The sequence below is a fragment of the Athene noctua genome, chromosome 4 (genome assembly GCF_965140245.1).
Source record: "Athene noctua chromosome 4, bAthNoc1.hap1.1, whole genome shotgun sequence".
Classification (NCBI taxonomy): Eukaryota; Metazoa; Chordata; class Aves; order Strigiformes; family Strigidae; genus Athene; species Athene noctua.
The window spans coordinates 31,200,234-31,272,132 of NC_134040.1; the positions used below are offsets into that span (position 1 = coordinate 31,200,234).

The 71,899-nt window shown below is 42.0% G+C and overlaps 1 protein-coding gene across 1 annotated transcript; it reads left to right on the forward strand.

Moving 5' to 3' along the window:
- Positions 1–3,330: 3,330 nt before the first annotated feature.
- On the forward strand, positions 3,331–59,508 carry KIT (KIT proto-oncogene, receptor tyrosine kinase). The gene is made up of 21 exons (XM_074904831.1): positions 3,331–3,436; positions 21,937–22,176; positions 25,770–26,048; positions 29,268–29,404; positions 32,022–32,181; positions 34,985–35,174; positions 35,649–35,764; positions 41,209–41,323; positions 42,516–42,709; positions 43,790–43,896; positions 43,989–44,115; positions 44,371–44,475; positions 44,563–44,673; positions 46,296–46,446; positions 48,244–48,332; positions 48,675–48,802; positions 51,695–51,817; positions 55,037–55,148; positions 55,246–55,345; positions 55,992–56,097; positions 57,252–59,508. The coding sequence occupies exons 1-21, from the start codon at positions 3,370–3,372 to the stop codon at positions 57,375–57,377; spliced, it is 2,883 nt and encodes a 960-aa protein (XP_074760932.1). The 5' UTR covers positions 3,331–3,369; the 3' UTR covers positions 57,378–59,508.
- Positions 59,509–71,899: the final 12,391 nt, after the last annotated feature.

The window sequence follows — 71,899 nt, forward strand, 5'->3', positions numbered from 1 at the left end:
TAGAGCAGAGTGGTGAATATATATTTTTGCATGGTAGTCATATGACATTCCTGACAGCCACGATTCAGAAATGCTGTTTTAGAAGAATGCACAAGGCAGAAATTTAATCACTTTTCACTTTTAAAAAGTTTAACAAACTTTTACGCCAATGGTTAGATAGCTTTTACAACAACATTGGTAAATCGATACACGTTTCAAACTCTCATAATTTCTCACAGCCTTCAGGAATCACAGTGGAGTTAATTCTCAAGCTATCTAGCTTTCTGGAGCTGCCAGTTTATATGAAACAGCGATGCCCCAGACTAAGATCTATCAATCTGCAGTTTAGAAAAAGGGAAGTATAACCTTATGGAAGAAGTCGTTATCACAGGGTTATCAGGAGGGATTCTAGCTGGCACTGATTACCTGTATTAGAAAGGTATTTTCCTCTCATTAGATATGTTGTGCCATAGATAAAACAGATCCCATGGATTATTTATGCCGTAAAGATACAGAATAAAAAGGTTTTCATAGCTCTGAAATAAACGGCTTGAAACCATCAAACTAGCTAATTTCCAAATGCATTTTCATTCAGATAGACATAATGCAAGTCCTTCATTAGGGCACCAGTTGTTCAATGACATTAACTTAATCTTAACAATATTATCGATCTATTCAATGTTTAGTCAGTAAGCAGTTGCATGGATGTGTAAAAGCAATCTTGTGAATTGACTATTCAAAAGAGCTGGTCCATAAATGTTAAATCACTTCAAGGATGTCAAGCTGAAGTGAGTTTTCTAAATACAGGGTTTCACATATTTCTCCAAGCTACAATTCTTATTGTCAGATCCATATCCATTGTCTCCAAAGTCTGTAATCTCTCTCTGTTACCCCCCCCCCCCCCCAATGTCTAGTTGGTTCCAGCAGATGATGAGGAGAGGTGGCATTACCGGTCCTAACATACTGCCACGGTACCACAGTGACAAGTGAAGAGAGGAACATGTAAGGCTGACTGCAAATGCAGAGAAGACTCCTTCTGGTGTAAACTCACATGTTTTGGACAAAGGTAGAAAAGAGACCTAAGAGAATCCTCCACTGCTTCAGAAACTTTTTTCTATAATGCCAACAGAATATGGATGACAGAACTTAAAGAGTATTCACTGCAATACAATGGACAGAGGTGGAAAGGGTAACTGTCTTTATCATTATGATTATTAAAAATAAATGAAGTGCCAAGATTAAAACCAATTCACCTTTGTTTCTCACTTACTGTAGCTATTTATAGCCAGGCAAAATACACAGAGAATATTGTTGTTGCTCTGATTCTGAGGTGTCTAACATTCAGCTAATGCTTGTGAAAATGAGGCACATGATGCAGGGCCATGCGGAGCTTGGCTTCATGTGATCAGGAATGTGCACATAAAGGCAGGCCCCTAACTGAAAGAGCACTAATCAAGAAGAACAGGGAGAAACCTGTTACAATAACAACATCACATGTTCCTTGATAATGTTTCAGTGGAAACCTCTCATAGCATATTGTGTGCTGCCTTTGCATCTTTAAGAAATTAAACTGTAAATGCTCCATATTTATATAAGTATTTCCAACTCCCTTTTTTTCTCCTACAAAACCAAAACCCAAATACAACTGGAAAATCTGGAGTGCAATAAAAATTTAAGTATTTCAGCTATTTTTGCCTTTACCTAGAATTAATTTGATGAGGCTAGCATCTAGTGAGAAATACGATTTTAAAATGATGTTTGATTTTGAAATTGTTGGTGCGCTAACAAAAATGTATTCCATTTTGCAGCAGAGAAAAGATTCACCCATCAAAAGAGACTGGCTGTCAGAGATGAAAGAGAGTAAAGAAATGGAGAGAGCCGTTTTAAACATGTAAGACAAGACTTTCATCTCATGCCGGACCATATGGGACAGTGCTATTAACCTTGGGAAAAATCTGACAGGAATGAAAAAGAAAAGAAGATGAAGGAAAAAAAAAAGGGGAATAATTTACCTTCCATAACTTTTCTGATCTGTACCGACATGTTTCAGGAAGTCTACATTTATGCCTTTCCACGGGTGAAGGTTTTGCCATGTGTCCCCTACATCTTTCTGTACATCCAGAAGTGTTGGTATGGGTTTTCTGACAGTCTCTGTGTCCTTCCCGCACCTGCCTGCTCGGGTGCTGCCTGTGGATACCCGGGCAGAGCGCGGCTGGTGAATGCATGGATGACTCCTTCGCCTGAGTCACCCATATACTTCTCTCTCACCTCAGCAGTGTGTGACACTGACCGACAAAGCAGTGCTAAAGACAGAGATTTCTGTAGTTTGTATTATTTCTGCCTGAAGAGCAGCTCTACATCTGCTCTGCAGCTACAGGAGCAAGTGCCCCCAGATTCTCCTTGTCAATCGTCTCATCGGTGCTTAAAAAACTCCCTCTGTGGGATTCCACAACCTCTTCTCCGCAATGCATTTGTAGACTAAATTTTCCTTACTCTTCACAAGTACTTTCCTAACATTTAAGCTATTTCTTTTTTTGCTGAGAACTAAATGGATTACTTTTTATCTTGCCCTTGGGGGACATGAAAAACAATTGCTCACAATCCCCTTTGTAAGAATCTTTTGCATGTTTAAGTTTCCCTGTCAGCTTTCTCTTTTCCATATGGAACCAGTCAGTTCTTTCAATCCTTCCTTTTGTGTCACAGCCTACACTTTTAAGTCTCACTTCTGGTGCTCTGACTGACCCTTAACAGGTGACGGCCTAGAGCCGGCACAGTTTGAGGTCTCAGCAGTGCGAGCCAGGATCTGCCGTGACACAGGAGCCACCAGTCAGGATTTCAGAGCTAGACAAAAGGCTTTGGACCTGCCCTTCGAAAGATGCTCCCTCTCTTTCTAGGCCCCGTGCCCAGCCTGGCCGCCCCCGCCCCGACCACGCTGCTCCCTGGGCCTACCCGCCCCCACAGCCCCGACCTTTCTTCTCGCAGCTACCCCGCGAGGAGGGCGACCTCTCCCCCACGACCGCACTGTGCGCACATTCGGCCACCGAGGTTTTTCTTTTTTAAAATAATTTTATTTTGGGGGGCTCTTTGGGGTCTTTATGGTGAGCCCCACCGAGGTAAATTAGGACGCTCCCCTTGCCCGGGGGGAGTGGGGAGGGAGCTCCTCACCTGCGCCCAGCCCTGTGGCGGCGGGGCGGGGCGGGGGCGCGGAGGGCGCCGCGGGGGGCAGCGCGGCGCGGCGCTGCGCGGGGCGGGCGGCGGAGGCGGAGCCGGCGGCGGCGCGGCGGGGCCGGCTGTACTCCGCAGTCCTCCCGCGGGGGCTCGGGCATCTTTGCGCGGCGGGCGGTGCGAGCGGCAGCCGCGCCGGGCTCGGGGGGTGGCGGCGGCGGCGGCATGGAGGGCGCGTACCTCGCCTGGGAGCTGGCGCACGTCGTGCTGCTGCTGAGCCTCTTCCCCGCAGGTGGGAGCCGCGGGCGTGGGAGAGCGCGGAGCCCCGCGGGGCGGCGGGGACGGGGCAAGCGGGGGCGGCTGCGGGGAAAACTTCGGCGCCGGCGGCCCCTTCCACGGGGGCAGCGCCGTGCCGGGGGTGGCGGCGGTGGCAGCCCGAGGTTTGCTCTGGCATCGCCCCGCGCCGCCTTTGCGGGACGCCTCGCCGGGGGGAGAAAAATAATAATAAAAAAAAAGTCCTTTGTTTGTAGTGCGCGGTTATCCGGGGCTGGGAGGGAGGCCGGCAGGGAGCTCCCCCCAGTCTCCCCGGGCCGGGCTGTTTTGACAATAAACTATGTGGTGATCAGTACAAAATGTCCCTGGGGTTAAGTGATCGTTGAACAATAGGCAGGGAAGGAGCCGCCGCCGTCAGGTGTCCAGCGCTCCCCTGCATAGGTGAAGCCTCCCGGGGCGGGGCGCGGGCTGGTCGGCCCGGTGCCCCGCTGCGCCCCGGCGGGAGGGTGGGTGCCCCGGCGGGTGGGTGCCCGCCGGCGGGAGGAGCCGAGCAGACGGCTCCCTGCGGGACAAGGCGTCAGAGCGCGTCTGCTCTGGCACTGTGGACCCTCCGCCTTAAAGAGGGGGGCAAGCAGTGCCCCCCCAGGTCTTCGGGAGGTCTGGCAGCGCTAGAACTTCGGCGTGTCGGGTGTAAATTCGAAGGTTCCCTTCCGCCTCCTTAACAGAAGGGGCTTTCCTTGCCTAACCTCACGGGGCTAGTGATTTTAAATACTGCACCTGGCTGCAGCGCGGAGCAACTTTGCACATGGCTTTCGGAGCCGCCGCGCAGGTCGTTGCGCGGTTCGTAGGCTCAGGAGGCGTTTGGGGCTCTGCAGAGGAAGGTGCTGCAAGGAGGTCGCTGCTGGTGGTCGAGCAGTTGCGCCCAGGGAGGGATTTGGCCCCGCGCACCGGAGTATGAAAGCGGATAACGTGGAAGGTTATTTTGCTGCTTGCCCAAGGGGAAGCTGGGGACTCGATGCGCAGCGCTGGGTGCGTAACGCGGGCTGCCGCCGGCGGAGGGGAGCCCTGCGGAGCAGCCTGTGCCAACGCAACCGCGGAGGGCTCCGCTGCCCTCCGCCCCCGCTGCGGGGAGCACATCAAACCAAAATACCAGGAGCTAACAGTAGGGACAACTCACGCTTCTTCACTGCGGGCGCTTTACTTTGGGATGTGAGAGGGGGCAGCAGTTGATTCAGGAACGGTTTTGTTTGGGTAACTTGTTGGGTTTGGTCCCTTTTGTTTATTGGTAATCTGAACTAGAGTGTGGTATCTGAAAATCTGGACTTTCCTATTTAGAAATACCCATATACGTCTGCAGAGTACTAGTGCTGTGGCCACAGGGGTGGGAAAGTCTACTACCAATGAGTTATTCCTTGAAATAAATAAAAATTAAAAAGTTGAATTTATTAACACCCACCAACTTTCTTCATGTATTATTTCTTGCCTGCGCTTGAAAGATGGGCTTACATGAAGCACATCCATATGCGGTTCATATGGATGAAGACTGTCCTTAAAGAAAGCTTGAGAAACAGGTCAGACTGGCAGCATCTCCTGGAAAGCATGGGATGCAGGCTTCAGAGTGCTGGAGAGGCAAGGAAGGAACCTTTCTCATGATCCGTCCTCTGATTCAGGGATCAGACACTTGTGGAAGACATTTCACCTCAAGTGCACATGAGACAAACCGGTATAGGCAAAAATACGCTGTGCAGTGGGCATAAATGACTTGTCATTGTAAAAGAGAACTGTCTTTGGAGACGTTAGGCGCATCATCTCTGTATTGCACAGATGTAGAATATTCAGCGCTAGTTTTGTGTGGGAGTGTGTACGAGAGTGATGGCTCTTTCCTGGCAGGGGCACAGGGGACGTAAGAAGTGTCAGGCAGGATGGAGCTGATCTGCTCTGCTGGATAGCTCTGGAGCTGGCATGACCTTGGATTACTTTTGGGTTTGCCTCAGTGCAGATGCTTGGACTGGGTGATCTCTCATGGTCCCTATTGAGACCTATCCTGTTGTTTATCGGTATACAGATTTATATTAAGTATCTTTCTTTGGCCTTTAGTCAAGAGCTTCTTCATTTGTTTTGCAAATAGGGAAGGAGGATGTAGAAAACAGAGCTTAATGTAGCTTCTTGGAGGGTAAACCATTCATCTCTTCTGTCTACAGCCCCTTCCTAAGTATTGTTTTTCTTGCCTCCTAACATATGCTTCCACTTTTCCTTACATTTGGGGATTGCCTAGTTCTTGTTTTCTGCAATATTCTGGAATGATCTTTTCTCTGTGCTTCGCCTGTCCTCCCCCAAGGCTTGCCCTGTACCCCACCCCCCAGTACTCTGCCAGTGTTTGTGGCATTTCTATCCCGTGGTCATGGAAGACTGGATGTGGTTCCTTTCAGCATCCATCAATACAGCCTTTATTTTTTAGTCAGCTGCAGAGTAATAGGAGGCTCTCCCTGTGCCCAGAGGGAAGAATGTGTTTTCATGATGCTTCCTGCTACCTGTCAGCCTTGAGGGAGGAGACTTGAAGGAGGAAGATAAACTTGATAAGGATTGTGATTGCTGTCACTCAGTTGCTGCCTTGACCCCCTCAAACCATATGAGTATCCTGCCCTTCCTACTCCCCGATTGCCATTTCGTCTCTCTCCTCCTTTTCTTCCCTCGCCTTCAGCAGTGCGAATTCTCCTGTTCAGAAACGTGGCCCAAGGCCACTGCCAGGAGCAGAATGGAAATGTCAAAGATTGCTCAATACTCGACTCTTTTTCCTTCTGTTACAACTGGGAACCCTCTCCCAGCAAGTGCATAAGTGATTTATCTTCAGGCTTTATAATAAAGAATGTGATAAATTTGGCAAGAAGTGAGACTTACATTTGCATCCCGTTTAAGTACCATTCATAGAGACTGGAGGCATTTTCATGTGCTCATTTTGCAAGAGAGAGCCTCTCCTTGACAGATGACTGTAGCTGTAGTACTGTTAGGTTCTCTGTATGCTTTCCACCTTTCTTCAGCTCTCTCAGAAACCTGTCATTGATTGTCCAAACAGTAAACAGACCTTCTTTGCAGGTCCCTGAATTGATTCAGGGATCCTGAGTCACCTCCAGAAGGGACATGTTGTACCAGGACACAGGTGGAATCAGAAAGGATGTCTTTAGCACGTGTAAACATGAGCTAGGACAGGTTTTAGGAGAACATCTGAGTCATGTTCCTGTTGGTAGGGGTTTCTTATAATGAAACTTGTCCTCTTCTCTCTCTGGTTTGTTGTGAGAGACTTGAATGATACCTCTGTATTCTTTGGATTTCTGTTTGAATTGTAATTCATTGTTAGTGCAAGCTATTAAAAAGATTTTTAGGGTGTATTTGGAACTGTCAAACTAAAAACCAAATACTACGCATTCGGGGTTTGAAGGCAAGCTGCTTTCTAGCCCGAACTTCGAGTAAACCCTCTGGTGTAATCTGAAGGTAAGGAATAACAAATTGTGGATGAAACAAGAACCACACAACATCAAAGAGTTTCGACAACATACACGTTTATCTACAATACATGACAAGTAATCTAATCTCATATCAATCTTGTAGAAGAGAGGCAGTAATTGCTCAAGATTAAGCCACTTTTCAGCTTTTTCTCTCTGTCCATGAAGATGAATGCCATTGCAGAGATCAAGCGTTGCACATTGTCTTGCTGTATGTATGTGACACATGATTTTACAGATGTTGTTTTCTTTTTCATCTAGTACAAACATCTTCCAGGATTTTGACTCATTTCCTTAAGTCTCTTTCAGCTGTTCAGAGAATGGCTAGAGGAAATGAGGTCTAATATCCTAATGCATTGCATTTACTGTAAGTATGCTCTCACTTTACATATAAAACTTTGCCTTTTTGTAATTTCTCAGTGTCCTTCTGAATATTCCCTTGCGCACGAAACAACTTGAAATTGGTTTCTGTCCTTCAGAATCTCAACTCCCCTGGTTGAGGCTCTTCAGCCTTAATAGAGCTTAAGGTGTTCATTGTAACCTTTGTTGAAAGAGGAGAGCTGGTACTAAAGGCATCTAATAAAAGTTGTGATCCAGATTTCAAAGCTGTGATCCAGATTTCAGTATTGCATCTTTTGGACATTTATTTTAGAAAATCTGAAGAAAATGCAGAAAATGCACATACCAATTGCTAGGATTTGGCATAAAAGGAATTTTAAAATAATTACTGCTCTTCTGTATTTTTTTTACTGCAGAGGTATTGTGCTTGGCTTTTTCAGTGACTTTTAGGAAACTAGAAGAACTTTTTTGAAAAGGACCCTCTTTGACAATGATTTCTGTAAGCAGTCACAAATGAATGTAATTTTATGTGTATGAGCAGTCTCTGTGGCTGGTTGCCAGACCTAATGGCAACCGAAGAGTATTGTTTGTCCACTGGCCAAGATTGCTGCCGTTAGTGATAAAAGCATAAGGGCAGTGTAAACATCTGTGTTTGAAGGGAGAACGTGACTTCTGTTTTCTGCAGTATACCAGTTAGAAAGCACAGTAAATGTTAATCTCTCAGTGAATTTACTCCTGGGGATTATATTAATTTATTCTGAAAACATAGGTTTTCAGATATACCTTTAAATGGATTTTTAATGATCTTTTCCAGGTTGCAACCGATTTTTTTTTTTTTTTTTAAGTATGCAAAGCTCTTGGTTATATTATCTTTAACACCAAACAGGCATGCAAACAACAGAGAAGTTTCTAATGTTGTTACCATGCTATGCGACTCCTGGGCTGCTCCATAGGGATCATTCCTGGAAATTGCAACTAAAATTAAGTATCATTTAGTAACATTATCAGCTACGGGGGCTTTTGTCACTGGGGAGGTGACAGCATTAAACGTCTATGATTTTAACTGTCATCTTGACAGATGAGTCTGTAATCATGTAACATAATCATTAAATATCTGATACAGAGAAGAATTCGCTGGTCAACTAGGCACTGACAGTTGTAAATCTAAGTGATAAAGAGCATGCATGGATTGATATAAGTTAAGGAAAGATGAAAACTGTGGCAGGGAAATTTGGAAGTCAGAGAGATGCATGTCTTACAGGTTCTTTGGAAGCCTGTCAAATGCCAGGTTAGTCCTGCATCTTCTTTCTTTTCCCATCAGTAACTGTTTTAAGCTAAGCAGTGCTCCTCTGCTCATGCTGGGTGAATTGCTCCTCATGAGATGAAGTGGACTTCTTTTAAAGAAAGGCTTTGTGCAAAAGACACACAGGAAAAAGAAATGGAACTTGTTGGTTATAACCTGTCATGCAGAGCCTGCGTGTTTAAGGGCGGGAGGGAAGGTCCCAATGAGCTGTGTTTTTGTTCACACACCTAGGCCATTCAGAACTAGGTTCCTGCTGAAGGGTATCATGAGATTAAAAATTTGCTCTTGGCTCTCTTAATCTGTTTTTTGTTCAGGAGTTAATAGCTGCACTGATGTCACATGTTGAAGGTTTTGTCTGCAGCCCTCAGGACTGGAAACGTCATTCTTTGCTGAATGAAATCTGACTTTTCTCACACATTCACCTGCCTCCTGCAGCTGGGTTTCTAAGAGACACAGCAAGTCTTGGGAAGCTCCCACAGAACTGTAAGAGTAAGGCTGGAGGAGATCCGCAGAGGTTATCTGGTGTACCCCAGCGTCAGATGGAGCAGATCTTCTCAGATTAGACTTTGGTCTAACCTGCTCTGAGGCAGACTTGCGGTATAGAGTCTACCACCCATTTCTTCTAGTAGATAACTAGTTGTTAAAGGTAAAAAGCTTCTCTGATATCTAATGTAATGTCCCTTGCTGGTTGCTTAATTCCATCTTTTTTTTTTTTCTGCTCTCATGGATATAGTGAACTGCTGATCACTATCCTCGTCATAATGACATTTTACACGCTGACAATTAATATAACATCTTTGCCTTCTCTTTGCTATGATAAACCTTTTTCAGTCTTTTCTTTTGGTGCATCTTTCGTAACTACTCCTCCTCCTTTTGTTCTCAACCCTCTCCAACTTGTTTGCATTTCCTCCAGATGCAATGTGTAAAATTGACATTTGACTGCAGATAAGAAACCCAGTGCTCCCAGGTTTAACAAAATAGTCAGCTCCCCATATACGATGTGTTTCAATTTGATTCAAAGCATTGTAAAGCTGATTTTAATTATGATTTAAATCAGCTAACAGTAAGTCTTATTTTAACTGTTTTGTATTTGTACTTAATCATTTTGTAAAGAAAGGTTTAACCTCCTTTATTACCATTGAGATAGAGTTTTAATTAAATATAGCCTTTGCACTTAATGTTATACTTACTTTGATTAATCACTGTGCCTGTATTTAAGCAATTATGTGTCTTGTTTGATATATACTTATTCTGATTCTTCATGTGTATGTTTTAATATAAAAATAGAAAGTGTTGATGTTTCTTGTGTTAGATAATTGATTTTTTTACTGATGATTTGCATCGATTACAATGAAGGAAACAAGAATTCTGAAATGTTCTTCCGTTAGATAAATAGCAGCACATAGAAGCCAGCCAATTCAGAAGAAAAAACTCATTGAGAAATGTTTTGAAATAAAGAATTAATGTCTGAAAGGCCTATCTGTAGTCAAAACTGGTGGTTTCTAATCACTATGCTGTAAAATTTTATAACTAGTCCATCTCCTCTTTTTATTCTTAGAATGGCAATGGAAAGAAACATTCATGGTTTTTTTTCAACTCCTGATCAGTAGCTCCCCTTTGAATGGACTGGTGGCTTAATTGAGTTGTATTGCATGAACCGAAATAAAGAAAATATTTTCTCTGCACCTGCTAGGAAAGTCCAGATGCCAAAGGCTGCTTTATTGCTGCAGCACAACCTGCCTGTAGGTGCTCAGCGACTGACTTCCATGAATTCAGTACTTTGATTATCTTTAAAATGTTGGCAGCAAATAAACGGCTTGAATAATTTTTTTGTCTTTAATTTTTTTTAATGATTAGAAGAGTTGTAAATTTAAATATATGTTGTATTTTCAAAATTACTGTTGGATATTTTTTGCATTTTAAAAGGAAAATGTGCATTATAAAAATGCTATTTTAACTTTTAATATAGTATTAAATACGCCGTTTAATAGGGTATTTTTACCTGAAGTAGTTCCGTTCGTATGCCTTAGATGCTCTTCTGCACTAAGATCTGGTACTGAGGCATTTGTTTTCTGCTGCTCAGTGACTACCTGATTCTTTTCTTTACTTTTGCTGCCTAACTCTTTGTTTGCTATTTTATATAGCATAGAAGTGCTTTCTATGCCTGGATGAGCCTAACTTTTTAACGAAATTATGTTATCTTCAACAAAATAAAAGCTTCCTCTCAGTAGTGTTCATTGTAACACAAGCTGTTAAAGTTTCCTATTCCATAGCATGTGTGACTTCCAGGTATTATACGTAAAACTGCTGACTTTGCAGGAATGCTAATATCATCATACCTAGGATTTGAGGTATGCAGCACAATAGAAGAGGTCAAATGGAGCAGAAGTAAACGTTGTATTTCTGGTATACTCCCACAAACTAGATGACATCAGAAATGATGCTGAAATGGGATTCCCTGTGTAGGCAAGTACTCAGACTGTGCTCACAGTGCGGTGCCCTCTTGTGTGTGTCTCCTGCGGTAGGAAGGAGGACCACTTTTTCAATAAGCAGCTAGCTATATATATGCCATGTATATGCAATTTGTGACAGGGCTTATTACTGAACTAGGAAGTAAAGTACAAGCAAAAAATGCAAGTGGGACTTCTGCTTACATTGGAAATTAATTTCGACAGCTGAGTTATGTATCTCCTTGCCAGAAGGCTGGGGAAGTGAAACTGGATTGTCAGAATTATATCCAAATCTCTGTATTCAAGGCACTTCAAGACAACATCAGTGACAAATCTTGCTGGTTGTTAGCATGATTACCTGAGGTGAGATGTGTTCACCCTGGGAGGTTCTGAAGAACGTGCTGATGAATCTTCCAGAAGTTGTCCTAGTCACAGTTTCAGGAGGCATGTGCAAAGATAATTCTCTAATACTGGGTCCCTCATTAAAAATATGTTTATTAGATTTGGTATTGTCTGTAAAACAATGCTTCTGCAAGAATTTTTTACCAATGTCTTAGTAGCAAAGTTTGTGTGCTAGTTAAACAAGGGAAATCTAACTTATTGCAGGCTTATTAAAAATCAGTGAATAGATAATTTAAATGGACAAATATGTAAATACTCCAAACCCTGCTTTTTAAATGGATCTGTGTGCCCTGTGGATGCATGATGTGATGCAATGACCTGTATTTCAGTAATAAAGCTATGTAAATACTTTAGCTATCTTATTACTAAACCCAGCATTTTTCTCATGAATCTATCAATTCTTTCAGTGAAGGAAAAGAGAATACAAAGTAATGTGGACATAAAAGATAGCTATGTCTTGTGCAAATTTGGTGAACATATTTATTAATCTGAAAGTCTTGTTTATTGCTGTAATCTTCTAGGAAAAAGTACTGAACTAAATATCTAGAGAAAGTAAAAAGCAGTGTTCCTCTTTGTGGTATTTAATGTGGTCCATCATAAGAGCAATGATAACGTAATTATGCAATTATTGGTATATTTTCCCCTCTGGAGGCCTTATGTAGATAATTACCAGTGCACCTTTTAATGAAATTGCTACTGTTTGATAAAATTACTGCCAAGACTTGAAATAATTAGAATTCGCATTGCCAAAAGTCTTACATCTCCTTCCTCAGTTGAGCCTTTTCCAGATAGGCATTAATTCAGATTGCAAAACAATTCACTGTTCTCCAGTTTTCTCATTTCTCTTCATTAAAACTACCTTTTCACTGCATTTCTGAAAACACGCTTTCAAGCCCCTGTTGCTCATTACAAGGAACATTCATTCAAAATGGAAGTTGAAAGATGCTGCACCTTTTAATGTCAATGTCAGCAAAGAGAAGTGAGAAGAAAAAGCCATTAAAGGAATAGACTGGCTGAATGACAGCTGAATTTGAATATGCTATGCATTAGTGCTCTTTTCCATTCCTTCTAATCATTCTCCATACTTCATAATTTGTTTATTTTTTGTGTCTAACAGCTGATAAAACTAACTGTGGGAACAGCTGGTTAATAAGTAATTTTGGAAATGAGGAAAGAAGGCAATAATTCAGTAGAAGTAAGGATCAGTCTAAATGTATAAATCTTAATGCTGACAAGTGTTGTGGCAAACAGTTGCTCTTTTTTTTTTTTGCAAATTCTGCTTGTGTGCCTACATACATAGATACTTATCTGTCCTATGTATTTTGCTTTGAATAAGAATTAGCAGGTAGTTGTTTCAAGTTTAGACCATTCAAGTTTAAAGAAATCTGATAGGTCAGTCATGCTTTGGGTTTGGTTTTGTCCATTGCCTGTAGATTCCTTCTGTCGTGGGAAGTTTAGGTATAAGGGACCATAGTGTGTCAACGTGCTGTAATAAAATTAATTAATTGTCTAGAATAGGTTGTTGCTCATGGTGCTTCAAGATGAGTGACTGGACTGCTATTGTAAATGTGGCGCTCCTTCAAAAACAAACCCAGACCCCCCAAACAACAGAAAAAGCCCCAAAGCCTTGACTTCCCAGAAAAAGGATTCAGAAAGGTATCATACCCAGGCATGGAAAGGAAGTATGGCGTCTGATCCTGCTGTAGCCATTTACTATGCATGCTAAACTAGAATGATATTAAGCTACACATCTGCCTTTTACAAATTCCTCTATTAGCTGTATTAGCAGAGCGGGGCATGCCAGTCAGAAAGGGCAAGCTGCTTGATAGGCAGGAAAAGTGGCCTCTTTGCATGGCTGGAGTTTCCTCACCCCAGCACGGGAAGACAAAGCGACTGTGGCAAGAAGATGGTACATCTCTGTCTCTGGAAGGTGCAGTTACTTCCCCCAGCCCCCTGCCTTGAGGGAGCATTGCGTTTGCATGTATAGGGCAAGTCTCACATGTTGTGGAGTCATGTGCAGAATCTGCTTTGCTAAGCCTGCTTCTGATAAGGAAGCAAAGTATGATTAGCTACATTGCTGCTGTAAGAGCCTCTGCAGGCTTCTACCCACAATCTGGGGATCAGCCCAGGTGTTCACGCTTGTCCTGCCTGAAAATCCTGTAAATGTCTGGGAGAGTGGGATGTGTGGGGGCTGGAGAGCTGACTGGCTTTGTCTGCTTGGCACCTGCCTCTGGTGCTGGCTGTTTCTGATTAGCCACATCTCGATTGGAGAGGTGCATAACCTCTTCTCAGGTGTAGTTGGGTGTCTCTTCAGTCCCCTGAGGTGTTTTCTCTGCAAGGGGTAAGCACCAAGTGCCTTTACTTGTCCTGTGGAGTGCTCTCCCCAGGGTGTGAGGTGTGTTGTGAGGCAGGTTCAGGTAGGAGCGATTCCAAACCTTGGAGCTGAAAGCTTCCCGAGGCGTGTCACTGCAGAGGAGGGGTGTCTCAGCCACAGCCAAGGTCCAGCTGCCTCTGTGGTTCCCAATGCTCATGCCTCCACAGAAGATAAAGACAACCTTTGTTCCAGCCTCCTTCCACTTCCTCTCTTGGGTTTGACATGGGTTGGAATCAGCTGTCTGACTCTACACTTGCTCTTTGTGTTGGGGGATACCCGTTTCTCCTTTATGCTGCCTGCAGATGGAGTTGGTTTGGCTGTGCCTGAGTGCTGGGCTGTCAAGCTCCTGCCTTCTGGCCTCTGCAGTGCCCTTCCTCTGCCCCCTTCCCGTGCAGGGTGAAGGGTCTGCAGGGGGGGAAGGATGGGAGAGAAAGCAGTGGTTACTCTCATGCAGCTGGGTAAATGTTAAAGCCCCCACTAATTCTCTCCCTTGGTTTTCTGCTTAGTAACGTACACCCTCTGAGGATTGAAAACTTCAGAGCAAGCACAAGTGCAGGAGCTCTGCATTTCTGCTTGGGAAACATGGTGTTGAAGAGTCTGTTGGTCAGCAGATAGCACTGACTCTGTTACATGGGTTAGAAACAAACCATTTAGTTCTTCAGGGAAGCTTAATCAGTCAAGACCCTGTAATACATGCCTGGTGACAAATTATTTTTCAGTCTCTGAAATGAAGTTGGGACGGAGGAGCCAGTCATCATTTCTATCAGCAAGGGTTTGTGGCATTCATATATGCTAAGAGTCAGTGACGCTTGCAGGGGACAATCACATCTTTGGTCTTTTTTGGTCTGTGTCTTTGAAGAAGACATTAGCATGGGTGTTGGTGTGGATTGTTTCTTTTGTGAAGTAAGAGACTATACTGCTAGCCTTCTTTTCCCCCGCAGCCTAGCTGAAATGGGATCTGATGTAGCTTTCAGATCAAATCATTTAAAATTGACATTTGCCATTGCTAAACTTTTCATCTAGCATAAGGGAGAGTGTCTGTTTAGTGAAGTGGAACAAAACAAGTAAGCATATGATAGCATCTCTCCTTCGAAAAATCTGGGAGATTTTAATTTACTATGATGTATAAAGTTTTTTCAGTGTGATTAACATGCAAGTTTGGCACTTTGTTTCCTTGGGGCATGAAATGGCAGGACAAAGAAAATATAATTGAAAAGGTCTTAAATTAATCTCCATCGTAGCATATGTCAAGTGTCATAGTTGCTTTAACAAATAAGAGACAGAGTTGGAAAGGCAGTACTCTTCAATTAGACCATAATACTGTAAGGAAGACTGGGCAGGCTTCTGGCTAGGACTTCTGCACTTGTGTGAAAGAGATGTTTTAGCTTCTGGTTTTCGTTCAGATCTGTGGGAGACTTGTGTGTCTGAAAACATGTTCATTTTTCCAGCAGTGCTGGGTATGGTGAAAGAGGATATTACTTCCCTGCAAGCTGTCTTGCTGATATCCGTGGACCATTGCATCTACAACAGTGCCACTACTTTAACTGATAAAACATATCTCTTGTTTCTGCTCTCTTATGTTGTTGTAGATGAGAAACTGAAAAATGTGGTGAGGTCTGTGTGATAACCCTTGAAATGAACCCAGTGCCCCGAATGAATAGGCACTGAAAGAAAGTCTAATTGTACCCAATCACCACAATCTTACATGAAAGTCACGGACATTTTGTCCCTTGAAGTTTAGCTCCTCAGTGCATTTGTCATAGAAAAACGTTAACTGGTTTAGAAATCATGGTCAGGATCAGGTCATGGTCAGGTCATTGTTTTCTCTGTGCGGTGTTTGTCAGCTTACATGGGGACTACGAAGGTTATGGACAACCACAGGGGGAAGAGGCAGAAGCTCAAGAGGAGCTTGCCATGTCCTGACAGTGTGTCCCAGTCTGGGAGAGGCAGGGAGGGGGATTTGCTCTTGCTGGGTAGCAATGAACCTGCGGGCAGGTCACTGCCAGTCCCTCAGACTTGGCAGAAAGACTGGTACAGGATGGGAGCAGGTTGTGGCTGTACTCTGCGGCTGTGTTGTGCCCCTGTCTTGGGAGATGTTTGAGATAAGTTTAATGTGGAAGTGAGTGGGATAAGGCACAAGGGGTTTGGTTTGATTTGGTTTTGTTTCTTTGAAAGCAATCTGTTGTGTTACAGAGCTGCCACAAACTTCTTTTTCCTTTTAATGTTTAGTTAAGAGTTGAAAGAGGAAACAGCCACAAAGGGACTAACCTGTTGGCCTAAAGTTGTGCAGGAAATCTGTGGCAGAGCTGGGAATAAAATCCACAGTGCTTGACTCTTCATCTTATTCCATGCCAGTCTCACGTCTGTTGTTTGCTACCAGTTTTCCAGTTGTTTGTGAGCATGATACGGACTTGCACCCGATGTGCTTTTCCGTGCTACAGCAGTGTTGTTGTTGAGGCTGAAAAGCTCCAGCATAAACCATATTTTTTTTGCAGGATGGTGCACTCGTTATCCAAAGCTTTTGTTGTTTGCACATCCCTTAATTGTTACAGGAACATTCTGCTGTCCTTAATCATATCCCTGCAATTTGACCTGCATTTCCTATCAGTATTATCTAGAGCTGTTTCATTTTCTAATTCCTTCAGCCTGGTTTTCCAGATGTTCCTTCTTCATGCAGAAGTCACAACTGCTGTACTCCCCCTCTTTCCTCCTTCTCCCTTCATTTTTAGGGCTTAGGAAGCTGCTTGTAATATATTCATATATTCTGCTTCTTTTTTTAGTTACACAGCCTTGTTCACAAGTGATCCCAGCATTGTAGTTTGTATCTCAGATTTGTTATATTACAAGGAGAAGCTAGGGTAGTGGAGGTTGCTCTTCTCTGTGGGACACAAATTTAGAACATCTAAAATGTATCTTGGGCTGTCTAACTCTTGAGCTTTGCAATATTTTTTTTATTGTTAATTATTAAATATTTGCCATTATCAGCATATGTTGTTTAGCATATAATAACTACCTGCTGGTTGTCCTTGAGGCCAACTCTAGAGGGTCATCCAAACCCCAATGTGGTGCTCTGGGTATGCAGTTTATGGGGAGTGTTGGGGTGTTTCACAGCAGGATCCAAAGCCTGTGACCGTCTGTGATCATCTGCCTCCACTGATCAGCCATGGGGGCAGAGGATGGGTTTCTTCCCCTTGTCCTGTGGGGTCCCTGTGGTCAGGTATACTTCAGAGGTGGGGACACTCAGCCAAATATTATAGTAGTGGTCCATCTTCTTTTCCAAGGTGTAAGGAGATAGAGGTATGCCCAGGTGTGGGTCAGTTAACAGAGTAACGCCCACACCTGGAAATCTTCAGTGGAGAAATAATGGTTCCTCCATCCTGTTGCTCAGAGAGTTTACAGTCCTGCTGGTGACTGGTAGAGCCATGGTCCTGCCTGGGGTGAACATGGAGCCCTGGGAGGAGACAGCAAATGCCATATCCCATGGAGTTTGGCACTTAGATCTCTTACCATGCTTGGCATATATCCTGCCAACACAACCATTTCTCGAATTATTAGTGTTAGTGTTATGGTTACATGCTCATGATTGGTGTTACTGGAGCATGCAAGAGCAACAGTGGGCCTGGAAGAGCCCCATCATGCCTTGGGTGCAGTACAAATAGAGCAGTCTTGTATGTGAGGCATTAGCAGTCTGAGTAAAGATCAAGAGATAGCAGATGGACACATGCTGTGGGGATTAGTACACTGGATTACAAATTGTTGGTTAAACTCTCAGATTTCTGTTATTTAATTATTCCTCCAAAAAGAAGATAACAGAGTCTTTCCCATCTTTCTAAGCACTGTTTTAATTCTTCCTTTTTAAAGGCAGGCGATATTTAGGTGCATAATACCAACCATATTCGATAGTCCTTTACAACCTCTTGTCCTACACTGCCATACTTTGCTTGAAGAAACATTATTTTCAGAAGGCAACAAAAAAAACCCTTTACATTGTGGGAATGCTTTGCATGAGGCATTAATTCAGTTTATTTTGCTGAGAATTTGTAGGCTGTGTAAAAGGAACTGTAGCAAGATTGTCTCGAAATATGAGTGTTGGTTTCAACTGGAATATCATGGCTTTTGTTGTGGATGCCACAGCATGCTTGTTCCCTCTTGCCTTTTGTCCCCCATCTCCGGTACGTAATGGATTTCTTGTGCCTCTGGATGGAGTCGTGCTCTGCTGTGTTGTTTGCCACCTTTAAATCTTTCCAACAACTTGGTAGATAGTCCTGATAGTAAGTGTTGCAAAATTTTAAACTCCTAACTGGAATGGGTAGAATGAGTGCTAGGAGAAAGAGTAGATAAGAGTCATAAACATTGCATAAAAATGGGAAATTATATTTTTCTTAATCTTTCTGGCTATTATTATTTCTGGGATGCTTGTTTATGTTTTCAGTCATGTGAGTTTGTGTAGAGGATTAGTGGACCTCATGGAAAATTTCTGGTGGTGCTGGAATAACAAGTGCTGGTAGACTGCCTGTTGGATTTAGTAATGATAAATAAATCTGGATCTGAGAGAGATGGGGAGTAAATGAAGGCTCCCTCCAAAACTCAGACCACAAACCAAGTGATTAGGCTCTACAGGTGGTCTGACCATACTTTGTTTCCTACTCTGTGGTGGATTTGTCAGGAAGAGGAGCAGTTACCTGACCTGGTCTTAATCCGGTATATACTTTAAGAACAACTGAATCTGTGAGGTGAGTGAATTAAGTCTGGAGTATATAGCCTCATCCCAACTAATTAATCCGATTGTTTTGGTTGAACGTCTGTTGTTATCTGTGTGGGTAGGGAAATTCAGCCTCTGAATGGAGCTGCAGAGTGTGTTTTTGCATTCAAGTGGTGTTGATATTTGAGAAGTGTTCCCCCCCAGCTCAGGCATGACTATTACACATCCAGTCCAACTGTGCAGTACTGTGCTATGCATCAGAGAGGCGTGGAGCAATGGTTATTTGTAGGACTAAAGAGCCGGTCTTTGGAAGGGGTAGGGTTTCTTGCTGCAGTGCCCATCAGCATTTGCACACATCACAGCGGTGTGCATGGTTTGACAGATCCACACTCATTTAGTATGTCAGTTACGACGTTAATTTATGCACTGCTATCTCTAATGTGTCCCTTTCCTCTGCAAACCCATTGATGATGCCCTACCTTTGAACTACACACCTTTGTGCCGTAGGTTTGGGTGGTTAGGTAGGTTTGGGGAGGCGAAGCCCGATACTGGCTGTGCAGTACATTACAGACTGTTTTTTTCTGGGCATTTTGAAGCCTACGGTCATCCTGTGTGTCGTTATTTTGCTGCATAAATACCCAGGAAAGAAGTGGAAGGAGCAGTTCAGCAAGCCAGGCTGGCTTGGCACTTCCTCAGGGGCAAGTAAATGAGTTTGTTCTCACATAGCTCTGGGGCTCTTTGAATGAGGTAACCCCTTGCTGCAGCCGAGAATGTGTCTCTGCTAAAGCGTGTGCAAGATGCAAAGGCTGCAGTAAAGTCTGGGGAGGGAGCATCCCCTGTCCATGCACATGCGTAGGTTATGCACGGGGAGTTTCTTTTGGCTGCAAGGTCATTTCTGTTCAGGTAGCTGAGGTGTCCCTTTGGGTTTTTGTTGTTGAAAGGAGAGCTTTGGGAGGGGCTGCATTGGTTGGCTTTGTGCTTTCAGAGGCATCCAGCCGTCAGCGATGCCATCGCAGTGGTGCCGCTGAGGCTGCTGCCAGTGGGCTGGTGGGCTTCCTCCCTGCTGCCTGTTTCATGCCAGGCGTTGGGAACTGAGGCCAGGCCACCAGCAGCACCGCCCCTAGTGCTGGTGAAGAGGGCTGCCCCATGGTGCGATGTGGGGACGTGTTGATGTTTGCTCCATGGCTGGGGCTGTGTGACCTGCCTGGTGCCATTCTCCTCACTGGTGGGGCAAGGGGTGGGCAGTGGGGGCTGTCACAGCCCAGCCACATGCCCACCTCGCTTGGCAGAGCCCAGGCTGAGACCTTGCTGGCCGCAGGCAGGGAGTGATGCCAGTGAAGAATGTCCTGATCTACTTTCCCAACCTCCCCTGACTGATCTGAGGACCTAGTGCCAGAGTGGGCATACCACATTGCACTTTTGCTGTTTTATGCAGCTCATGTCATTTGTCACTTGAAATACCCTATGGTCTGTGGGAAGCAGCAGAGAAGTCTTCTGAAGATGTCCCCATGAAGGACCTCTATGGTCTTTCATTAGACCTTCTGAGATGTCTTTTCCCTCTGCCTTTTCAGGTGCCAAAAGTTGCTGGCACTGATCTGAGGGGGTGTGCAAATCAGAGGTCTCCTTGCCTCTTCCCTGCGGTCAGGCACCCCTGTGTCCAAGGCAAAGCATTTTTCCAGTTCTCCTGCCTGCTGAACCACTGCTGGCCGGGACCTGAGACATTAAACTTGCACTCTCTTTTTTTGAGCTGCTGTATCACAGCTCAGGCTCACACCTGCACTTTGAGGTAGAAGAATTTAAGTGAAAAGTGGGGGTTTTCTCCCTTTTTCTGGCAATTACTATTTCTGTGGTGGTTTATGCATTTGGTCACAGAAGCTTATATGCAAGGTTAGTGGAAATCATTTGGAAAATTTCTGGTGATGCTGGAAAAATGACTGCTTGTTGTGATGAGCACTGGTAAATAAATTTTAATCTGAGGGAGATGGGGAAAGAATAAGGGCTCTCTAAAACCCAGACCACAAACAAATTAGTTAGAGTCTGCAGGTGGTCTGACCATCATTTGCTTCCTGCTCGATGGTGGATTTGTCAGGAAGAGGAGCAGTTACCTGACCTGGTCTTAATCCGGTATATACTTTAAGAACAACTGAATCTGTGAGGTGAGTGAATTAAGTCTGGAGTATATAGCCTCATCCCAACTAATTAATCCGATTGTTTTGGTTGAACGTCTGTTGTTATCTGTGTGGGTAGGGAAATTCAGCCTCTGAACGGAGCCGCAGAGTGTGTTTTTGAATGCAAGTAGTATTTTCAGTGGCACGACTCTGCTACTACATATGGATGTTGTACAATCTTGTACAACTGTGCTTCACATGAGAGGGACATTAGGTAACAGCAGTTATTCTAAGCTGAGGATTGCTTGTAGGACTGAAGAACTACTCTGAAAGGGGAAGAGTTTGTTCCTTCAGGACCACCTTGATATTTTCATATTTTCTCACGATGTTTAAGTAGGTCCATAGCAGTAATAATTTATCTTCATTTTCACCTGTGAACTCCCGTTCTGTAGGTTCACTAAGACTTCCACATCAGGGGTGTGTTAACGCAGCACCCCCCTGCTTGACTTTTCTTAACCGCTGAGCAGAGAAGCCTGAATGTGCTTCTTTCTCCAGGTATGCAGTGTAAGTTGGGAAGTGGCCAGGAATTGTGACTTGAAGGTGCTGATTTTACACAGCTTCATTTTCTGAGAACTTTTAAAAAGTTGTTTTATGGCATATTCCATGAAAAAAAAGCTAAGAGGTCATTTAGAGCAGCTTTGGTGATTGGGAGATTGATGCCTCAGTGAAACTAATTTGGTAGCATTGGCATGGAATTTTTTTGGAGGTAAGAAATGACAAATTAGCCCTTCAACTAAAGAAATAAGCAACTATGGAAAGCATGTACGGATGTCTTCATTGAACTGGACACTTCTAATATAAGAGTGTGAGTCAAGCTTCTGAATACATGACAGAGCAGTTAAAAAAAGATAACTGTTGAGCAAGGAAACTTCAATTCTTGGCAACATACTGAGTAAATGACAAAGAATGATTAAAAGTGCTGCCATGTAGAATCAGGCTCATATGTTCTTGAATTTAATTTTTAAATAGCTTGGGTCTGTTCCCATTCAAAATCCAAACCATTGCAGAAACTGGTGCTTCTGAAACTAGTTTCAAATGGTTTTTCAAAGGCTAATTTCCATCTGCAGTGGATATTTGGTCTGTCTGCCAAAGGTCTTGCAACCCAGAAGGTGTCTGTAGAATTGCACGGTGCCATAGTGGCTTAGTATTTTTAAGAAATAACTCCCAAAATATTAAATGCATATTTACAGCTATAAATGACAATTTTGTTGCAGAAAAAAAGAGAAAATGTTGTATTGACAGGCATTGTATTTTGTGTTGGTTGTTTTTTTTTTTTTCCAGGTGGTTCACTGCCCCGTGAAGAATCTTTGCTGGTTGTGAATAAAGGGGAGGAATTAAGGCTGAGATGCAATGAGGATGGACCTGTGACTTGGAATTTCCAGAACTCTGACCCATCAGCAAAAGCAAGGAGTTCCAATGAGAAAGAGTGGTACACCAAAAATGCAACAGTCAGAGACATAGGCAAATATATATGCAAAAGCAAAGGGATTATTGTCACATCTTTTTATGTTTTTGTGAAAGGTAAGTATCAATGATGGCATTATTTTTGCTTTCCACCCCACTTTCCTACTCCCAAAATAATAGGACAGTAAATGCTGGAGGAGGGGACAAATTTGGGGTACAGAAGGAGAACACAGTCTCATAGAAGAAGTCTTCCCTGTCCAGTAGAAAGAAAGCTCACTCCCAGCTTTGCTTGCAGTGGCCTTTGTTGCCAGAGCAAAGTTATGAATGAGTTTCTTTTTACATTTGTGGTTTTTTGTGTTGAGATACACCTTTCTTTCTGGAAGGTAGCCAAGTGACCTAAATTAGTTGTATGAGTCAGTTGTGCTGTGAGGAAGCAAGAAGTATGTAGAAATGTCTTTTTAATTCCATGCCATCCATCAGTATGGAGTCACGTAAGGTTTGGCCCCAAGCTCTTCATTTATTGAGGCAGTTAGCTAAAGGATTTTGCTTTTTGAGACTGTGCTCTTAGGCTTAAGCCAGCAGGCAGCAATGATTCCTCTGCCTCCAGCTCCTGATCTACCTCGTGACTGATCAGAAATGTATCAGACTGGAAAAAAAGTGCCTTTACTCTTGACACATTTACACAATCCGTTATTACCCTTCTTCTTTACGCAGTGTTTTTAAGAATTCCTTCTCTTCTTTTGTTGGCTCCTGATCTGTGATCTGCCCTCAAGCTGACAGTTTACCATTCCTGGCATTCCCTTTTCCTTTCTGAGAAAGACAGTTATTTTTCTTCTCCTTCAAATAGCGCTGGTGGTCTTTCTTCCCTGTTGATGGAGAAAAGTACTATAGCATCCATTTTCTTGGAGACAGCAGTCCTTGTCCATTAGGGGTTGTCTCAGAGAGTCTCCTCTGAACCCTGCCAGTCCTTTGAGAGTTACTGCAAAGTTGTTCTCCCAAGACAGGGAGATACCAGCACAGCACAGCAAACAGTATGTTCCCAAGGGAAGACACCTGACATAGTGGCCACACAATTTAAAGAGTACTCCTTTAACCGCTCCTGAGTTGTCCAAATAGCCATGCAGCTACCACGGATGAGTTTTCTTGAACTTCTGTGTTTCTCGGATACTATGACTAAAGGAAATCTGGCATGTGTGTTACCTATATTATTGTCTTTATCTACCATGACTGTTTTCCTGATGGTACTTGTCCCAGACAGCTGTGATCATAGATGGGTTTGTGCCTTCCCTTATGTGACTGACTCCTTCACCTCAGGATAGCAGGCAACCCTCCCATGGAGCATGATTACCAAAGCATCAGAGAAGTTGTGTGGCCCTCATGCAACGTGTTGTTAATTTGTCTTAATTGTGTGAAAAATGTGCAAGCTTCACTTTGACAAGTTCCTAGCAGTAAACTGTTTGTGAGGTTGGCCATCTTTTTGCAGTACACTGTGGCTTAATGACATCTTGCATCACCTTGAAGATGCTACCATGAGCTCAGCTGCTTGTGGGACTGCCACAAGCACCCCATACGCTTTCTGCTTGTAAAGCTGGGTGTGAAGAGAGAACACGACCAAGAACCTCAGTCTGTGCAGTCCCAAATGGAACATAAAGTGGTGGCAGCTGTTTATCTCTTACGTCCTTGGGTCCACTAAACCCAAATTTTCTATGCTTCTGTGACCAAGAATGTCACAGTGTGGACATACTGTAGGCGCTTACCTCTTTCACCTTTCTGCTTTGGCAGAAAGTGTTTGTGTTGTATCTATAGAAGCAGTTTGTGTCCCTATCCAAGCAAGTTTAGTGAAGATGAAGCTAGTTCAGACACCTACATAAGAGAGAAAAATCTCTTGATTTTGATCTCAAGTCTTTTCAGGCACAAGCAGTGATAAGCACCACTGCATCTTGTGTTGAAAACCTAAGGTATGCACAGAAAGCAAGTGCTATCCAAGATGTATCTGTAATGGAAAGCTGTGAAGGAAAGAGTATGACCATGAGCAGCCTTGTTTGTGCCTGGATTCCCTCCACCAAATCCTTACATGTCTTCTCACCATGATGTCTGCCTTCCAGAGGGGAATGGAAGATGGGAGGGGAGCACCTCAACAATTTTGCTTACCCCAGCCAAGATCTTCCCTGCAACTTCATCTGTTAGTGAAACAGGTCTTTGTTCCTTTCTTCTATTTTCAAAAATGTCTTTTTGTTCTTGGGAAGCCATACCTTCTGCATAGTCAAGATACCTTGGCTCTGTCCATAATGGAGAAAAAGTGGACTGAGAGGAAACCAGTCAGTTAAACCGCTGTGAGCAGGGACATTTAGATGAGCTCTTCTACTTCATGGTCTTCCATGAGCTCAGGAGTGACAGCTGTGCATAGCATTTATCTTAAGTATCTTCGAGTGCAAAACGTCATGCTTTGGTTCTGTTCAGACATGGTTTACTTTTTTATTTGTTAGTAGTCTCCATCCTCAGTTCTCAGTTCTAGACTGATGCTTCAAAGCCTTTAGTTTGTGGGGGCTTCTTGGGCAGCAGTATCAAATGAGGTTAAAACTACACCCTGACTCTAAGCTAGAAACCATCCAGTAACTTCTCTGTTCAGTGATGAACACCCTTTGACTTAGCATTTCCTAATTGCTTATGTGAATGTCCCATGCTTCTTTTTCAGCCTGTTACTTCTTGTCTTAAACCAAATACACATTGTCCATCATCTTACCCAAATTCTTTCAGTCTTCCTTGTTAAGTCATGGTTTGTTGTCTCTAATCATTCAAGTTGTACAAAGCCAGTTTGCAAAAAAGAAAGCAAACTTTGCCCTCTGTTTTTACATTTCTAATTCATTCTACTCTATAGGGAGGGCAGATGGGAGCTGAAATAAGCTTTTACAGCATGTTTGTCACCACACTGTCCTTTATTTTGTGCTGTTAATGGCCAGGTTCTTAGCATTTCAAGGTCATCACCTGTCATGGGTTTCAAGTTTGGCTATAGAAGTATTCAAAGTACTTTGTTTGCGTGTGGTTGGCCAAGATGAAATGCTTCAGGAAAGTTACCTTGTGAAAGATTACATGATGATTTTTCAATCAGATGTGCTGTTGATATGCCCATTTTTTTCCTAAGGAGGTTAAAAATAACCCTGCTTTCAGGGAGGGGAGAGAGAAAGAGAAGTTGTTTGGTGCTTCCTCTGGTAGCAATGTGTGTTCATTTAGATATGTATTCTACAGAAGTGAAAACCATAATTTAGGTGCTTTTCAACTTCCATTTGCTCATAAATTTGTTCAAAATCCTCCTGTGGGCATGAAACCTTACAGCCCTGCCACTGGCTAAAAGCGAATTACTTTTAATGGTCTGTGAAAATCTGTTTACTGTTGTTGGGGGTGGAGGGTTTTGGAACTAAACAAGGCAAAAAGTAATCTCCATCTCCAAATACAAAAGTAATAAGATTATTTTTAGTGCACATGATTCTTTAGTGTGTCTGGTATTGAATGCTTCTGCACACCTCCTGTTCTGCTGCTCCTTTAGGACAAAATTTAATGTCTCTTGGTAACCATGAATTGGGTAATAACTTGGTTTTACTGGCTGAGTGTAAAACTTTATTTGATATAAGTGCCCAGTTGTAGAGGTAGGATCATCAGAAGTTCCCTGTGCAATGTCAGCTTCTCTGACAGGTCTTTGTGTTTCTTCACAGATCCAAATGTGCTCTTCCTTGTTGATTCTCTGATCTATGGGAAAGAAGACAGTGACATCGTGCTAGTGTGCCCACTAACAGATCCAGATGTTTCAAACTTCACACTGAGAAAATGTGATGGCAAACGTCTCCCCAAAAATATGACGTTCATTCCCAATCCTCAGAAAGGCATCATTATAAAGAATGTACAGAGGTCATTTAAGGGCTGCTACCAGTGCTTGGCCCGGCACAATGGAGTTGATAAAATATCGGAGCACATTTTCCTGAATGTGAGGCCAGGTAACACAGGAATTTTGCCTTCTTGTAGAGCACCTGATTCTACCCTTTACCTCCTAGGAGCTGACAGGAAGTCTTACCTTGTATCCTCACCTTGTCAGGAGGTGGCTGGCAGTGTTGGTCTCCTCTAGAGGCTTTAGAATCATCTTCTACTCAAAGCCAGAGGTGCTTGTGCACCAGGGGATTGCTCTGTGGCACCTGTGGCCACTGCAGGCTGTGCAAAGGAAGGTGGTCGGCTTAGAAAGCTTGTTCTGGGCAAGTTGTGTCAGGGTACAGGCTAGTCTCGTGACACTTAGTTTTTGGCTGTGCTGAGTAGGTTTGGCCATGATCTCTTTGATTTTCTGTTCTGGGTGATTTCCAGGTGTTTTCTTCACCATTCTAAGAAATGTGGGCTATGCTGTTAAACTTTGAGGACAAACCAGCACCCTGAGGTTTGGACAGGTTTGTGCAGGCAAGGTGGAGATTTGGGTGCCTGACTCACATGTGTGTTGCCCACAGGTGACAGCAGGAGGAACTGATTGATGGCATTGAAGAAGAGTGATTCCATGGAGAGGCAGAGCTTGGGGGAGCAGAGGGCCTTGTTTATCTCCATGTTCATGAGTGAGGATGGACACAACAGCAACCACGTGCCCAGATCATGATGAGTGCATTGTGGCTGAGCTGCCAGATGCACCTTTTTCCTCTGCAAACCCATTGATGATGCCCTACCTTTGAACTACACACCTTTGTGCCATAGGTTTGGGTGGTTAGGTAGGTTTGGGGAGGCGAAGCCCGATACTGGCTGTGCAGTACATTACAGACTGTTTTTTTCTGGGCATTTTGAAGCCTACGGTCATCCTGTGTGTCGTTATTTTGCTGCATAAATACCCAGGAAAGAAGTGGAAGGAGCAGTTCAGCAAGCCAGGCTGGCTTGGCACTTCCTCAGGGGCAAGTAAATGAGTTTGTTCTCACATAGCTCTGGGGCTCTTTGAATGAGGTAACCCCTTGCTGCAGCCGAGAATGTGTCTCTGCTAAAGCGTGTGCAAGATGCAAAGGCTGCAGTAAAGTCTGGGGAGGGAGCATCCCCTGTCCATGCACATGCGTAGGTTATGCACGGGGAGTTTCTTTTGGCTGCAAGGTCATTTCTGTTCAGGTAGCTGAGGTGTCCCTTTGGGTTTTTGTTGTTGAAAGGAGAGCTTTGGGAGGGGCTGCATTGGTTGGCTTTGTGCTTTCAGAGGCATCCAGCCGTCAGCGATGCCATCGCAGTGGTGCCGCTGAGGCTGCTGCCAGTGGGCTGGTGGGCTTCCTCCCTGCTGCCTGTTTCATGCCAGGCGTTGGGAACTGAGGCCAGGCCACCAGCAGCACCGCCCCTAGTGCTGGTGAAGAGGGCTGCCCCATGGTGCGATGTGGGGACATGTTGATGTTTGCTCCATGGCTGGGGCTGTGTGACCTGCCTGGTGCCATTCTCCTCACTGGTGGGGCAAGGGGTGGGCAGCGAAGGCCATCTCAAGTGTGCAGTTTTGCTGTGGCAAATTGAAGAAGTCGTCTTCTGATGATTTGGAAACTCTGTTACAGTGAATTTTAGTGAATGCTAAATTTCAACTAAAGAGAAAAGAACAGAAGTTTAATTAGTACAGGTATCTCTGGCATTCTCCTTTGATGATAAAAATCGAGTCTGTTCTTGCTATCTCTTTTGTTTGTTCTGTAACATATTTTTTTTCCAACAGTTTTTTCAGTGATGGCCAAAGACAGCAAGCAGTTGATTGGCATAACTGACACTTCTCTGGCATGTGAGAGTGCAAATTGGACTATTTCATTTTTACAGGAAAAAAATCTGTACTTGCTCAATACAGCGGTGACTTCAGATAGGAGGGTGCTGACCTGGCATCCATTGCCAGGAGACCACTTACAGTGGGCAGCTGTAGGTGGCTGGTGGGACCTGGGGGTTCTGCCCATGTTCTCCATCTGAGGGGAAGTGTGTAGTAAGTGGAAGCCTCTGCTGTATCCATGAAACAGGGAGCTGTGCAGGCATATTCAGACATACACCAGCCTTGCTAGGATAGGACAGGGAGTGTTTATGTCCAGCCCTTCGCAAAACAATGAGGGGCTTTGTGACTTTATGGCTTTGTTTTGGTTGTCCATAGATGTTTCTGCATGTGAGAACACAGCACGCCTTCTGCACTGGCTTCCTCCTGTCTCTTGGGTACTGATGAATGCCAGAGGGGATTTTTATGTGAGCCTTTATATCTGAAGAGAGCAAACATGTTTCTTTGTTCTCTTCCTTAGCCACTTACAGCAACATGAGGAAAACGTTATTGTTAATGTATGAATGGCTGAAAAGTGTGGTGTTTTCCTGAGTTTCGTATAATTTACCTAAGACAACTACAAAGCCTGTGTCAGAGGCAGGAAGAGTCTGCAAAACCTTGTCTGATATATGTTGCGTTCACGGTTTGAAAGTGAGTCTTCCTGCATATAAGCTCTAGTGGAGTCTCATAAATGGGGAGGATTTGAAGAAAGGATTAAGAAAACAGAAAAACTGTGAAAGGAACAAAGGGGGATCTGAAGAACTTTGCAGAGATAAGAGACACATAGTCCTGACATATACTTGACTTGACAAAAGAGACCCCAAGGTAGAACAAGGGTACAGCTAGCCCACAGCTGCTTGTAATCACCTACCTCTTGGGTGACAAACTTGTCCAAGGTCTTGGTTCTATCCACCTCTGTGAACCATCACCATGAATAGAGGTTGTGGTGCTTTCAGGGGCAGGTATGCTGAAGTCCTTGAGCTGTACCTGTCCTTCCTAAGCTGTCCATCAGGGGCTTTTCAGGGACCTGTCAAACAGTACTTCCTGTCTGCTGTAGTATTTTGTAATTAACAGTTGCAGTTAATGCTAGATTGCGGTAATTCAGTGGCTGGTCCTCACCACGTTTTTGGTTCCAAAGTACAACTTTTTAATCACTGTCATGGAATGAATCATCTCATTGATGGTTCAACATCACTAAGTTCCTTCATGCAAGTTGCTACGCTCTGAGAAGTATTATCTAACTTCAAGTGTAATTTGAAGGGAGATTGAAGCAGAAATATGCTTGTTGTAAAGAAACAACTGTGTAATACGTTCAAGAAATTTGAATACCTCTTGGAGGCCTGAAATTTTATTGGAAACTTAATGACTGTTGATTTTTATCCCCCCTTGGAATCTCTGAAGCTAATAAAAAGTAACGCATTTCTAAATTGTTTTTCAGTTCACAAAACTCTTCCTGTCATCACCTTATCCAAAAGCTATGAGCTTCTCAAAGAAGGGGAGGAATTTGAAGTTACATGCATAATCACAGATGTGGATAGCAGTGTACAAGCTAGTTGGATTTCTCACAAAAATGGGGTGAGTTAATTTAATTGTATCACATATGCCTCAGCACAGTACACAAACTCTCTGTAGACATTCATGTGCTTGTCTTGGATACCCGATCATTTATAGGTTTGGATTTGATGTATTCCCAAAGGTAATGCATCCCACAGACTGGTGAGGGGCCAGCAACAGCTGTCCCGTGCCTATGTGGATTGCTGGGAGGAAAAGCATATGCATGGGCTTCTCTTCCTAAACAGAAATTAAAGTTTGGCTCTTCAGTGTGAAATTTTAGGCAGCCCAACAGAAGTCACATAATACAGAAGCACGGAGTGCCTACGTATCACATTGCAATCAATGGGAGCTGCAAATATCAACACATGGACTGCTAATTCCATATTCTAATCGTTATCATTAACAGTAAAATACCTGCTAATTAGCATGGGATTGTGTGTGACAGGAATAGTAGTAAGTATTCGTAGGAATGATTAATTCATTTAAATTACATGGTGTGCCTCACTAACTGAGGAAGTTCTGAAAAATGAACCAGTGAACTGGCTTCTGTCTGTAGTGATAGATGAAGTTACTGCCTGGCATCACCGAATTAAATTATTGGCAGGCTAAGTGCTCCAGGAGAGTTAGTTACAGGCAGCACAGCTATTCTTCAGATGAGGGGCAGAGAGATCCCCTCCCCTGGTCAGTGCTCTGCCAGCTCTGCCTTTGAAATGAGCAGCAGGCTCTGGGATTTTTAAGGCCACTTCTTGGTCTTCTGGGTATACCTTGAAATTTAAATTAGTTAAAAACCCTTGTGAAGACCTCTTAGTAACTCCTGCCATATATGTTCCCATGCTAATTGGATGGTCTTTTGATGCTAGTGGCAGTGACCAGAATATGTAATTCACAGGCCATGTCTGTATGGAAGAAAAGGCTTTTGTGATGCTGTGATGTTTGGATCAATCACATCTCCTCAGGCAGATAGCGCACAGGAGGCCCATTCCCTGAGGCTGGGCGTAGCATGCTTAGCTAATCCAACCGCTCTGGCAAAGCTGTTCTTGCTAAATGCTTGCTGCTCCAGAAATCCTACCTCGCAGCTCTGAAGGCTGAGGAGGTCTAAGTGACATGAAGGCAGTGTGGGACATGCAGATGGGGCTTTTGGTCCTGTGCCAAGGTCAACTGCAAGTCCTTCATCTGAGAAACTTCATTTCTTCTCTCGTTTCCCCTCCCTTTTCTTTGTTAGAGTGTGGAGAAATTAGGGCCTTCCCTTAAGTTTTTGTGCTTTACCACTTTTCAGTTCATGAGTAAAAGCCACAAGGAAAATATTTTTGACCAAATAAGTTTGACCTTTCTGTCCTTTCTGATAGATAGCAGGGGATGCTATCTTTTAAATACTGACGGTTAAATTAAATTTTGTACTGATATAGAATACATAAAATCATGTTTAAATAGATGCAGAATTACATTTTGTCCTGAATAGGTGAGAGGAAAAAACCCCAAAACCTCAGTCCTTGCATGACTGAAGTTATCACCACTTTTGAAAATTAGATGACTTGTTATAAGCAAGCAGATCCATACAAAACAAACTTCTATTTGTGATTATTACAGCTCAAAAGGAATCAAAATTGTGTTGAGAAGATTAGATTTATCTAGAAGCTCTTGGAACCTTCAAGAAGTGAAATCATTCTACTAGAAAATCATAACAAGTCCAGGCCTGCATTTGGATTAATCAATGTGAATTTAACAGTCTTTCCAACCACACCAAGCGTTCTCACAGAAACTGAAGTCAATACCTCAAAGCATTTATTTTTCTATGCATACGTAGGCATAGAGTCATGATATACTTAGTGCTTTGAAAAGAGAATGAAGTTGCCAATTGCTTTTAAGATTAATAAATCTAGATTGCTATAGACCAGGAATAAGAGCAGGTACCAGAGGAAGGATGCCGTGTAAAACCTGCTGCCAGCAGGTCTCTCTGCAGTATGTCTGCAATCAGGACTTGCCATGGACTTGGGGCATAGAGCAACCCAGTTCAAAATGAAGTTCCAGCACCTTAAATTTTCTCTTGTCATTCACATTCAAGCATTTTTACAATAGCTGCAGCTTCTGGGCATTAGGAAAGTCAAGACTTGGTGATCATTTTGTATCAAGCCCTACAACTGGAAACATTAGTGCAAATAAAACCTTCTGTTGGTTCCTTACCTTTATCAGCATTAAAAATTTATCCAGAGTGAGCTGAGTTTGACCTTGGGCACAACACCCTTTTCTTCATATGATTGAAACATTTGAAGAAATTAGTTTCAGCTTTGTGACTACGCCTGGTCTCTCCCATTTGGTGCTCTTGGGGCAGGTGAACAGACAGACACACACACACACATACATGCTCTCTTGCTTTACAGCAAAGCTTGAGGAGAATAAAAATAAAGAATAAGAGGATGGGATAGGACTTAGGAGAGGACATTATCTCCCAAAGACAGCTGATCACATACTTGTTTTTCATGGAGAGATTCTAGTGACAGGTTTCTCGTCCTGGGTTATTATTCCGGTTTAAAGCAATGAATATTAATATAGCAAAGTTATAATTACTTCTATTTTTAATTTATCTAGGAAAGATGCTGCATACACAGTGTTTTAGATGTTAATTGTTTTTTACCAACAGATTGTTACAAGCAAAAGCAGAAATTTGGGTGATTATGGATATGAAAGGAAATTAACATTGAACATCCGTTCAGTGGGAGTTAATGATTCTGGAGAATTCGCATGCCAAGCAGAAAACCCTTTCGGAAAAAACAATGCCACAGTAACCTTGAAAGCACTAGGTAAATAGTTCTCATAGGAATCTTAACATTTCTAAGAGCGGGAGGTGGAAAGTGAGAACACGGGAGAGCCTTCCTTTCCATCTCTCTCCTTTCCCCCAAACCTCAGTGAGTGAAGTTGCTTTATTAAAAGGTTATTGCTGACTGGTACCATATGGCTCAGGAAGTGTTGTGGTGTGTATGACTACTTTAATTTCTATACCCCTTTGCACGTTATTAGAATGTGATATTAGAACAACCACCTAACAATGTTTCCATCTCTTTGGTTTGTCTCATCCTTTCTGGTTTAATTTTAAATTTAATCCAGTCTTAATGAAGCAAGTAATTTACCTTTGCCTGGTACTATCCCTACACTTAAGTAATTTGGCAGCACAAGCACAAGGCGTATCTTTAATACCTGCCTTCCAAGCACAGGAAATTTTGCTGATATTGGCATGTCTATGTTTTTTACATAGACACTATATATGTACCTCTATTTAAAATAATGCTGTGAGGAACACTGAAGTGTGCATAGACAGCATGAAATTGTTCCAGAGCTCACCATCCAGCACTTCCACAGGTTTTGAATCATGTCCCTTAACAGTAAGTGAACTGCCTCCCTCCTCTTGTTTAAGGACAGACTCGCTTAGAGTCTCCTGTATATTAACTTGGGTGACACACAGTGCCTTTTGAACTTTAAAGCTGCTGAAACCTGCTAATTTGATAAATGAAGGACATGTTGATATAGTTAATAAGATAATTCTGAAGAAGTTTTTGTGTAGTTGGCTACAACCGTTTCAGTTCTTTACTGTTCAAGAGTGTAGTAACTGAGGGAAGTGTAGCCTTGGATCCTCTTTCCTTTTCAAATCTTGTTTTCTGTTGCACAGATACTCCTGCAGCATTGCTTATTTTTCTTTCCCTGGGAACTTAAAGGAAGTGTTCGACATATGCAGGTCAGATTTTCAGCAGAGTGGCAGAGGTTTGAGTGCCATTAACCTTGCTCCACCATTCAAGAGAGTAGAGCTCATAACACCCTCCTTTTTTTATAGGAGAGACTAAATTCATATGTAAAAGAGTGAATCATTGTGAAGTATGAAAGAAAATCTTTTCCCCAAGGAAAACAATATGAAAGCTTTTATTGTAAGAGGAGGGAAGTTCTTAACTACAGAAATTCTTAGGGCTACAACATATGCAAATGTGGCTTTAAAAAGGATTGACTTTGGAAGGTCTGGGGACTAAAATAAAGCACGGCATTATGAAAAATAGACAATAAAATAACAAGTTTGTATTTAGTAAAGTGCAAAGTTTGTATTTAATAAAAAATGCTAGAGAAAAGCTGAAATCTTTCCTTTCCGAGATACTTTTTTCTCCCCATCCTCTCAAATTTGACTTAAAATAAATTCTGTCTCCTGCATGCCTTTCACCATTCATTGTCAAACTGACTGTATTTTACTGAACTGTGCTAGCTCCCAGGGTCCTGGGAAGTGGTGCATGGCATATACTGGAGAGATCTTGGTATTATATCAGATCCCAAATCAGTGTGGCTTTAATATTAGCTAGAAGGTTTACAAGAAAAAATGGGTATTTTTTGTAAATTTCCTAACTACTTTTTTAAACAGTTTATCTAACTGTAAACGGTTTCTAGAACTGCAGTTCAGGGACTGATAGCAGAATCATAAAATTTTATTTGCAGGTTCTTGGGTCCGATTTTGAGTCTAGGCTGCATAGGAGTTCCCGTGTTTATACAGAAAATAGAAAAAAGCTCTGCAAAGGAACTAAGAATCTTCAGTTTCCAGATTTAAAACCATTTTCTCTTTCTAATGATGGAGAGCATTTTAGTGTACCTGCCTGCTGTGAGTTTACTTCATCCTTTCTTTTCCAAAGCATCTGTCAAGTGCTCTGGCAGCTCCATATGCTTTCACCAAGCCCCACTGGCTCTGGTTTTCCCAAGCTCAGGTGCCCAGCTGGCCACAGCAGTTTGATTACTATAAAGTGGGAAGAAGCAGAGATCTGAGATTGACTTTTGGTCTAAATTCAAGCTCTCTCAGTAAATGTGTTTCCTTGTAATTGCAATCTGCCTGTCAAATGGATAATTCCCATATGAATTTGTGTAATAGGACTGAAAAATTTGTCTTTTCAAAGTGAATAATCCTGAAGCTGATGAGTTTATTAATGAAATTAAAACCACTGTGGTAAGGATACTGCTCCACATGATATTTTGGAAAGGAACTGCACAATGATAAATGCAATCTGCCAAATAAGAGATTAAGACCCATCAGTAGATGAACAGAAATGCCATAGTTTAAGACAGTTCGTATCCAGGCCTGTGGACTTAGCACATTTTTCTCTAATTACAGTTTTTAATGGCTTCATTTGTAATGTTGTTCTTAATTACACTTGACAAAGAAACCTTAAATACTCTAGTATATTGTCATAAATGATCAATATATCTTGCTTTTTTCATAATGTTTCTTTTGTACCATCCAGTTAGTGACTCTGATTTTTAGAAAAATATAAATTCTTGAATATAATCAAACATGTGCTTGCATTTTTCCAAAAGCAAATTGGGGGTATTTATCATCAGAAGATGGAATTATTTCTGTTAAGGCACTTAAGGCGCTTTAAGTCCTGTGCCTCATTGCTATATATAGTTAGTGGCCTTGGTTTTGGCAGGTGAGAGCTCAAGTTCTGCTTTGTAGATGAGGTTTCCTGTTTCACAGTTGGATGTTTGATCACTGATCTTGAAGTAGTCGTAACTGTGGTTAGAGTACTGACAGTGTTCTAAATGGTTCTGAAATTGTTTTTCTTCTCTTCTTATGGCCATCAGCTAAAGGATTTGTCCGTTTGTTTGCAACAATGAATACCACAATAGATATAAATGCAGGACAAAATGGAAATTTAACAGTTGAATATGAGGCATATCCAAAACCGAAGGAAGAAGTCTGGATGTACATGAATGAAACGTTACAGAATTCATCAGACCATTATGTCAGGTTCAAGACTGTAGGCAATAACAGGTAATATAAATGACTGTAAGTGCTATTGATTTCACTCTCTGGAACTAGAGTCTGCTCTGGAAAGAGGAAAGTGGAGATGGTGAGAAAATTGTGATTATAAAAGACCTTGTAGTACACGTAGCTTACCACAGTAACGTGGTACTTAGTTGCTGGCTGGGATTAAACCACGACACATGTGTGGCCTGGGTTATGTATCTGGGTTCCCTGCTCAGTGAGAAAAGGAGCAGGTGGTGGTGTGTGCTCAGGGTCTGAGCCTGGTGCTGAGCTGTCACTTGGGCACACATCTGGATGTTAGAAGTGGCAAAACCTTGGGACGCTGTAGTGCAAGGGCAGTCATAATGCAAGATAAAAGTGTCTGTATGGACAATGTGTGCAGAAGAAGACTGCATGCTAGTAAGTCACTCATCTTCCATGTAGCAATTGCCTGTTCACTGCAAGTTGCGAGCATCAGTAATGCTTAATTTTTCTTTACAGTTATACAAGTGAACTTCACCTTACCCGATTAAAAGGAACAGAAGGAGGCATTTACACATTTTTTGTGTCCAATTCTGATGCCAGCTCCTCTGTAACATTTAATGTCTATGTGAAAAGTAAGTAAAGTGAACAGTTTGAAATATTTCATTATCACAGTCATTGTATTTTATACAACATAATGTATGCACAAGATGTCACAGTATCATTCAGCATATGAGAGGCTTTCTGAAGTGAAGCACATGCTGGAAAACTATTTAAAAGTCAAGATACAAAAGTGCAGAGTACTTACACAAATCGACCTACTATCCAGTGTGACCTTACATTCTAGTGAACATATTCCAGAGGTTACCAGATAGGTGCTTTATCCAGGAAAAAAACTGTAGCACCTGGAAACACAATCTCAAAAATAACCGTGTATCATAAACCTTTGATAATTTAAGGTGGAGCAGGATATACAGGGCTATAATTTGTATTTTTGGCAGCCAAGTTAAGCTATTAACTGTCTTTAATTTGTTTGAGTTGGATGTAGAGTTTGAAAGTTTGTCAGGAGAATTATTCACTTGTGCCTTTGGCATCTAAATACTTCTGTATTATAATATAGATCACCATTGTTTTAGAGAAATTTGCATAACTTTACAAACACTTGTGCTGTTATCTTTGGGACATGCTTGTTAAAAAAGAGCACTGGTCTCAGTTACAAACAGCGTTCTTCAAGACAAAAGATAAACTTCAAAATGAATTCAATGAAACCTTCAGGAAATCCTGTCCTTCTTAGAAGAGCCATCCCATTAGAGAATTTCATACTCTCAGCAGACAAATATTGGCAGCTACTAAAGGCCATATTTAAGGAAAATTAAACCAGGAGGGAACTGCTGGCAAACTGGAGAAACTAAGGTATGGTAGATAATGATGCCTTCAAGCCCAGCAGGAGGAACTGTATAGAAAATGAGTAAATGTGCTGCAGATACAGTTATGTGTTGTTGCTCTGTTTTAGCAGCAGCGTGTCCTTTTCCAGGCATAGGTTTATGCAGAGGACTGTTGAGACAAATGCACAAAATCCTAGATACTAATTCCTGAATTCTCATTTACCACTGAAGTTCAACATTTGTAGTGTCACTATTAGAAATGCCATACTATGGGTCTAGCAATGTCATGTTGGGCTCCTTTCAGAACATGGCATTTTTTCCTTCATCAGTGAATGTTGTCATTTGTATTCTTGTGCCTTTTTTGTTTCCTAGCTGTGATTTCTGAGATGAAGCCGCTGGCGACCTCAGATGTCCTTTGTGGATGAGTGTGGTTTACTGTCACAAGGGATAATTCTACTATTTTACAGATGAGCAGAGCAAATTATTGAGCCAGAAGTTTGATTTCTGGGAAGCAATGGTAGAAATTGCAGGTTGCCAGTGGAACTGCCAGTTCACATAAGCGTCAGTTCACTGGATGATGTTTTCTGACTTGCAGCATCATAGGTGTGCTTGGAGTGAGGGGCTGTTCATGGTCCTCCCAGCTCTCCCAGGCTCTGCAGGCTGCTTGGGAGCAGTCTAGGCAGAAGAACTAAAAAGAAAAAAAAAACAACACAATTTTGTGACCATCAGGTGTCAGTTCTTGGTGCAGAGCTCCATGTTGCCACTTCTGAGAAACACGCTACTTGATAAAAGCTGAAAAACCCTGTGGATCATGGTTGGGAAACCAGACTAGGAAGAGCATGGTGAAGCAGTATGACCAAGGCAGGAGGGAGCATAGACAGTTTAGTTATTAATGGCTTGTCCATACAACCAGTAGTGTTCAAGTCTTCTTTCCTCTTACTTCCACTAGTGGTCTTGTAAGTAGTAAAATCAGTCTTGGGATGCAGTGGGGGCATTTAAGCAGTCTCATAGAGCTCGTGTTACCATGCACATTGGCCCTGTGTTGACTGCAGCCATTGCCCAAGCATGACACACTTGACTCAGAAAAAAGTTTCTTTTGGTATTTTGACTAAGCTCCTGAAAATATTTTTGTTTGGAAAAGAGGAGATGAAATGGATTGATCCTTCTAGGGGTTTGTTTTTAAGACAAATAACCTGTTTTCAGTGGCTTGTAAAATGCTCATCATTTAGGTATGAAACACAAACTGCATGACAACATACCATATTATTTGACATAGCAGAGTAACTGCCAAAGGTGAGTCACGCGTGGGTGGGTCAGATCCTGATCTAATGGTGTGTCCTGACCTGACATTGTTGTCAGCAGGGATTTTGCATAAATTGCTGGGATGTAGCTCGTGATGTTTACACGTCTGGCTTGGGCAAGTAATCAGCAGAAAGTAATCAAACAGGTAAAACAGGATTCATAATCAGGAGAATGTCTTCACATAAACAAAAATCAGTGCTGAAGCATTTGCTGAAAGGCTTCATGTACAGAAGATCCAGTGCAGAAATACTTGCCTTGGATTTAAACATTTAGCAATTGCATATGCTAATCTGAAACAATACTAAATTGCTTTAAAAAAATAAAAAAGAAGTAGTAATTCATAGTAAATGTGACATAAAGTAAGTAAAGAAGGAGCTCTGAAATTAGGAGCCAAAAGGAAAATTACAACTTGACAAGCAGCATGCTGAACTGAGTTACAATTAAGAAATTGTAGAAATCTCCAGAGTGGCAAGGTACAGTGCGTATCGCAATTAGTAGAGGAATCTTTTAAGTAGTACCTGAGTTTAGTGCAAAATAATTTCTGGGCTTAATTATAGTCAACAAAATACTATCTATGCAGTTGGGGCTCATGCTGCAAAGAGAAAACTGGTCACAGTATTATAGATCACATGAAGCCAAGCTCGGTGGTTTTCCTGTCACTAGACTATGCAGTGAACAAATGAGGAGTCACTGTGATGTTATGAAAAGATTTGTTCCAGTCCAGAAAACATAGCTTCAGGAGGAGGTCCCTCTCTCTTTGACTACAATAACAGACAATACCTATTAAGTGTTACTTTATAGACATATACTTTGTTAACAATGAAGAAAAGGAAATTGGTAATAGAAAGCAATTAAATGCACATTGTTATTATACAGAGTGTTGAATTAAAATAGGACTGACCTCTTATAAATAATCTTTGATATATTCAGAATCAACATTAATAAAAGCTGAAAAGCTGTTAATAAATGTAGTGAAATTAGGAGTTTTAAGACATCTGATGACTGATTATGGAAGGCAATATGCAATATCCCAAGCAAGCAGTGTAATGAAACACTAAATATTTAAAGGGTTAAAGCCAAAACAGCAAGCAAAGTCATTAAGAGCCTGTCTGATAACAGCGATAATTAGGCAGTGAAAGTTATAAAATCTAGCACAGTAAAATCTCTTAAAAAGAAGATGCTCAGTGACAACTTGGCATCTGTTTACAAAATCCATTCCGTCTTTCCTCCAGCAGCCCTTGGAGCACCTAGGCTGGTGGGTGAGGAAGATGCTCTGGGTTCTAGAAAGGGGTGCAGGTGCCGAGACACGTGGGCGGCCTGAGCCGGCAAACAGGGTCCAGGGACACAGAGTCCAGGGACACAGGGCCCAGGCACGGCAGTATCAGCCACCTCAGTCTTCTTGGTTATTGACTGCGAGGGGGCTCTTTGCCGCCGCAAATGAAACACACCCAAGTGAAACGCATCCCTTAATTTCTCTGAGCCAGGGAGGCTTGGGAGCCCTCCCTGATGGGGGTGTGTGTGTGTGTGTGTGCTGATCAGGCTAATCGCCACATCAAAGCACTTCATCAGGCATATCGCTGGTGGAGCTGCTCTGGGGTCAGCTCTGCTTCTCAGCAGCTGCAGCTGTGCTTCTCGTGGCCCCAGGGCGGGACCACTCTGCCCGGGCTGCTGGATGTGTGTTAACCCTGTGCAGCCTGTTGTCACCCTCCGTTGCTGCAGGGTGGACTCATGGCCATGTGGACAGCTTTTATTGCACGAGGTTTTTACTAACGTGGACATTTTTGTTTCATCACTCAAAGTCAGGAGATGGTAGATGCAACCCAACTTTGGCACCATATTTTTTCTGGGGCTTAATGTTCATATTCCTCTTACATTTGACTTTTCATTTCTCTCATTTCTTGAGTTACACTGTGTTGTAATGTAGCCTAAAAAATTGCATATACCTAAACAAATTGCACAAGGGTAGTAGATTAGTGAATTACAATTTTGCAATCCAACCATTTTGATATGAGTTTCAAAATGTGAGTTACGTGTATTCCATGAACACTGAGGCTGGGCGAGATGCTGTGTGCTCTCAAGAAGTTCCTCACCAAATGAGTAATGCTGAAAACCCATCTCAACATTTTGCAACAATGTTTGGTTCTTGGTCGTTTGCATAAAACACAACATGCGGATTTAGAAATGAAAGAACATTTGGTTCTTGTAGCGTGAGTCATGAGGAGATGCTATGTGATTAAGAGTATACGTGTGCTTTATTGCCTCTAATTTAATCAGCAAGTAGAATATTCATTAAAAACTAACACCGTGCAGTCTTTGTACGTGGATTTTATCTGAAATAAGTCTGCATTTTCCTACTGTAGTCTATGTAGCTTCGCTACTTTCTAGAATATTAGAAGTTCATCTTACATTTCTGTAAAGTATTAACGGATAATAAACTCTTAACTTGTACCTGTCAGGTGAGTGGCATCATTGCAGTATAGCATGGTTTTTCCATTAACTTCTTTTTGGGTGATTTTGCAAGGAAGCTAAGGTAGTTGTGGGAAATAAGGCATCTAATTCAAGTTTCACCAAGAAAACCATGTTGCTGTGTTGGTGGTACCCTTGTTTGAAGCCTGTGATATTGCACTTACGACTGTAAAGTCTGTCTGATTGCTCTGGTTTCCTGCCATACCTGAAACGGTAGCTCCTTGAACCGACTGCAGGACATGGCAGGAGGCATCGGCTGGCTGGATTGCTTTCTAAACTACCAAAGCAATCACAAATTATCATTTGGAAAGCTAATACATTCAGCCAAATATTAACTTCCTCTATGTGCAGGGTTTCAGGGAGTCAGGCAGTCAGGCGTTTCAGTAGCAGTATCAGAGAGAGACATACATCCTCTGCAGGGATGGGGAGGTCTGCACTAGTTGCCTTGCACTGTAGTTCCTTTTCTGGCTGCGGTGGTAATATTTAATACACAGGGCAGATGTAAGAGGGATGTGGTTTGACAGATTTAGTATGCTTGTAACTGTGAAGAAACTGTCCTTTTTTTAGAGGCACATAAAGTCACGCTGTGCAGGAATGGGAACTGCAGTGTTGTTCCAAGCACACACTTCTTTTGGGTTGTCTAAGCTTTGCTGGTTTAGGATCTTTCATCAAACCAAATACTTGGTGAAGGTAGGGTATTCTTCTGAAATCCAACCCAAGCATACAGTGTAAGAACTGATATTTTCACAGATGGTCAGTGCTAGTAGGACACCATTTCAGACCCCAAGACCTTTGAACATGCAAAGCTCTGTTCACCTGAGGAGTTCCACAGACGATGATGCACATAAATTGCTGGAGTGAAGAGCAAATGGCAGTGCAAATTCTGTGTTCCCCTAATGTGTGACTCTCGTTTTTGTTTATTGCAGCAAAACCAGAGATTCTCACTCTGGATATACTTAGCAATGGTATTCTCCAGTGTGTAGCAGCTGGATTCCCAGCCCCTACCATATACTGGTATTTTTGCCCAGGAACTGAGCAGAGGTGAGTTAAGTTAACCGGTGTCTCCAAAGGTTATTCTAGATACAATACACCCAATTTATAATTAAAAATTAAGAACATAAAATGACTTGGTAATAGTTATTTTCAAGTGTTGCATCACTGTTTTCGTAATTTTTGGCATTACATTACTTGTAGTCGTTTGAGGGAAGGCAGGGGTATGTTTCATTATTCCCTTTTGCATTCCATCCTTGAAAGGGGAATAACCAGCATTTTCTGCTGCAGAAAAGTAAAAGCCAGACTTTCTCTCTGCTGCAGGCTAGTTCAGGTTTGTATCAATTTGCCCCCAGATGACACACGTTCTGTATGCAATTTCACAGAGTGACAGTTGCAGAATCACTTGTGAATATGGCTGTTATCTTTTGTTTTATTGTGTAATGATATAATTTTTCAAGACATGAAGTAATTACATTTCTATTCACATGAAGCATATGACAAGTAAACAAGTCCAGAGTTGTTATGAATAAAACCTGATGTCTAGTTACCTGTTTCTAAAACAATTGTAGAATTTCACTGTGAAGTGAGCATCTGTGGAGCATGTTTAAAGGTTTTGGTTGACTTCCACCATGATTGTACTAGCCAGTCATGGGTCTCCCACCTGCATAATTTGTTTTATGCCTGAAACAATTATTTCCTTAATTTTTTTTTAAATTGCACTGGTTTTTACTCTTAACTCTGTGCTCATGTAGTAAATATGTGACATATGAAGGGGAGGCAGCATCTTGAGAGAACAGAACTCTTATTTTCTGGCTGCATATAAGCTTGACGGTGTTGTATGTACATCATGGATTTTTTTGTTAGGGAAAGTTTTCAAGAGTAGTTAATAGACTACAGCTGTTCAATGCTGAAGTTGGAGGTACAGGTTAAATGGTACAAAACCCATAACGAGCTTACAGACCTGTAGGTATCTCTAGCCAAAAGCAAATGCAAAGACCGCATGGTGTCCATTTGGGTCAGGCTTGGTGTATGTATCTATTTCCCCCATTACAGTGAAGACAGTGAGATATTGTGAGTAGGCTAAGTTTTGAGGATAAGATCTTCAGATGAACCCCTTTGTAGAGCAGTGTTGTTTAGTTATTTGATGGTCTGGCAGTGATTATCTGCCTTGACAGCAGGACCTGTCATCCATTCTAGGTAGCAATCCATGGCAGGTAACTGTCAGTATTGTTTCTCCCAGGTGTTTTGATTCACCAACAATATCCCCCATGGATGTCAAAATCAGTTACACAAATTCATCAGTGCCATCATTTGAACGAATCCTGGTTGAAAGCACCATTAACGCCAGCATGTTCAGGAGCACCGGCACCGTGTGCTGCGAGGCTTCCAGCAATGGGGACAGGAGCTCTGCTTTCTTCAACTTTGCTATTAAAGGTAATGGCTGGAGTGAATGAGACCATAAAACGTGGGTGCCGTTTAGCTCTTTCTGCAAGAGGATTTTAAGTGGTTTACCTTTGCCATAAGAAAGTTTACAGTACTGTGGCTGAGCATATGATAACACTACTTGTTCCGCCTGTCAAAGCATTGCTTTAATTTTTCAATGAGTATTGTGGTATTGTCTCTTTATGGCTCTAGATCTGCAGTGCAGTATATAGCTGGTTTTCTTCTGTCTGTGCAGCAGAGGGACAAACCACCTACAGCATTACACTGGCTTCCCCCCCCCCCCCCCTTTTCTTTTCCTGTCATATGTTTTGACTATTTAGGCCATCATTTTCAAGGAAAGACTGCATTTTTTTTGCTTTTACAATGTCTCGGGAAAAATGCAGTCCTGAACTTGCCTGGAGCCTAAGGGCCATGCTGTTGTAAAAGCAGTAACAACAACATACTGCAAAAGGGCTTATGAGTTTTGTAGCAGTATTTGTGGGTCTGTGGGGTAAAAAAAAGCACTAGAACATAGATGACTCAAAATGTGTTTGTAAATCTGTGCTCTTCTTTGCAAAATCAAATGTTCTGCTGCTTCTTTTTTCTGTTACACCCAGATATAACATATAAACAAATAAGCCAGATTTGGGGCAGATGGGTTTTACTGGAATGGTATTCCTTTGCTACTTGGCACAACCTCTACTTGTACAGACTGTGCTGTAGACATCATACTGGGAGGAGCAAGAGCAAAAAAAAAGAAGAAATTAGGGCTTCAGAAGAAAGCTTCTTTCTTGAACGTAACTTGACTGAGATCATGCAAACCCCTTGCCTTAATTGATCTTGGTGTTATGTCTCCTGAATTGATGAAGCGGAGACTTCCGAGGCAACAAATTGGATGATTTCTTTGCCAGCTCTAACCCCCACAGCTCATTCAGAAAAGCCATTGAGATATACCTGTAGCACATCTGGTAAAGTCAGAACCCCAGACTGTGTTTCACAAGGAATAACTAAGGAAAGGTTTTCACTTGCATCTTTTTAATACAGTTTTTCTTGTTCAGTGTTTAAGCAGAATTTTCTCTTGTTTCTTTCCAGAACAAATCCGTACCCATACCCTTTTCACCCCTTTACTGATCGCATTTGGAGTCGCTGCAGGACTGATGTGCATCATAGTCATGATCCTGGTGTACATATACTTACAGGTAAAATCAGAAGCCACTCTGCCTGAATCATGAAAGTGTGTGAGCTGCCTTTGGAGGCCTTGGTAGTGACAGCTGTTCTCTTTCTTTTCCAGAAACCCAAATATGAAGTTCAGTGGAAAGTTGTTGAAGAAATAAATGGAAACAACTATGTTTACATAGACCCAACGCAACTTCCTTATGATCACAAATGGGAATTTCCTAGAAACCGGTTGAGTTTTGGTTAGTTTAAATTTATTTAACTTCATCTCCAAGGTGAAACCTTCAGGTCTCATATGAGACTGGTCAAACACAGCATGACTTTGTCAAAAAGAAGTGCAATAATGCGAATAGTGATAATTGCTCATACTTAACCTTGGGACAAAAACCAAGCAGGTGTATCTACAATAAATTCCTTGATACCATAAAATAAAATGTTGAACCCTTCAGGAAGAAGTGCCCCAAGTTGTTACAGAGTCTTTTGTTTTGCTTTATTAGGTAAAACACTTGGTGCTGGAGCTTTTGGAAAAGTTGTTGAAGCCACTGCTTATGGTCTATTTAAATCTGATGCTGCTATGACAGTAGCAGTAAAGATGTTGAAAAGTAAGTTGTTCTAATATACTGTACAATTTTTTCTTGCTTCCTTCTGGTCAGTATGTTACATACTGAACATTGTGCTTTGTTTTGCAGCAAGTGCCCATTTAACAGAAAGAGAAGCCTTGATGTCAGAGCTTAAAGTGCTGAGTTACCTTGGAAACCACATTAATATCGTGAATCTGCTTGGAGCTTGCACTATTGGAGGTGGGTTTATCAACAGATTATTGATTATTTCTGTTCCTTTTTTATTGCTAGAAGGAGGAACCTTGTGAAGCTGGTGCAGCTAAGTATAGAAATCTTAAATACGTTTCTTGCTTAGGCAGGTTGCAGGTCATCATGATTATCACCTGTGAATTTCTGAATCATACTAAAAGCAGTAATGAGACCACTCTAGCAGGAGTAGGAAGGTTGCTGTTATTCTCTGTCACGTGAGCCATTGTGCACTTTCTTCTTGAGAGATGACAAAATGTACAGCATAAGTTTTTTCCTCAGCCACGCTGTTTTTCACAAACAAGATAAGATATGTGAACTGGTTACTTGTTGGTATCCAAGGTGAAGTCGACAGGCCTGTCTTGTATAGTCTCCCAGCCTTCTGTTTAAACTGTAAATGTATCTGTTAAGGCACCACTGAAGTTACAAATTCTAAGCAGCAGAAAGTTGAGAAAAAGAATTTTCCAAATAAACTATTGCACAACCCAAATGTTTCACAAACTGAATAAGCTTGGGTTTGAACATAGTAAAAGCTATGAAACAGCTGAAGTGTCAATACAGAGTAATGCAGTCCTGTATTTTTAATTTATGTGCATTTCAATATGAAAGATGCTATTGCTTCTTATACAGAGATTTGCACTTTAAGTTTTTGCTTCATTTTTCAAAGAAAAGAAACTTGTAAAAATTCATAGCTTTAGATGGAGGCAAAACATTTCTCACTTTCACATTTAATGATTTAAAAATACATTCAATGATTTTAAGCAGTCGACAAAGTAGACTCACTGGCCTGAAAAAAATGTAGCCTCTGTAAGTAAATCCTGCCACAAACACTGCTTTTGCTATTATGAAAGCTAAAATTTTTAACTGCAGAAAAATGGAAATAAACTAGTGAGGTTAGTAAACGGTGGTACATTAGAATAACCTTACAGATGAAATAACACGCTGTGCAATTACATATTCAAGGGCCATAGCTGGAGTCATTCACTCAGAAAACATATATTTGATCTATAAACAACTGAGCTGGAGATGACTTGATTCTCCTTTCCGATTTCATTTTAATATTCTAAGACCTTGTGCAATGTAGTTTTCTGTCGCAGCCGGCTGTTCTGTTTGAGTGATTTTTCCTATTACACTGCAGAATATAACACTCTACATCATTTCCAAAACATTACTGAAGGAGTGTGAAGCTCTACTGTAAACAGAAGTGAATCAAAAGGATTAATGTTTGAAGCTTGAATTACTCTTAACATTTGGAACAAATAACTTCCTTCAGGAAGTGAGCAAAATCAAACAGATGTGTCTGGCCAGAAACATTATCACATGAAGAAAGAGAAAAAAAGACTTATTTGTTTAATTTTTGTACAATGCAATGCTGTTGGCGGGGGTGGGGGGGAAATTAATTGGGAGTGACACGGCTTTAGCTGGACCATAGTTGCTGATCTGTGAAAAGGAAGATGATGGGTTACTTTTCTATAACTTCTCACGTCCAGACAGTGCTAGGCAGTGTGATTTTTAATAGTCCAGCCTGTGCGCTTGGTTGAATGCTATCTTTATTTAAGTTTTTCTACTTTAAAAACAATACTTACCTGCTTTCTCAACCTCATGTACATCTACAGGTCCCACTCTGGTCATTACAGAATATTGTTGCTATGGTGATCTTTTAAATTTTCTGAGACGGAAACGAGATTCATTTATTTGTCCAAAACATGAAGAACATGCAGAAACAGCAGTTTATGAGAACCTTTTGCATCAGACAGAGCCTGCAGCGTAAGTATGACCTTCTGAAACATACTTGTGTTTTTAGAATATTGGGGAGGAGGAGATATCAGAGTTTATTAGGGATAAGAGATGTGGAGAAACCTTTCATAACAGAAGGCTTTGAAGATTCTTTGCTGTGCAAGGAAACAATTTAATTAGATGATTTGTACAGTGGGTGGTTTATTCTAAAAGAGCGCGATTGATTGTATACACTCTCTCTTTTACTTCTTTATCAAATTTCCTGTAGTTATTTCATGCAACTCCTTGGCTCCAATTTTTGTATGTGTTTGTGTTTATCATTCCTGTTAAACATCGACAGTGCTCATTTAGCAGCTTTAATGACGGTTTCCCCAGTGTTGGGGTGTTAATACTCTGAACTCTCCGAAGTTCCTGCCTTCAGAAATGAATTCTTACAAAATCAAACCCCCACCTTACAGTATCAGAGGCAAGCTGCCTCCAATAGCTCACTAGATTTTATGATGACACGGCCCATGTCACACTTCTGAAATTGCTCTTGTACTTTGTTTTTTTTTCAGTTACTTCATCCATGTATTTTTAACTGCTCTGTTTTAGATACCTGCCCAGAGCTCCTTCCAAGTATGTTTCTAAGCAGATTTCCTGCTCACTCCTTCCTTTTGTGAAGTGAGGGAGACATAACTTACCAAACCTAGAGGCTGTTACAATACCTGCCCATTTTTATTTTTAGTCTTATTTATTACCCCAGCGGGACCATTACTTTGTGTTGACAGACACAAAAGAACAAGGCAGACCCTTAGGAGGTAGTAAAGTCCTTTGTCCCAGCAAAATGTAGTACTGATGAAGCTGTTTGTACTGTGGTAATACATGAGTAGCTGGTGACGCCCCAGAGAGGTTGGCACCACTGATTTGATGAACACAAAACTGTGATTTTCCATTGGTGGTGTTCCCTCTTTTCAGTGAAGGAATCTCACTGTTCGAGCACATTTTGTAAATTGAGGTATTAATGGGGGAGTATCTACCATAAACTCTCATATTAGTATTCACTGTAAAGTTGCAGCTGCTAAATGTGTCAGATATGTTTCTGGTGGTGACTAAAGATAGTGGTGATCTCATTACTCCTCTTCATGTTAGCTCTGTGGTTGCTTTTATTGTTCATAAACTAAACAGATATTTCAGGCTAAGGAAGGGCTATATATATATGAGTTCTAATGGCAATAAAGTGAAAAATGCCAAAACATATCCATCATTTCTAAAGGTGCCTAACTATATTTATAAAACATATAGTATGAAAATCTGTACATTTGAATTATATATAGCAATAAGAAAACTTAAAAAAATGTAGCAGATGGCTGTCCCAAGCCTCAGCTGATTTTTCAAAATACATACGAATACCCTATGGAACTTGGGAATCTCTGAATTTAACATTTTTTACCATTTGTCTTCTGCATTGCAATTGCCCCTTGAGTTGCTTAAATATTCTGGTAAAAGTTGGCCTAAGCAGAAGGAAGCACTAACAGATCCTGTGAAACATCTGCATGTTAATTTATAGAGAATAAGGTCTGGATAAACAATATATGTATGAAAGGTTTTGTTTGATCACCTGAGCTAAACTCCAAACTTTGAGATGTATTGTTAGCTGTACTGAAAAACCTCACATTCTGTACAGGCCTTTCCTCATTTTTTTTTACACACCTATGAGTTTCCAATCTATTGGTCATTTGTAAAGCATTATATTCAGAAGGTGGACATAACTTTGGCTTTTTGTTTGGATGACTTTTGAGACCTTTTTCATTAAACTGTGTTTCATTTCATCTGCTGCCTCTACAGTGATGTTGCCAATGAATACATGGACATGAAACCAGGAGTATCATATGCAGTCCCCCCAAAAGCTGATAAAAAACGACCAGTGAAGTCTGGTGAGTGTAGTGGCAAGGAATTTTACTTGTTCTTGGGAGTGCAGAGAGAAGGGCTTCATGGATTTTTTGTTTAATCATACTTTTCTTTCATGGATGGAGACAATGAAAACTCATTAATTGATATGAGAAGGCTTGAGAAAGAACAATATGCTAAATTACAGTGTCTTGTCTTTCTCCACACTTAAATGGAGTATCAGGATTTGGTTTTGCTTTTTGGTGATGAGCTATTTGCAAGACTCTAGTCGGGTACTTATTCAGATCATTGTTTTGTTTAATGTTAAGACAACTCTTTCTAAATGATTGCACTTGCTGCACTCAGAAGCTGTTGTTTATATTGCATAGGATCCTACACCGATCAGGATGTTACCCTTTCTATGTCAGAAGATGATGAACTTGCTCTAGATGTTGAAGATCTACTAAGCTTTTCTTACCAGGTGGCAAAGGGCATGAGCTTCCTTGCCTCCAAAAATGTAAGTTAAGAATTTTTCAGAGCTGGACAGAACCAGTAGAGTTCTGATTTCCTTTACCATCACTTTCAGTGTTTTAATGTGATCCACATGTTTAAAAGCTGAATATTTCTGTGTTCTTTTCAACAAGCACTGCAAAGTGATATGCTCCTTCTCATACCTGAAACTTTGGCTAATGTAGGAGTTCTATACTGTGCTCATTGGCCAAAAGTGATGGTTTATATCCCATAAAACATAATATAGGGTGCACAGAAGTCAACGTGAGACAGTGCTATTGCATATCCACAGTTCAGGGTAGTAGAATAAGTGGCCTTACTCATGAACAGAAACTATTCATATAAATACCAAGACAAGAGACAGAGTAGAATTGCAGCAAGTATGTTTGCTGCACCTCGAGGTTCCACTGATTAATTATGTCATGTGTTGGGAGACAGCAGGTGCAGCTGAACCCTGCCTAGCTTGGGTGGTACCTCTTAGGGGTTTGATCTTCAGCCCTTTCTTCATTTCCTGGAGCACACAGATAGTTTCATGAGAACTGCTGATGGCTTTGAAGGCAGTGAAACACATAGGAACCCCAAGGAGTTATTACTTTACTCTGCTGTATAGGAATTAAATGGAATTCGGGAAAGAACCAGAAACTCAGCATGTGAACACCTTCTAAAACAATTAAATCTCAAGAGTTTAAGATTTACTCTCTGTGACACTGCTGGAGAGTTTATAAACTAAAGAACAGTATGAAGACAGCTGCAAAGCCATCTATTTGCTTGAGTTTTAATGCTGCACTCGCTACTGCTCTCATGCAGAACTTCTTTCAACAGGGGAACTATCACATTGTGTGTGCTTTTTTGGTTTTTTTTTAGCAGTATGGCTTAATGCACAGGGTATGTCTTGGTTTTTAATTTTCTGGAAAGATAAAATCAGTCTAGAGACCCACAGAGAATCTTCATTGGCTACCCTGAGTGTAATAGACATTACTCCGGGTTTTGTAGGAGAGGTGTTGCAGAACAGAAAGGGTTTTATAAAGAATACAAGTCTTAAGAAGATCATAATTATGCCATACTTATGGTTCTTACATTTTATTGGAAAAATGCCATTGAGCATGTCAACATTGTAACTAATATAGTGCCTCTGTGCAGGAGTCAGGATAAGAGCCTGTCCTGGGGGGATCTCTTACTAAGCACCCGGTGCCTTAATCACAAGACAGGGCTTCCTCCAATGAACAAAGTCTTTATTCATTGCAAACTGCACTGATTCTGGAGGAACAAAGCAGAGACATAGAATCATAGAAGGATTTGGGTTGGAAGGGATCTTAAAGGTCATCTAGGTCCACCCCCCCCTGCCCTGGGCAGGGACACCTTCCACAAGACCAGGTTGCTCAAAGCCCCGTCCAACCTGGCCTTGAATACTGCCGGGGAGAGGGCACCACAGCTTCTCTGGGAAACCTGTTCCAGTGTCTCACCACCCTCACAGTAAAGAGTATCTTCCTTATATCTAGTCTAGGTCTGCCCTCTTTCAGTTTAAAACCGTCTTATCACTGCACTCATCACGACACTCCCTGATACAGATTCCCTCCTCATTTTCCTGTAGCCCACTTTAAGTACTGGAAGGCCACTATAAGGTGCCCCCAGAGCCTTCTGTTCTTCAGGCTGAACAACCCCAACTCTCTCAGCCTGTCCACATAAGGGAAGTGCTCCAGCCTCTGTGCATCCATGGTGGATGCTTGGCCATTCCTTCAGTTTACGGCTTCAAGTGCAGCAATTTTCATATGCAAAGTGAAGAATATGTTGGATTGGGAGGGGAACAGAGTTCCCTGAGACAATAATTGTCATGTAAGCGTACAAAAGGGACAGAAATTAAGTTGCTTATGCAACCTGCAGTTATAATTTTCTGAGTTAGATTTGTATAATTCTTGATTTTTTAAAGTCATTTTTTGTAGAGAACTTTTAAAGTTTTGTATTTTAAGGGAAAAAATGAGAAAAAAATGAACTATCTTCAGCTATTTTTTTGAAAGCTGTGGCCTGCTTATTATATACCATCAGTAAAGCAGGAGCTTAATGCTCTCCTTACCAGATGGATAAAGAGATCATTTTGTTAGAGAACTACTTTCATTCTCTAAGAAATGCATGTGGACTCCACAGTTGCATACAAAAAAAATGCAGCTACTGGGAAACTGGGGCACCCTTCTGGAGCTGCAGTTACAAACACATGCACACTTCTCAAATAAAAACTGGAGTGTAAGTCACCAAATACATGACTATTTATTGAAAGATACTGACATGTGAAAATTTCCAGTATTTTAAAATATATAGGCCTGCTTGCAAAACTTTCCTAGGTACTTAATCATTCAGGTCTTCCAGACGAGTATTTTTGAAATGGAATTCAGTTGCCTAGCTTGTGTGCTTTGAAGTCGTTACCATAATTTTCTCTATTTTTAGCCTTTCAACACTTTCTCCTCGACCACAATAGCTACTTAATAAAAAGTTGGAATAATTTTTGGAAACAAACCACATTTTGGAAACAAACCACATTTTCCCCTTATGTGTCCAGTGTTAGGAAACAAGCCAGTGATTTTTTGATAAAAAGACAGAGAAAAAGTATATTAAACTTTAGCTGCAAATGGGAAACTCTAGAAAATTCAAAGTGACTGCAAGTGGTCTTTTCTAAAATAAATGCATAGACAACCTTAACCATGTGAATCAATGTCATGATAGTAAAGATACTACACCAGAATGTTTAATCATCTGAGTAAGCTTATTAACACATGGCTTCATTATGACTTTCAGCTTGCCATAAAATGCATAATGCAGTAACTAATATAGCTAAGTAAGCACATATCCAAGCAACAGCCTGATACAGATACTATAAAATAGCTTTGTTTGTCTGTTTGTTATTTAGTGCATTCATAGGGATCTGGCTGCAAGAAATATTCTTCTCACTCATGGTCGAATAACAAAAATCTGTGACTTTGGCCTGGCAAGAGATATAAGGAATGATTCAAATTATGTGGTCAAAGGAAATGTAAGTATATATGATATTTTATCCACCTGCTCTAAGTTAGGGGATTTTCTGTTATCTTGACTTGGAAAGAAAAGTCTCAGGCAGAAATCTAAATTTCTCAACTATGATATATATCCCTGCTGGCCAGGAACATTAGGAGGGGTGATTGCTGATATAGATGTGTGTGCTGATAAAAACCCTTGGTATATACATGTTGTTACACTGGAAAAAAAGGTGCTGGTATCTGAATATATGTTGTAGTGGAGGAGATGTTTTTGTGGCACCAGTATAATGCCCAGTCTTTCTGTTTTATCTGAACATACTAAAAGCTGCATCTCTGTGAGTAATTGCAAGTTTTGCCATTGGAATATTCTGGTAGCCCAATCCTAAATACAATTATTTTGAAACTTTTTTTCTCTGGCCATTGCTATATTTGTCCATTACTGAAATAGTTTATTTTAAAAATACCTAAATAATCAGGGGTTTGCATCCTATTGTTTGCTATAAAGCATCACTCAGACAATGGAAAATGAATTCTGAAGTGTAAATTCACTGATTAGAGCATAGTAGGAGGCAAAAAAGCCTTGGTTTCTCTGATTCAATATACAGATTTTAACCTTGTATGTATAACAAACACAGCTTTAACCTATAGTTCAAACCCTGTAATGGGGAGAGAAGATCCATGTTTAACAAGGCAGCCCTCCTTCCCAGCCCAGCTGGGTGCCTCATGATCAGGGACTGGTTGTTAGTTAGGGACTTGACAACACACGAAATGAAGCTTGCCCATCCTGGCTTCGGGCAAACTGGCGAAAAGGGAAAATCCCACACCTGAGTGTTTCTCACTGAAGTGGTTTGCCATGCTCAGTTAACCTCAGTTAGTCCATGGCACCTCAAGTATCTCAGATATCTCCACTGCTCTGCTGTCATCCAGCAGTCCCTGATGTCCCAGGTACCTAGAACATCCCTATTTTAGGCTATGGGAGAGTTGGGTTTATTGCTTGTTTTCAAAACCAATGTTGATGGCAGCCACTGGGTGCCTAGAAGTTGAGATTAGGGAACAATAGGAGCTGAAATAATTCAGGAATGGCTGTCCTGGCAAAATAATTGAGTGGCATTTAGTGTTAAGAAAGCTGCTTTCAGGCTCATGGTCAGATCAAGAGCTGCTTGATCAGTCAAGGCTCCTGGGAGTGGGAAGTGCAGACCAGCAGTTCAGGAGGAAAGCAGGCAGTAAGTAATTAATTTTTACTTGTCTAGGCTACCCTTTAAATTTCCTGAGTTTCCTGAGAACAGGATTTTACATCACCTGAAAGGGTCAGAGGAGGATAGGCTGCAGCTCTCTGGGGAGAGAGGCAGCAGTGGCTGCAGGAGGTGTCTAGTTGCATCTGGCCTGATCTTAAAGCTGATTTATCAGGAACACTGGGGCATCACTGGCCATGGACACTACTGGGAGGCAGTGTTGCTGACAGCAGCTGGGGGCTTGGCCAGGAAGGGTGTTTGATGTCTGTGTTTTTCAGGAAATAAATAACTCTGACTGTCTCTCTAGTGAGCCAGCCCATGCTGCCTTTCCTCCACTTCATTTCTTTTCCTTTCTGTTTATCTCACTTTCTGTTGGGTCTTCTTTCCTTAGAAGACATCAAGGCTTTTCCTTATAGTATAGTTGAAATATATCTTTGGACACAATGTTGCAAGATCACTTAAGAGGAAGAGATCTGTTTTCTCCCACAGCAGGACAGATGCTTAGAACAGAAGCCTTACAAAGTCCTACAGTCAGACAAGGAAAGGGCAGAGCAGGGAGAGGAAGGTGGAAGCAAATCCAAAGGCTTTTTGTGCCCTTTCTTCTGCTCCAGTAAGCATTCCCAAGGGATGCCTGTTCCCACACAAACTTACGAAAAATCATAGAATTGTTTAGGTTGGAAAAGACCTTTAAGACCAAGTCCAGCTGTTAACCTAGCACTGCCAAGTCCACCACTAAACCATGTCCCTAAGCACCACATCTACATGTCTTTAGAATACGTGATGGTGACTTCACCACTTCCCTGGAAAGCCTGTTCCAATGCTTGACAACCGTTTCAGTGAAGAAATTTTTCCTAATATCCAGTGTAAACCTCCCCTGGTGCAACTTAAGGCTGTTTCCTCTTGTCCTATCACTTTTTACTTGGGAGAAGAGACCAACGCCCCCCTCACTACAACCTCCTTTCAGGTAGTTGTAAAGAGTGGTAAAGCTTTCCCTGAGCCTCCTTTTCTCCAGGCTAAGCAATCCCAGTTCCCTCAGCCACTCCTCATAAGACTTGTTCCCTGGACCCTTCGCCAGCCTCGTTGCTCTTTGGACACACTCCAGCACCTCAGTGTCTTCCTAGTAGTGAGGGGCTCAAACCCAAACACGGTATTCAAGCTGCAGCCTCACCGGTGCTGAGTACAGGGGAATGATCACTACCCTAGTCCTGCTGGCCACACTATTTCTGATACAAGACATGATGCTATTGGCCTTCTTGGCCACATGGGCACACTGCCGGCTCATATTAAAGCAGCTGTCCACCAAAACCCCCAGGTCCTTTTCCATCAGGCAGCTCTCCAGCCACTCTTCCCCAAGCTTGTAGTGCTGCATGGGGTTGTTGTGACCCAAGTGCAAGACCTGGCACTTAGCCTTGTCGAACCTTACACAATTGGCCTTGGTCCATCAATCCAGTATGTCAGAATCCCTCTGCAGAGCCTTCCTTCCCTCAAGCAGATAAACACCCCTGCCCAAAATTTGTATGTCAATATATAGATACATCCTTCATGTGTATTTTCTTTTTCTTTCTGATACAGTGAGGAGCTAAAGTGAATGTCTTAACTGTTGATTAAAGCCTCGAAGCATCTTGACTATGTGAATCTCATTTGTGTGCCTATGGTAGCCAGTCCATGGAAGCAGACTTGCATGTTTGCATAAGGAACCATGCCATGGTCATAGATATTATTTTGCTCTGACTTCCTGCCATTCCTTATAAACAAGACTAAGGGAATCACACTGTATACAGAAAATCAGAGTGCAAGGAACTGCATTGAGTTTGGTAGACCCACAGAAAGATTGATCACTTGGAGGCTTTAAAATGCTGAGATTTCCATTTTTGGTTGGATACTTGTGTTTCTTGATTTAATGAGTATTTAAAGCATGTAAGAAGTAGAAAAGGTTAATTTTATCATGTAAATTTTGTATGCCTTATGTCCATTGTCTTAATTTATTTCCTTCTCCCTGGAAAGGCTCGTCTTCCTGTGAAGTGGATGGCACCTGAAAGTATTTTCAATTGTGTCTACACCTTTGAGAGTGATGTCTGGTCTTACGGGATATTGCTTTGGGAGCTCTTTTCTTTAGGTAAGCTCCTTCAAGATCTGTACTTCAGGGTATTTCTGTTTCATCTTGGTTTTACTGAGGATGCAGAAATCATGTTGCTCACACGGTCTCTCAACAGGAAGTAGCCCATATCCAGGGATGCCTGTGGATTCTAAGTTCTATAAAATGATCAAGGAGGGATACCGAATGTTCAGCCCTGAGTGTGCACCACCTGAAATGTAAGTGAGCAACCAGCACCTATAATCACCAAACATCAGAAAAGATGCAGAAGAAGAGAAGCTTCCATTCTTGCATTAAGGCTCACTGCACTGCTCCATTGTCTTTTTTTTTCAAAGTTCTTTTCACGTTCTAAATTCATGTACTCTTAACTAGCAGAATACATGCCTGTGTTGTTACAAGCAATGAAATACACTCATGCCTTGTGCCATCTGATCACTTTGTCATGGCATCTGCTCTGTGTCAATAAATTATTGAGAGATCACAGAATGTAATTAAACATTTTTAATTCAGATAAAGCAGTCTCTGAGATGTATCACCAGACTCTACAGCATCTGCATTTGTGCTGTACTGACAGCAAGAGGACTGGCTACTGATCTTCTTTATGAGCCATCCTTAATTGACTGTTTTGTAAATGGATTGGCACTTAGCAAGCTGTCAAAAACTGTGTCCAGAGCCTTCCATTAGTATTGAGTTCTTTGTTGTCACAAGCACAGGTGTTAGCAGTACTATTTCTATTCTTAAAAGTGCTTTAAAGAAGGTAAGCTGTAGGAGTGGGTCACACTTTTCTTTCAAATGATAATGGTAGCAAGGTAAGAGCTCTAAGGATTTCCTGATGAGCTGTACTTAATTTCGGTATCTTTGCAGGTATGACATAATGAAGAGTTGCTGGGATGCTGATCCTTTACAGAGACCCACGTTTAAACAAATTGTACAGCTGATAGAGCAGCAGCTTTCAGATAATGCCCCCCGGGTAAGTTACGGGTTATCAGGTTTTTGGAGTTAAAGCAGTTTCAAGCAAGATTTTAGATTAGAGTTGTGAGAAGAAAGGAGCCCGGGCACTTAATTAGTTTTCCACTATTATTTATGTAGCTTTGCACTGTCAGTTTGGGTGGTAGGGCTAGTCGCGGTAGAGCTACTCACTTCTGCTTAGTTGTGCTGTTAGATAGTAGATGTCTAAGCCCATACCCAAAATGTACCAGCTGGAGAAGATTCTTTGCATGTTTATGTATCTTACTCAAAATAGACCTGGAACAGCAATTTTGGTGTCACAAAATGCAATGGTACCACATAAATTCATCCTATTGTAAACTATGAAAAATTTTACTAATCTGGGAAAAATCTCAGAACTGAAGTATATTTAGCTTTTATTAGAAAAGCTTTCTGGACAAAGGGGCTGAGTTTTCAGTATTCTTCTGCCTCTTCGCACTTGCTTCCCCTAGCTCTGTTTATATGACCTTGGAGGTATGTCGTGACAAACTATTAACTGTTCTTTGAACCGTTCCCTAGTAAAAGCTTTTATTGAGAGGGTAACTGGACAAAACAATCCAAAGAAAAATTGGAGGCATATCAGAAACATGGATTTTATCTCGCAATAACATTAGTGTTAATGGGGTTTTAAAAAGTAAATTTAAAACCTGCTGTAAAAATAAAGCTTCCTTTTACCTTCTGCATGCCTTGTTTGGGCACAGAGTACATGGCTTCCTGACAATTTGAGAAAAGAGGAAACTGAAAGCTGCTGGTGTTCGATTGCATCCTGTAGTGTGTTTTTGGCAGGTGGAGACATTACTGAAACAAAAGCAAGAATGTGAAGGAAGTATTAGGGAGGTTTCTGGGGGAGTTTAGTAATAACCTGAGCTGCATTTTTTCAAGCTCCGTTGAAATTTGGCATGCGATTGGAAGCTGTGTTGTTAATAACTGAGATTGAGGTTCTTGATTCTTTAAAAGAGTAGTTAAGCCCAAGACCTGTTGAAACTCTCTTTAGATTTAAAAAAAAAACACCTGTGTTGGAACCCTTCCACTGTGGTGTGTGGTACACAGTGGGAAAAAGCTAGGAAAGGAGAGCTCTTCAAGTATGCATGAAGGAGTGGTCTGCAGAGTATTGACACTGGTCTTTGGCTTCTGCAGGTTTATGCGAACTTCTCAAGTCCACCTTCCAGTCAAGGAAACGCTCCAGATCACTCGGTGAGGATTAACTCGGTGGGTAGCAGTGCTTCATCTACTCAGCCTCTCCTGGTACGCGAAGATGTTTGAGTGGCATCTGGAAGAAGAGGAGCTCAGATGTATTAACTGTTTGTACTGTGCAGGGGGTGAGAGAGGGACAATTTCATTAATTTCTTTTACTTTTACTCACTACTACCACTGTGTAGCTGAAACGTTGTTGTAATACTGTCCTTTACCACACACTGTTACACATAAACTTAATCTGCTGAGCACGGTTACAGGCATCATTACAATGTTAACTGAAGCTGTATATATTTTGCTATATTGTGTGTATTTGCAGTAGAGAGCCAGATCTGAAGACTTTAAAAAAAAAAAAAAAAAAAAAAGCAACAAAAGAAATCCTGAGCCAGGGTGTGGAACAAGATGACTGCAGATTAAACCAAATCTGCAGTGATCCTTCTCTGGATCTGTGCCTGGGAGGCATACAGTCATTTTCTAGTTAATCGTGTTTTGCTGAATTTAAGAAATAAACTAATATGAACCTAATGGCTTTACAAACCCCTTTCCATTCCAGCCAAGCCTGCAAATCTTTCCCAGTCAGGTATCGTAGGTTGGAAGCCAGCGAGGATGCTGTATGTACCTGGGCAAGAGAGTTGAAGGGTCTGAGACCCTTTCACAGTTGGTCTGCACAGCAGCAAACCCTCCTGGGAGCTCTGGGGTTTGAACCAGAGGAGGGGAGAAAAGTGTGGATCTTCGTCTTTATTTTCCACCTGTGTTGTCAGCCTTGCAAACCGGTCACAAGGTTTCCATGGGTGTATGCACTACTTCCCACTGGCCTGTTCCCCACCAGGGATGGAGCTGCTCATTGCTGGGTATCACACCACCATGGGGTCTCAACCACTCCTGTGCCCCCCTGCCTTGGGAGCCTGAGGGCTTCAGTGCTTGTTTTGCTCATGTCCAGAAGTGTTCACCAAAGATAGGTGGGCCCTGCCAAGTTGGTCAGAATAGGGGAGGAGGGCTGTTTACAGTAAATTGTGTGTCTGGAGGAGAGGCTGTTTAACGAGTCATCTTATCTAAGCAAGTGCAGAAGCAAAATACTCTTTCCTGGGGGCCCTTTGTTTATGTTGCCCTACCCAGGTGAAACTTTCCCACAGGCAGGCTTGGATAATGCTAACTGGAAAGGGCTATTTTCCCCTGCCCCAAGTTGTTTCATCTTCCTATAGTATTCCAGAGAGCATAATGAAGAAGAGCCTAACTGGGAAGCACTGAATTTATAAATGGGATAAAAGAAAGAATCCCTTCAGTCTTGTTTGACAGATACGAGGCTTTGGGGTTGGTATCTGTTGAGCCCAGGGTTGTGCTCCAGGTATCTTCTAACCCCTCTTCTTCCCACTGGTAAAACTGCTAGTTCTTCCTTTGTTTCTGTCACATAGAAATTAGTAAAGGCATTGAGAAGCATTTGTCAGAGGCAGAGTACTAGCTGAGCACCTATTTATTTACAATGCACTTAAGCACTCTGTAAGTTATACTTTACCAGGATTTTGGTTGAGTTTACATGCAACTTAAATGTGTAACTAACTGCCCAAATGCAAGGTAATTGTAAATACACACACTGGTAGTATATTTTGTGTTATGTTGAATACCACGCTCCTTCTGTGACTGTGCATTTGGTTGTTACAGGAATCTGTCTTTCAAGTCAAAAATTAGCCATTTGCACTGAACTTACTTTAGGCTGTTGCACCTTTCCAAAGTTAGCCAGTTGTTTGGAGGCACTCTTATGCATACTTCTTGTTGAGCATTTTCAGTTTAATGATATAAAAGGTCTTTTGTAACGTGTTGGCTTTCAGAGCAACTGTAGACAAACTAGTTGTTATAATTATAGATGTCTCGGTACTTTACAGACACTTAGCTGAAAGAGGTTTGGGTTTTTTCGTTCTTAAAATTTATATTTTTATAATTTGGGGATTTTTGAAACTTATTTTGCGATGGCTTGCTGTTTTGAATGGGTTTATGCATTGTTTTTGTAAATATGGAAATGTAGCAATAATGTCCTTTTGACTATTCTCAGTCCTTGAGTCTCAAAAATATTTTTATATATATATATATGCAAAACCTGTATGTATAAATATGTAAGTGTTTGAAAGTTTATGAGACACTTATGGATATGTTGATCAGTTGTAGAATTGCAGTTCAGAAAAGTTCAAATAAATCTGTAAATACATATTCAAATGCTAGCGATGTATACTATGTTAAGATGGAGTATTTTCATGTAAGTCTTAATAAATCAGTGGGTTGAAGGAAAATCTCAGTGTCTGGCCACACAGAGGTCAAGTTTGGCATTCTGAAATATTTTTGCAAATGTGTGCCAGAAAACCTGTATTGGGTTTGTGTGATAAGGTTTTGGTAGCAGGGCGGCTACAGGCATGGGTTCTGGTGAGAAGCTGCTAGAAGCTTCCCATGTACAATAGAGCCAATACCAGCCGGCTCCAAGATGGACCCACTGCTGGCCAAGCCAAGCCCATCAGTGATGGTTGTAGCACTTCTGTGATAACATATTTAAGAAAAAGGGGAAAAAACAGTGGGAGTGCAGTTGCAGCAGAGGACCAAGAGACCAAGGTCAGTGCAGAAGGAGGGGAGGAGGTGCTCCAGGCTCAGAGCAGAGGTTCCCCTGCAGCCCGCGGTGCAGCCCATGGTGAGGCAGCTGTGCCCTGCAGCCCGCGGGGGTTAACGGTGGAGCAGATCTCCACCTGCAGCCCGGGGAGGACACCACGTCAGAGGAGGAGGTGCCTGAAGGAGGCCGTGACCTTGTAGAGAGCCCACACCAGAGCAGGCTCCTGGCAGGACCTGTGGACCGGTGGAGAGAGGAGCCCATGCTGAAGCAGGTTTGCTGGCAGGACTGTGGGAAGGAGTCAGGTTGGAGAAGTTCCTGTGGAAGTGTCTCCTGTGGGAGGGACCCTGCGCTGGAGCAGGGAAGTGTGAGGAGTCCTCCCCCTGAGGAGGAATGAGTGATGAACTGACCACAACCCCTGTTCCCCATCCTCTGCACTGCTTGGGGGAGGAGATAGAGAAAATTGGGAGTAAAGTTAAGCCCAGAAAGAAGGGAGGGGTAGGGAGAAGGTGTTTTAAGATTTATTTCTCATTACGCTACTCTGATTTGATTGGCAATAAATCAAGTTACTTTTTACAAGTTTAGTCTGTTTTGCGCTTGATGGTAATTGGTGAGTGATCTCTTCCAGTTTTTGTCTCCACCCATTAGCCTTTCATTCATTTTTCTCTCCCCTGTCCAGTTGAGGAGGGGTTTTGAGTGACTTTGTGAGCATCTGGCATCCAGCCAAGGCCAACCCACCACAAAACCTTAATGTTTGTTTGTTATGAAACTTCTTTACCTGTGAATATGTGGGACAGATCCTTGGAAACTAGGATGCAGCTTTATTCTGGAAAAAAACAGCAACTAGAAGATTGGTCCTGTAGACTGTTGATGCATGATATCATGAACAGTATTTAAAACTGAACAAAAATATCTCAGTGTTATTAAGGGTATGGTTGCAGAGGCAGTTGGAGCCACTGAAAGGCTGTTCTTCACTCAAACACACACACACAGAGGAGGGGTCCTGCACACCATCAGCATGAGATACCTAGTGCTGCTTGGGCTGCGTAGTCATAAAGAGAAAATGTAATACTTCCCTTGCTGAGCAGGTACACATCGCAATGGGAGACCCTCTGCTTTAATTACTCTAGATTTGAAATCTGTGACTCACCTGCTCACACTTGTTCCTCTGCTGCATAAGGCTTTGCATCAGCATGGTTAGTGTGTGGTTTAATAGTAGGCACAGAGCGTACAAGTCACAGTTTCTAGAACTATCCTACCAAAACTTCCTACTAACTCATATGAGACACAGACCTCAACTGTTGGTCTATAAATATTTCAGTTCTGCCAAGAGATGACCTCCTTGAAGATCTTCCCTCTTTCATAGTTTCCTTTTTAAAAGAGCTTTTTTTTTTTTTCTTTTTTGCTTCCACCCAGGTCTTGTCTCTCTTTGTTAAAACTAAGTAAGTAAATTAAAAACTAATAAAAGCATCCAGGAGGTGCAAGCTTTGCCACACTTAGGATTGCCATCATTTTCTAATAATGCTTCAGAAGATACCAAGATAGTGGCTGATTTTGAACCATTTTCTCTCCTGTCTTGTCCACCCTCCTATTCAAGCAAAGAAGACTTCATACTGAGGCATCCCAGTATCTGAATTGGTACAAATAATTCTCATTTATCATAGATAAAGGAGCTATTTTATGTATTTATTCGGTTAGCACATAATTAATTTTATTTTCCTGAAATGTTTTCCCTTCTGAGGCAATCTAGGATACAGCATCTCTGCTTTCTGAAAAAATATTTCTCCTATTTTCTTATTACAATGATCACAATGATTGCCACCTCTATTCCTGGTCACATGGAACATTTCCCCCCGAATTATTTTCTTGTGCCGGTTCTAAGCAATAGCTTACATGGAAAAGCACATCAAGAAGGCATTTAAGATGTACTTTAGCTGTCCTTCAAAGCATTATTGTACCCAGATACAAAGAAAAACGAGCACCATGTTACCAGCATGGACCATCGGAACCATGGACTATCATGGATCAAATACCTGAAGGGAGGGTGCAAAGAGGAAGGAACTAGGCTCTTTTCAGTGCTGCCCATTGGCAGGACCAGAGTCAATGGGCACAAATGAAACACAGGAGGTTCCCTCTGAACATCGAGAAACACTTTTTTTACTGTGAGGGTGACCAAGCACTGGCACAGGTTGCCCAGAGGTTGTGGAGTCTCTATCCTTGAAGATGCTAAAAAGCCATCTGGACATGGTCCTGGGCAATAGGCTCTAGGTGGCCCTGCTTGAGCAGGGCTGTTGGCCCATATGACCTCCAGAGATGCCTTCCAACCTCAACACTTCTGTGATTCTGCAATCAGCAAGGGCACTTTGGAAAATCTTATCTGTAACATTCATTTGGCCAAAAGTAGAAAAGAAAATCCCACCCTTGTACTGAACACACAGAATGATCCCTCCATTCTCCTTACTAGCTACAGAAGAAGATACTTGTAGGCTCTGTGAGAGAGAATAAAATAAGAAAGATCATGGAAACACAACAGTATACATGGAGTTAGTGACCAATATCACATGCAGCACTACCACCAGATTTTTTTTGTGCCAGGTTCTCCTTCACATCTGTATGCTGGATAGGTCTTTGGGGAGGTTGTCTGTAAATGGAGACATGGTGTGCCTGGCCAAGTCACCAGGGAATGACGACTCACATCCTGGACCGAAATGTTCAGAGCAATCACTGGAGAGGTTGGACAATAGCATCCTTAATTCTACTGAGCTGTAGGCTGAAACCAAGAGAATAAAACATTTCTCTCTTCCTGTTACATGGATTAGGAAACTTCCTACTTGTCACGTGGGGAGGTCTGAGTCTCAACAGAAGACAAGGAGCAGTTGCATAGACCTTTTAGCCCCTGGTTTAGAACTGAAGCTATAACAAAAAAAATGAAAAAATACTCAGCAGTTCTCTTGAAACTCCAGAAACTTCTGTAACTATAAATAACGGTTACAGATGACCTTCAGTTGCCATGTTTCCTGAGCACTAATTCGTTAACAGATTACTCCCTAACTAATAAGTTTATGTCCAAAAATTGCTCTGAGACTGTTTTCTGAAAGATCGACCATATTTCATAAATTGATTATTGGTCACTCTTTTTGGTAATAACTATTATCTGTCAGCTGCCAAGCAGGCAGCAGAGGTGATTTGCTAGAAGAGATAGCTCCAGTGACTTGATTTTTCTGTCTGTGCTCTGGAAATCATTTTAGCTAGGTTGTGACAGGCAGTAGAAGTCAGCTGACCCCGAAGGGCCCGTTGGGCTTTGAGCCTGTGTTTCTCATTAAGCAATGTCAGCAGCATCAGATAAGGGGTTCATGTGGCAGGTTTAACACTATCCAACCATCAGGTCGCCATGAGGGAAGGCACAGCGTCATGCCTCCCCTATAGATCAATAGACATCAGTGTGTACTGCATATTGCCCCCCTACTTTCTCTAGCTGCTGAAGGTGCAAAATAATCTTTGACTTCCCCTAAATATGTACATTTTGAGAAGTACCAGCCCAAGTGGCTGGCTGCACTTCTTCTGTGAATTATACTGCACATGCGTCTGTGCATATTACCAAGCAGGAGGCCTTGCTCGTAATAGGTGGTTGTAGGGTTTTTTGGTGTGGTCATCAAAAAAGAAGCTGGTTTAGTGGCACATCTGAGTACTCAGTTTTGGTGACTGAAATAACATGTGATTCTGACTTGCCTGCTCAGCGTGGGAGGAGAGGGCTGCTGAGCAGGTCAGCAGACCCGGGTCTGAGCTGCCTGGTGGGCCAGGGAGGAAAGGAGTGAAAGACATTCCTTACGTCTCCAGCCCATTCAGTGCATTAAAAGAAAATACAAGAAGGGCAATTGCAACCTCCCAAACTCATTTATGGTATGAAAACAGTTTTGTATTTACACCTTAAGTCATTTTTCATTCAAAAGATGTTTGCATTTTTCTTCTTTTGCTGGGACCAAACATTAGCTAGTCATGTTGTTTCAGAGATTAGTATTATTTGGAAATATCTAGACTTCTTGTGCAACATGGTTTGGGTTTCATCTCACTCTGTTAGACAGGATGTCTCGGAACAAAAGCACCAAGGGAAAGACTTCTCCCTGGACCAGAAACAACTGATCAAAAATGGCAATTGCTCCACCAAAAGCAGTAAATAGTTGCACAGCCCCCTGCCTGCCTGAGGACAGCCTTGAGTTGCTGCATTGCTAAGACCAGAAGAAATGCAACGAGCCTCTTGGGCTGGGTACCAGCACATGGTCAAGCCCAGCAGCAGCAGAGGAAGAAAGACGGGCTTTATCCCATCATAACTCAGGCCTTCAAAGGTGTCCTCACTCATCCTGGTGTTCACAAGTGACATTTTGAGAGAAGAGAAGGAAATTACTGGTGTAATTACATTTTAGTTATTCAATATGAGAGATTGAATAGCTAAAAGGGGGGGGAAATTAAATATGGTTTAGAATACCTTCTCTTTTAATAATAGAAATAAATGTTTGTAGAGCATGTTTGTCAGCATCCTTTGAACTATCTTGATGAAGCTAATTAAATAGAACAAAATCAAATTGCTTCACTACAATTAGTTATATAACTCATTTTGGAAATTTCATTCTTTTCTTTTAGAGCTTCTGGCATTTTGGGGCATGGAGAAAATATACAAATATGAGATGAGCAGTACTGGCAAAAATCTCCCAAGGACATTAATAGAATCCCACAATTATATTTACTTTTCAAAAGTGCACGGTTAAGCCACTGGAGATTTCAGAGGCCTGGGGCATTGCTGGGGAGTGCCTGAGCCTGGCAATGGAGAGCCTCTGTGTGGAAGTAGAGCCCTGGGTTACAGGGAGGTAGCTCCAGAAGCAGCCCAGAGGACAGGGCTTTCTGCATCCCTTCCAGCCCTTGCCAGTCCTAGGAGAGACCTCCTAGTATTCCTCAGGCTCCTCTGAATGCCAGCAGTTGTTTAGGTTTCACTAGTAAAGTTGCAGCAAAAAGAGCCAAGCTGATTTTGGCCACTTTAAGTGGAAAAACAAAACAAAACAATTTTTTATCATAAAAATATTATTGCAAGATTCCTCCAGCAACTGCATGTCACACTGTGCTGCCTGCACTCTGCTGCACTGCCCCTTCAGGGATGCATCAGCAGGTCCCAGGGCAGCAGGAGTACTGAGATCCCAGCACAGGGATAAGCATCCCCAGCAGTGCTGGCCCTGGGCTCACCAGCCAGCTTTTCTCTGGGGCCACATATGACACTTCAAGGGTCAAGGAGACCATCTGCACTATATTTCACCAGTCCCTTGCAGAGAAACCACCAGCACTTGTCAGGGGACACGAATTTGCCTAGGAGTGAACCCAGGGGATTTGCCTCCCAGGTGGCTGCTGTTATTCTGTGAGTTGATCTCAGCAGGAAGGAATTACCTGCTTCCATAGAGCCTCTATCCCAAAGAGCTGGGAAGAAAGAAAAGTATTTTATGATATTTAATGCTCCTTTGCTTTTTTTTTTTTTTTTTTTTTTTTTAATTACTCCTTAATAAAGTTGCCTCACCAACCTTGGCTCTTGCTGTGTTTAATATTTTTTATTTTTCTATGAAGGCCTATCAGTACAACATTGGGGAAGATCCTGGTTTTAGGCAAACTGCCCAAGGCCCTTCTAGCACCAGGGAGACTCCAGCTTGTTCCTTGGGTTGTGTGTATGTGTGCTTGTTAGTGTAGGGCAGCAGCAGAAAGCACCATCCCGCACACAAACATGCTGCTGAGACAGACGGCGCGGTTTGACACAAGTGCCTCTGGCAACCTCTTTAAACAGCTTTAGGAACAAATCTCCTTTTAATCATCTTTGTAAGCTATTGTTGCAACTACGTAGTCTCTCCAGGCCGTGTGATGGTCATGGGTGCTGATGACCACCCTGGCACTTTTCTAATCACAAGTAATAGATGGATCTACCTCCTTGGGATCAGACCAGCACTGTCAGCTCTGTCCCAAGCAATGCCTGTGCAAATGACCACATGATGGTGGTTTGGACCTGCTTGAGTCATCTATTCAAGCAAAGAGCATTAAAAACATCAGTCCCTGAAGGAGGGGAGGGAGAGGGAAGGCTGAAGGGGAACCGTGTTTTGTCACATTTTTCGTGGCAGAAAATTATTTAGGACTAAATATATCACACCTGCTTCCTCACACATTACCTTTAGTTCAGAGTTGGGGACAGAAAAGTGACAGTTCTGACAGAAGATGAAAGTATTTTGCATTGTAAAATGCAGGGCTGTTAGTAATGAAATTACAAATAATGAAGAAAATATCTGTTAACCAGTGGGAAAGTAAGAATTTTAACCCCTTCATTTACCATCAAGTATCTGGACAGTCCAAGGAGCCACTTTTATATTGCATGAGAAATACCTTAAACCACTTACATTAGAAGAGAAATATCTTCAGAAATAGCATCACAGTATCACCAAGGATATTTTCTGGCCTGATGCCTGCCAAGTCTTGTAGAGAAACATGTAGCCACTGTCACCAACCCAGAGAGTACGTGCAGATTTGTCATCTTTTCAAGACTTCTTCTTCTGATATCAAAAGCCTCTCTGGATCAGAGCCTAATTTTCACCCAAGCCCACAGGTATACACAAATTAGGACTGTGAATGAGTACCAGTGGACCTTGTTTGCTCACCCAAGCCTTCTCCTTCCAATGGAGGAACAGATATGTAGAAGTTAGTTTTACTTTTGTGTAGCCAGTGAAAAAGCAAAGATGGCACAGAAAACCATGGACCCCACTTGAGCTGCACCATGAGATCGTTACAGTCATATGATGAGCTATCTAGATTGGCACCCAAACTGTAATCTGTGGTTACGTACAAGCCTAACCGCAGTGATACCTGCAAATATGGTTAAAGCTGATCTACAACATATCAACTGGAGAAGGAAATGTCTCTGCTCCTTTGCACAAGGAACTTGAACAAAACCTGTTTTGTTTCTCCTCTGTGACAAAAAAACAGCCTCTGGGCTCAGTGGAAGTTTTAGAAAACAGGCTAAAAACAGCTTTCCTACACTGGAGTATTATTATTCTCTGGGATGGCTCTTTCTCCAGTTATAACTACGAAAGAACTTGACTATCAAATAGATGGTTATTTTAAATTAAAAAGAGTAATTTTTCTGGTGGCAGATGAAACTTGAATTACACTGGCACACATTTGTCTAGGTTCAAATTCTTATCAAAGTATAAAATCACACAAGGCATTAGGAAGTTGGAAGAAGAGGAGGCAGGAAAGCCAAACTTCACAACATTGGAGCTGGCTAGCTGGGCTGACCTGAGCCTGCCTGAGAGGGCACTAGGGATCCTTCCCAGGGGGTGGACAGCTGGCCAGCCAGACAAGCAGCCAGTACTGGGGCAAGTGGTTGTGCCTCCCATGAAACCCAGTGTAGCTGAGCGTCATTCCCACCCAGTGGGGAGATAGCGGCAGACTTTTTATAAACTCAGGTGGAAAGGGAAACCAACACAGCAGCAGTTTGCAGGAGTGAAGGCTGAGTTGTAAGAGGTGTAATGAGAACAGAGTCTGTGGTGTCACAACACCCAACAAAGACCCAAAACGTGGGGAGATCCAGCCTCAAAACTTATCATCTATATAGACAAGTTACAGCAATCGCAGGAGGGGGAGCAAACTCAGATGGAAGGGAAAAGGCTTTCCTAGCACCTGGGAGAAATTCAGGGCTCCTGCGCCCTGGGCACTGCTGGATCAGCCCTTGCTGACAGCAGCTGCTGTCCTTCAGGGTGGTCACCATCAAGGGTCAACCAACAAGAGCAAATGAAGCAAAACCAGACAAGTCTGCACTGGACATTTATATGTGCAAACACCGCTGCAGATAGTCACTAGGAGCTTCAGATTCAAGAGCTGCTGCAAGGGCTCAGGCTTCTTCCCTAGCTGCATCCTACTGCTTTTTGCACTGGGCTTGGCACCACATCAGTCCTGTGTTTTGTGCTTCTCCTTGTCCTCCATAACTCATGTTTGCGGCATGTGGCAAGAAGCTAATGGAAATGGGCGATTGCACATTTGGCTGCTAATACCAGCAATCTATTGTGCATGATACCAAAAATAAGGAAGGATTAGAGATGGACACCCTCTCAAATGTTGGATCTTTGGATAATTACCCTTATCTGCATCCCTCAAGAGCCCTCATGGCTGGAAAAGTGGGATGGTCACATTGTATGACACCAGGACACTTACCTAGCAACATGTGAGACTTCAGCCATTTCCCTGGGAAATGAATGCTGGCATTTAGTGTTGCAGTCTTGGGAAATGGTCCATCAGCTGCTTCAGGGGAGGATGGAAACAAGTTATCCATCACACGCACCTCGGGAATAGCTGCCTCATGGCAGGGATGTGTCTTCTTAACCCAAAGCAGTAACTGGTGGTTGGTACGCTGCAGCATAAAACTCGGTATTTATTCTAACTTTCCATCCTGCCCAGTGTCACAGTGGATATTTGTGATTAATATCTTCCACAAACTTTCTTTTCTAAGAAAATGAGAGTAAGAAAAGCCTTCTTCAAATGAAAATGAGTCAAATATTTACCTACTTCCACGAGCAGTTTTGTGCAGACTTTATGCAGTTGGTAATGAGGTTTCGGGTCATTTCTTATTTTAGGTACCATCTGCTGCCGTGGGAAATAACAACCAAATGCATTTTATAAACACCATATGAATACGGTTCATTTTGTCTAATAATGTCCAAATCCTCTCTCCCAGCTAAGTATATGCTGAACTTGAAAAGACCATGCCTGAACATCAGTACAGCTTCAGGAAGTCTTATCACTTCCAAGCAGGCACAGTCAATGTAAGTCTTTTCCAGTAGATTTTAGCATTTTAGCCCAAGTATAGAAAGTGGGCTGTACAGGGCTGCTATGACAGCCAGCTATAAGTCTATGCACGATGACTGATGCATATTATGACATGACTATGCATGATAGACTTACGGTGGAGACTCTACTTCAGAATTCACATTATTCTTCCACCTAGCCTTTGTGCAATATTTTCCATCCTGCTGTCCAGAGGCCTTTTGTAATGAAAAAACATGTGATTATTTTTGAGAAGTCTGTCAAGAGAACTGTTTTACCAACTGCCCACAGATACAACTTGCTAAACTAACCAGTCGCCCCTGAGGATGCTCACTGTTACTAGGATGGCTGCTGCCAAAGCATCATCTTCATTATGTCCCCACTAGTGCTTTCCAGATCATCTGCTTCCCTTTTCCTCCATGCCTGCTGCAGAAGTATGTGGGAAGAAGTATACAGAAAGGATAAATGTAGATAGGATTGTTGTGCTGAAGGCTTGGGAGGCATAGATTCTGTACTCTTTTGTCCACGCAGTCTGAACAAGCAAGCTTGAAGAACAGTCACACAGCTCCTGAGACAGCCTGGCACAGGCATTGCCATCAGACATATGACCCCCTTGGGAGGCACCTCATGGGGTTGATGGCACCCACCTCCACCACCTGAAGGAGTTGCTCTGGGGGCAAGGAGACAGAGCGATGTGGGGTCATTGCACTGCTAATTTGGGCTGGAAGGAAAAGAATCTTCCTGGAAAAGAAATAGTTGACTTTAACTACAGACAGCAGCATAGTAATGCATCTTCCAGCTTTGTTTCTTCTGCAATTGTTATTAATTGACTCCTTTGTAAAATTCTAGATCATGAATAATGAAATATATTAAATAAACCCAGGCCTAATACTGATGCCTGTGCCGTTCCATTAAGGGACTTGTTGAAACAGAGGTAGTTCCCATTACATTTTGTTTAAAGAAGGTTTCAATACATGCTTAGACACAACACAAACCAGCATCTGTTCCTTTAGCAGGTAGGATTTTGTGCTGCGTCATATGAAGAACCAGTTGAAATCAAGTATCATAGCTCTTGACTCCCACTTTGTTTCTTAACCTACATTTGCTTGCTGTTCAGGGAACAGCAACCTGTGGCTGTGACTGGAAGCATATAATTTATGAAATTTTTTTAACCATATTTCATTATATTCTAAGATTTGAAATCATGTAGATAATGACTGCAAAAATCACCTCTTAAATCAGCTGGTTAATAACTGCATAGATTGCATCTATTTTTTCTTAATTTTCTTTAATCTTGTCTCACAGGATTTAGCATTTTTAATGAAATCTTTCTCATGGTCTCAAGGGACTGGGCAGAGGCAGCACAAGGAGGAGGCACCATGGTGCAGAAAGGCTGGGAGAAACGCCCACAGGAGCAGCAGGGAGAGTGGCTCCTCCTTGTCTCCCACCTAAAATGTACAGGGTCATTTCTGAGCACTGACCTCTTCCACCTGCCACACAAAGAGTCTAATGATTCTCTTTTTGATGCTCTTATCTTTAGTCTGCATGCCATGACCGACCATGCCTTTTGGGGTGTTTCCTTCTCCTTTTCCATACCAAGTTCCTGTTTAGAAACAGATTTTAAGTAGCCTCTCACTAACCAGATCGACCACTTCTTTGTTGCATTTTCCTCTCGAGTGCGATATTGCTTTGTTCTCATTTCAATGTCTTATTTACAAAATAATTTCTAGAACAGGTCATTCTCCATCTTTTAATCTCAGACATTACTTCATCTAATTGCAACACCCTAAATGAAGATCTAATAAGTGGGGTTGAGTGGAAGGGAGCCCATTTACACTGCTGGCTACATCTGGTCGCAACTCTCCAAGCCCTAAATTGCTTCCTACCTCAGACCTGGACATGGTGAAAATACACGTGAATAAAGGAGAAGACAACTAGAAAGCAATGTACCCATATCTACACAAAAAATAAAGCACTTTTTCCTTTGTTTAAAAAAACCCAAGCAGGATAAAAAAATCAACAGTCCATAGTGTAATCTGATTTCCAAACAGCCTCTTGCTTGGGGCAGCTTAGCTTGACCAGATGATGTACTGGCTGTGCCAGTGTACCCAGTCTGAGGATGGATGTCCTCTCTGGGTGGGCTTTACCCAATGGCAGCATGCTCTCCTTGATGCTCTTGCTGCACAGCATCAGGCCAGGGGTGGAAAACTTCTGCAGAGAGTTTTGCCCTTGGATTCAAGCAATGAAAATACATGTACACACTTAAAAAGAAAGCTGGTCTGGACAAGGTTGCAAACTTTGGCCTTCACCAAGCCTTGGTCGTGTTGGTAATGAGCAGGTGAAACAGTCAGTTCAAAGGTGATGACTTTTGAAAACCTTAGGTAGAACATCGTTATAACAACCCAAAAAGTGAAGTAGATGAGTTAACCAGGTGCAGCTTTGCCCTGCTTTTTAGTGTTGGATTTTTCCCTTTTCTTTAGGAAAATATAATAATTTTTTTTATTTTTTTTATTTTTTTTTAGTTTTTTACCACTATGTGTATGTTTGTATTGGTCATCTTTGCCTAGTTCAGTACTTTCCAAATAATTACCCAAACAGGTTTTCAAATATATTTCGGACTAGTCAAGATCATAACTTATATTTATTAGCTTTTATTTAGCTATTTATTTATTTATTTATTTGTTCACTTTATTTACTTCTATTTATTTAGTGAAATAGTCATGTACTTGAAAAACTTACATAAAATACTGTCATGCTGGGCCAAAGAAGCAGACTCAACTTTTAAAAACTAGATTTGAAAGACAGCACATGTTTTTGCGCATGTGTGTGAATGCATATCCTCTGGGTGTGTAATTTTTCTGTTTTGGCAGGGTGTGAAGCTAATTGTAGTGCACTGAGTTCTCTGAACATGGACTTTGTGTGTGGATTTTCCCCTCCTGAGTATAAGCCCATTTAGGCTGCATGTATTTTTAAAGTAAAATTAGATGCCTGTGGAAGGTTTACAGTAATTCACTTTCAATTTAGAGCTGGTGTTTGAACCAGAACAAATAGAAGAGCATCTGTTGCCCTGAAAATGATACAAAATGTAGTCACCAGGCAAAAATCAAACATCTCTGAAAATGATTATTTTGGCTACATAATCAAGCAAGCAATTATTGCATTATCT

What these genes read in the sequence shown, in the direction of transcription:
- KIT (XM_074904831.1), top strand. Translation starts at nt 3,370, where the DNA reads ATGGAGGGCGCGTACCTCGCCTGGGAGCTGGCGCACGTCGTGCTGCTG. An exon ending in ATTTAATGTCTATGTGAAAA is followed by an intron (nt 35,765 to 41,208) that starts GTAAGTAAAGTG and finishes TGTTTATTGCAG; the next exon opens with CAAAACCAGAGATTCTCACT. An exon ending in GCTTCCTTGCCTCCAAAAAT is followed by an intron (nt 48,803 to 51,694) that starts GTAAGTTAAGAA and finishes TTTGTTATTTAG; the next exon opens with TGCATTCATAGGGATCTGGC.